The sequence below is a fragment of the Salvia miltiorrhiza genome, chromosome 8 (assembly GCF_028751815.1).
Source record: "Salvia miltiorrhiza cultivar Shanhuang (shh) chromosome 8, IMPLAD_Smil_shh, whole genome shotgun sequence".
Lineage (NCBI taxonomy): Eukaryota > Viridiplantae > Streptophyta > Magnoliopsida > Lamiales > Lamiaceae > Salvia > Salvia miltiorrhiza.
The window spans coordinates 23556884-23615326 of record NC_080394.1 but is presented as its reverse complement, the minus strand read 5'-3'; the positions used below and the strand labels follow the sequence as shown (position 1 = coordinate 23615326).

General features: G+C 34.9%; 4 protein-coding genes across 4 annotated transcripts; 2 read left to right on the top strand and 2 right to left on the bottom strand.

The window, feature by feature from the left end:
• Window positions 1-3087: 3087 nt before the first annotated feature.
• Window positions 3088-6247, bottom strand: LOC131001986 (receptor-like protein 6). Its single transcript, XM_057928657.1, has one exon. It carries the CDS (start codon window positions 6153-6155, stop codon window positions 4539-4541), a length of 1617 nt encoding a protein of 538 aa, XP_057784640.1. The 5' UTR covers window positions 6156-6247; the 3' UTR covers window positions 3088-4538.
• Window positions 3228-4271, bottom strand: LOC130998215 (receptor-like protein 33). Its single transcript, XM_057923645.1, has one exon. It carries the CDS (start codon window positions 4269-4271, stop codon window positions 3228-3230), a length of 1044 nt encoding a protein of 347 aa, XP_057779628.1.
• Window positions 6248-15980: 9733 nt separating the features above from the next.
• Window positions 15981-20437, top strand: LOC131001984 (dolichyl-diphosphooligosaccharide--protein glycosyltransferase subunit 1B). Its single transcript, XM_057928656.1, has 9 exons — window positions 15981-16185; window positions 16370-16414; window positions 17015-17646; window positions 17943-18090; window positions 18443-18622; window positions 18741-18809; window positions 19265-19354; window positions 19936-20088; window positions 20197-20437. The coding sequence occupies exons 1-8, from the start codon at window positions 16081-16083 to the stop codon at window positions 20056-20058; spliced, it is 1392 nt and encodes a 463-aa protein (XP_057784639.1). The 5' UTR covers window positions 15981-16080; the 3' UTR covers window positions 20059-20088; window positions 20197-20437.
• A 4453-nt stretch (window positions 20438-24890) lies between these two features.
• Window positions 24891-30228, top strand: LOC131001983 (protein ENHANCED DISEASE RESISTANCE 2-like). Its single transcript, XM_057928655.1, has 19 exons — window positions 24891-25424; window positions 25845-25919; window positions 26031-26084; window positions 26166-26284; window positions 26529-26656; window positions 26731-26777; window positions 26856-26956; window positions 27230-27325; window positions 27402-27466; window positions 27534-27605; window positions 27675-28090; window positions 28212-28275; window positions 28373-28548; window positions 28746-28847; window positions 29048-29098; window positions 29193-29336; window positions 29420-29515; window positions 29595-29696; window positions 29804-30228. The coding sequence occupies exons 1-19, from the start codon at window positions 25278-25280 to the stop codon at window positions 29900-29902; spliced, it is 2154 nt and encodes a 717-aa protein (XP_057784638.1). The 5' UTR covers window positions 24891-25277; the 3' UTR covers window positions 29903-30228.
• Window positions 30229-58443: the final 28215 nt, after the last annotated feature.

Sequence of the window (58443 nt, the reverse complement as noted above, 5' to 3'; positions counted from 1 at the left end):
CCCTAAACGTTGTAAACTAAACCCTAAAACCTGAACACTAAACCCTACTAGGAATATTTACTTTTAATAAGTATAAGATATACATTTGGTCCCACAAATATATACTTATATTAATATAAATATTTACCTCCATTCAATATAAAGGATTTATACACATCAATAATTACTTTTTCTTACGATAATAATTATTTGATCAAATAATAATATAATTATTTATGTTTATTAAAAGTAATAATTATTATAATAAAAAGTAATACTCCCTCCATCCCAATAATCTTGTCTCACTTTCCTTTTTGGTTTGTCCCAATAATCTTGTCTCATTTTCTTTTTTGGTAATAATTAGAAAATGTTTAGCATTCTCTCTCTCTCCTAATTAACACACTCACATCCCTTTCATCTCTGAGCTCTCTCTCTCTAAACCCCTCTCTCCTACCCACCCTCTGGACTCTCTCTCTACTGTAAACAGGACGACACAACGCCTCTCCTTCATCCTCACGTACGGCCGCCGCCTCAACACCACGGTCGACGTCTTCTGTTCTATCTTCTCTATCTCTCTCTGACACAAACGGACATGGCCCACGCCGTGCCATCGCGTCGTCGTCACCCCTCTTGCTTCATCGTCTCCGTCGCGCCACCGTGCCCCCCAAATCTAAGCCAAGGGAGGGGAGATCTATAAAACCGTTGTGGTGAAAAGCCCATGAGAGGTCGACGGAGCCCTAATCGGCACCGTAGAGAAGCGTTAATGCACCCGCCGCCCTCCCACCTGAATCTGAGCGCCACATCCAGTGCCCTTCCACCTCCACCCTTCGAGCTCCTTCGCCTCCTCCCATGCGCCGCCTTCGCCCTTCTCCCACCTCCACGGCCAGCACCCCATGTTCTCCATTTCCCGCGCTGCCGTGTCGCCGCCCCTCCTGCTTCATCTTCTTCGGTCGAACGGGCGCCGGAGCCGCCGTCGCGCCACCTGTAGAAATGAGGGTTAGCAATTTTGGGGGTTGGGGATTACAGAAATGGTGTGTTTCTTTAATTTCTTGAATTTCTATAAACACTTCTTCAATTTGGGGGAAATGATGTGTGTTAAATTTCTCTGTTGGTTGTTGGAATGATGGTGTGTAAGGGAAGGAGGCGCCGGCTTGCCGGAGTTGAGAGCGACGTCGGCATCATAATTTTGAAGAATTGGTTATTGCTTTGTTAACAATACTTAAATCAATTAATAATATAATTAAATATGTGGGTCATACAATTTAACCTCTAATACAACACTCCTTAATTAATACCTGTGTAAAAAAGAAACGAGACAAGATTAATGGGATGGAGGGAGTAATTGATATGGAGAAAGGTAATATTTCAAAAATATTATATTTATTGTAATTATTGTTATAATAAAAAGTACTAATTATTATTATAAAGAAAGGTAATATTTTTTAAATATACATTTCTTCACAATATTGAAGTTAACTACTTATATTAACATAAGAATACATTTGTGCGAACAAATGTATATCTTACGCTTATTAAAAGTAATAATTATTATAAACAAATGTAATAATTTAGGGCGCGGGTCAAAGGAGTGCAGGTCAGAGGCACGGATCAAGGAGCGGGTTTGGGCGTGGGGCGACCCGGCCGCATGCTTGCGGCCGCACCCAATAATTGGCATAGAAGAAAATGAAGTGGGGAAGCCAATAAATTTCTCTTTACCTAAGTAGCGGTATTACCCGTTAAAATATGACGGGGGAAATACTTTATATTGTGATTTATAATTACTTTATGTTATTTTTATAATAATAGTATATTGAACATTTTTCATATAAATTATTTATATAATTAACATAAATTATTTTAATTTATGTTAATCTCAATTACTTTTTTGAATTAAATATTAATTTTTTGTTGAGATAATAAAAATACCCTTTATATAAATTTTCATATGATATAGTTTTATAAAAAGTTCATGTGTAGGGAAAAAAAAAATTATATACACTTGACATGATATGATGGAGGATTGATTTGTCGCATTTGGTGTTACAAGATTTATTAATTTTGTACATTTAAAAAAAAAAATTGTACACTTTTTTTTTTTAATTTAACTTCTGAGCATCATCTTATCTGGAGTTTCAAATATCATAATTGAATTGTACGTTTCATATCATCTCGAGTTTGTAAGATCATAACTAACTTATTAGAATTATCATGTCCAAAGTTTACAAAACCATAACTGAGTTATCGAACATCATATCGTCTGGAGTTTTGAAAGACCATTCGACTTTTGGACATCATCTCGTTTCAAGCTTGATAGACCAACTTTAATTTCCGAGCATCATCTCGTCTAAAATTAGAAAGACAATGGAGTTTGAGAGAGCATCATCAAATGTGAAATTATATTCATCATAGCAAACCGAACTCTAACAGTTTAGATAGTTCATTAATTTATCACAAAAATTTGGGTACAGCCGGGTTGATCCGAATCCAAAATAGTGTTATTTATAAGGTTTGGGTCAGGATACGAGTTCACATTAGGGTGCGGATCAGACTATAAGTGAGGGTGTAACCCGGTTGTACCCAAGAGCACCTCTTCATTTATAGAGTGAATAATTTTGCTCGTGCATGATAGATAAAAAAATTCAAGTAGCCTATTTTCCTCATTTCCACTTCAATTTGTGATAATATTATGATGAGGTATTGATGAAATAATATTTTTCTTCGGAAATTGATGTTATAAACAATGTTATCCATCTTAGAGAATATAGGATCAAAAAAAGTGAAAAATGATAAACTTTTTTCTTATTTTTTTTTAATTTATCCCTATTTTTTCATGATAAATTTGCAACGAATGAGAATATACGCATCCTAATACGCCAATGAAAAAAATAATTCCATGTTAGCTAGTTTGTATAGAGAAGAAAAAGAAGTGGGGAAGCAAAGAACGTGCACAATGATGCCCCTCCCAACCGTACCCATTTTTCCATAGTTTGACTATCTAGATAGTATGTATACATTCTTTCTTCGAAAAATAGGACTAAATATAAAAATACACAATAAAATTGTGAAATAGCTTATTGAAACAAAATACATTGCATAAACAAACTCCAATTAAACCCAAATACTTTTTTTTAAAAAAAGAAGCACAAAATCATATGCATAAACTCCATTGGTTTTTATACTATAAAATACAGACAGAAACTGCTTGTCAACTATCACACCTTCAAGAAACTAAATAGCAATTCCAAACACTATTGTGTCCTGGCTCGATTCCTCGCTCTTCTCCTGTCTCTGGCAACCAATATGTCTTCAACAACCTCTTCTATTTTTCCAAAGTATTTCACTCTGAAGCTTCGACAGAATAGAAGTAGCCACACAATGATTCCTAAGCCCACAACATATCCAAGTGCAGCAAATACGAATGTCCACTCAATCTCCCTCTTCTCTTCCCCATTTTCGACTTCTCCTGGGGATGAATTATTGTGATCCCTACGACTGCAGCTTATTGAATCATTAAAACCACACAACCCTGGATTTCCTTTGAAGGAATCAGCCGTAAACGTTCGTAACTGAGGGCCATTTGGGATCTGTCCTACCAACTTATTGTACGACAGATTTAAGAAGGAAAGAAATGTGAGCCCTCCAAGCTCCGGTGAAATCACCCCCGACACTTGGTTTCTAGAGAGGTCGAGTGATTCGAGCTTGCTCAATTGCCCAAACGACGTTGGGATGGTTCCATTGAAGGCATTGTGGGAGAAGTTGAGATGTCGCAGTGTGATAAGATCACCAATTGCATTTGGTATCCTTCCTCTGAAGTTGTTGCTAGAGAAATCAATGGTACCAAAGTCTGACCAAATGTCACCAAGCTCCCTCCTTAGCCCTTTCACTGTCAATATCACGCCACTCGTATAGAAGCTCGAAGACTCATGCCTTAGTTGTGTCATTGCCGTCCAACTCGAGAAGTTGATCGATTCCAGACTTCCACTGAAATTATTTGAAGATATGTCGACGATTTGAAGATCTGGCCAGTTGGTGCGACACCTCACTTCTCCATGGAATTTGTTGGACTGCAAAACAAGAACACGCAAGGTGGATGGAAGCATGCATGGGAAAGTGTCGTAGATGATGTTGTCCCCGACATTCATGAACTCCAATAACTCGCAACTTTGGAGGGACTTGGGGATTCTCCCCTGTAAACTGTTTCTGTTAAGATCAAGATAACTGAGGACGCAAGTGGGAGGAAAATTATCTGGGATGGCACCCGTGATGTTGTTCCGTCCAAGATCCAGCTCCATAATGTTTTCGAGTAGGCAGGCCGGTATAGTGCCACTCAATTCATTGGCAGACAAGTCAAGAACCGCGAGGCTTGAGGCAGTGCAGAAGGAGGTTGGAATTGATCCACTGAAACTGTTATTACCAAGTAACAAATTCTGAAGATTAGATGTGATGTCAGCTGGTATGAGCAGATCCAGCTCCCCCCGGAGCTGGTTAGAATGCAATTCTAGTTGTTCGAGAGAAGAAGGGATTTGGTAAGGCTTTTCAAAATCTGTGAGAAGATTGAATCAGAGTTTCAGTTCCTTAAGCTGTGTTCCCCATATCCAACTAGGTATCTCCCCAGCAATCCGATTGTTTGAGAGGTCCAATTCTGTTAGAGGGGAATGCTTTATGAAATCTGGAAAAGCATGCAAGTTACATGAAGCTAGTCCCACCTCCTGTAGCTGGGAGCTCCAACTGTGGTTGCCACCATACACTGACAAGTTGTTGCGAGATAGACCGAGGTGTGTGAGATTGGCGAGCCTTGTGAGCTTGTCTAGTACAAAACTGCCATTCAACGAGTTGTTACTAAGAGTCAAGTACTCGAGGCTGTGAAATTGGAAGAGAGAGTCGGGAATAGGCCCTTCCAGTTGGTTACCACTCAAATCTAACAAAACCATCTTCGACACATTCACAATGGGGATTACTCCACTAAATTTGTTGTTGTTAAGATGAAGTCTCGACATGGAAGGGAGGCCAAGTAGGGAGTGGGGAATGTCACCGGAGAATGAATTGGAATCCATATTCAGATAAGCAAGATTGGAAAGTCCTTCAAACAGGGTAGAAGAGAGCGGCCCTGTTAACAAGTTAAATGACAAGTCGACATGAATAAGCTGCGTTAGGCGAGCCAAGGTGGGTGGAATGGATCCTGTGAGTTGGCAATGAGACAAGTCTATCTTAGACAAGTTTCTGAGATTGCTAATTGAAGTTGGTATCGACCCAGACAAGTTGTTCCACTTGAGCACCATGGACTCGAGAGATCCGGTCTGAGCCAACGGCGATATGCTTCCACTAAGTGTATTGTAAGACAAATCAAGAATTCGCAAAGTAGGTATCTGGAAGATCTTATTAGGAAAGGAACCGTTCAAACTGCAGCCAACAAGACTCAAGGTGTTCAAACGTCGAAAATTGGCGAACAAGTCCGGAACTAGTGTTGAAAGATCGTTAGAATCTAGTTGAAGAATAGAAAGGGAATGGAGCTGCCAAAAGGAGTTAGCCAAAGGGCCGGATAAGGAACAAAAACGCAAGCTCAAAAGGGTGATGTTGGGTAAGTATGATGATATAATGTGGCTCCATTTTCGGCTTTCGTTACTTGAAATGGAGGCACCATCAAGACTCAGCTCTGTAAGGCGTGTTAGATTTCGGACGAGCATCTCCAAATTTGGGTGCTCAAGACTTAGACTCGAATATTCGCTGGAGATATCGAGACTCGCCAATTTCTTCATGGACAAGATTTCAGCAGGAAGCTGCCCACCGAAACCAGCATTTGACAAATTCAAGTGTGTCAAATAAGTGAGATTGTGAATACCTTTTGGGATGGGATCGGAGCTTAAGTCATTGTAAGCTAGATTTATCTTCTGCAGATGCATGAGTCTGAAGAGGCTGGACGAATCCTCGATTCCACCAGAAATGGCCTCATGGTCGAGCTGCAAACCAACGACGTACCCAGCAGCATCACATTCCACACCGTTCCACTTGCAGCACTCGTCTCTTTGATTCCATTGCACCAGTTTTGTTGAAGTAGAAGAATTGAATATCAAATCATTCTTGAGTTGAAGCAGCAACCTTTTCTCATGATCAAGACATTGGCTATACGAATGAGTCAAAATAATACTAACAATGATGAAGAACAACTTTGGAAGCATTGTGAAGAGGATATTGATGATTGAATTGTGTATAAAGTTGCAGCAATGAGATGTGTGGCTTTAAATTGCTACTGGGTCTGGATGGACTATCGCAGTTTGAATTTTCTTTTAGTTTTGAAAATTCAACACATATATATATATGTCTCTATCAAATAATTGCTTTTGGTTGGAATCGCTTCAAAAATAATTGTTCTTGGAATAAAAAATAAATATTAACTAATCCTTGCAAAAATTTGATCAGTTAACCAATTATTCAAAGGTTAACCATAATAGAAGAAAGTTATTATTTTTTATAGTATTTCAACACCGAAAATTTTCATCTCAAAAAAATTATAGATTCAAAACATAAAATTTAGAAGAGTACAACTCATAAAATAGTTAATTTATCTATTACCAATCTATTATATTTATATATAATAAAAGAAAGTTGTCTGCATAAATTTTCCCTCAAAATTGTCATTTGTCCTGCCAAAACTCAGTTATTTTTAGGGCTGCTTATTTGGATATTGGGTATTGATTATATCCAAACCGAAGTGAAATCCGTCGGTTATCGGGTAATCGATACTCGATATTTGGCTAAATGGTACGGTTATGGGTATGAGTATTGAAATTTTTTGGTTACCGGGTATTACCCGATAACAGATCGGGTATACCCGTTTAACTAATTTAATTAATTTTAAAATTATAAAATATAATTTTATTAATATAAATATATTTGATTTGATATTTATAATATAACTACAACTTTACGCGAAAGGAAATGTATCAATTTAAAAATTAATAATTAAATAAACTTATAAATAGTCAAAGTATAATAGAACAATCAATAATAAACTATTAAACTCTATTAAAATATTAACTCAACTCAATGAAATCATCAACTTGTTCATGGTATCATCGCACAAGGAATCGTGAAGGTGAATTAATTAAATAAGTTCTACTCCCTCCGTCCACGAAATAAACTCCCAGTTGGGGTTCGGCACGGAGACTTAGAAAGTTGAAAAAGGTGGTGTAAGAGACTAAAAGGGTAGTGTTTATGTATTGTTATTACTTTTACTAATCTTTAACTAGCAATTTGATAATAATAATAATAATAATAATAATAATAATAATAATAACAACAACAACAACAACAACAATAACAACAAAAATCATAAGGATAATAATAATAATAATAATAATAATAATAATAATAATAATAAGAATAACAACAACAATAATAATAATAATAATAATAATAATAATAATAATAATAATAATAATAATAATAATAATAATAATAATAATAATAATAACAACAACAACAATAATAACAATAATAATAATAATGATAAGGATAATAACAATAAGGATAATAATAATAATAATAATAATAATAATAATAATAATAATAAGAATAACAATAATAATAATAACAATAATAATAATAACAATAGTAATAAAAATAATAATAATAATAATAATAATAATAACAATAATAATAATAAGGATAATAATAATAATAATAATAATAATAATAATAATAATAATAATAATAATAATAATAATAATAATAATAAGGATAATAATAATAATAATAAGGATAATAATAATAATAATAATAATAATAATAATAATAATAATAATAATAATAATAATAATAATAATAATAATAATAATAATAATAATAATAATAAGAAGAGTGGATTTTTAAAATTGCCACTTTCATATTGTAAAGATAAAAAATGTCCACTAAAATAAAAAACATAAAAAATATCAACTGTTACCAAAATACCCTTCACATTAAAAATTTAAAAAATGTCCACTTTACATCACCCTTTTAAAAAATTCCGCAATTCACAACCAGTGTGAATTCATAACCAAAAAATTTTGGTTGTGAATTCACACTGGTTGTGAATTGAAAATTCACAACCAGTCGAATTCACAACCAGAATTTTTTGTTTGTGAATTCACAACTAGTCGAATTCACAGCCAAAATTTAATTCACAACCAGTCGAATTCACAACTAAAATTTAATTCACAACTAGAATTTTTTGGTTGTGAATTCACAACAAACGAATTCACAACCAAAATTTAATTCACAATCAGATTTATGTTGGTTGTGAATTCACAATCAGTCGAATTCACAACCTGAATTTAATTCACAACTAGAATTTATTTTGGTTGTGAATTCAAGTAGTTGTGAGTTTGAGTTTTTAAAGTTTGAATAAAGTTTGAATTCAAAATTAAAACTGTAATTTATTTTGATTGTGAATTTATAGATTTGGTTGTAAATTCAAGAATATTAAGTTGTGAATTCATCGAGCTAGTTGTGAATTCAAGAACATTAAGTTGTGAATTCATCGACCTGGTTGTGAATTCTTAAATCTAGTTGTGAATTCTTAAATCTAGTTGTGAATTCATAAATGTGGTCGTGAATTCAAGAACATTAAATTGTGAATTCATAAATTTGGTTGTGAATTTAAGAACATTAAAAAAATAATTATACAGCTCAATCAAATTGGTGTACAACACCAAAATACAACAACTCAATCTACCATCAATTGAGTGAAATAAATTTCCTCTGTTTTTTCACATCTATTTCTCATTCATCAAGCTAAACTAATTCTCACATCATCTTCTTCCACAAATTCCCCAATTTCCTGCTCTTTTCCCCAACAACAACAACAAACTCTCTTTCCCGTTGTACCCCTGCAGATTCTCCAAAATGTCCTCCCCCTTCACGAGCCCCCGCCGCCTGCCGCCGCCGTTCGCCACGCCGCAGATGCTCTCCGATTGGCTGCGGCCGCGCCTCGCTGCCGACCTCTTCGGATCGTGGGGCATCAAGCCGGGCACAAAAAATGTCCACAATCTGTGGCTGGAGATCGCCGAGGGCGAGACCTCTCTCGCCGATTCTGTCCCTCCTGTTCACACGGTCGAGGCACCGCAGCCGCCCGCTGTCGGAGAAGATGAAGCCCGGTGAATCGATCGAGGCGGCGGTTTACTGCGCCGTGAAAGAGGAATTAGGGTTAGGATCATCGGTCAAAATTGGAACTCTAGGGATCGATAATTGATCAGCCCTAACGGAGACGACGATCGACAGTAATACCACTCCAGATCTCCGGCGATCGACGACGATCGATGGTGGCTGTGCGGCGCTGCCGCTGCGATTGCTGGAGATCTACCACTGCAACTACGGCTGCGCTCTCCACAAGTTGAATCCGACAACTCCAAGTCAGAATAGAGAGATAGAGAGATAGAAAGAGGCGTCGCGGTGGTGGTGGTTGTGCGGCGTTGCCGGAGATTAAGTGGCGACGGCAAGGCGGACGGGCGGCGCGCAGGGAAGGCAGACGAGAGAGAGAAAAAGAGAGAGAAAGAGAGTGGAGAGAGAAAGATGCATACTGGAGAGAAAGATATAGTACATATATTTAAAGGAGGGTATTTCTGTCTTTTCAATCAAAAAGTGGACAGTTTTTAAGTTTTTTATCTTAGTGGACAATTTTTATCTTTACAATATGAAAGTGGATAGTTTTATATATTAACTCTAATAATAATAATAATAATAATAATAATAATAATAATAATAATAATAATAATAACAACAACAACAACAACAACAATAATAATAATAATAATAATAATAATAATAATAATAATAATAATAATAATAATAATAATAATAATAAGAATAATAACAACAACAACAACAACAAGAATAATAATAAGAATAATAAAGATAATAATAATAATAATAATAATAATAATAATAATAATAATAATAATAATAATAATAATAATAATAAGAATAATAATAATAATAATAATAATAATAATAATAATAATAATAATAATAATAATAATAATAATAATAATAATAATAATAACAACAACAACAATAATAACAATAATAACAACAATAATAAAAATAATAATTAACAACAACAACAATAATAATAAGAATAATACTCCATCCGTCTCACAAAAACATGAACAAAGAGAAATGCACGAGTTTTAAGAAATGTTAGTTGAGAGTTAAAGTAAGTGAAAAATGGGTCCCACTTTAAAAGGTGTTGTGAGAGAGAGTAATGAATTAATTAAGGAAAAGTAGTGGTGGGCCATGATGTACTAAAATGGAAAGTTTCATGTTTTTGTGAGACACCCCAAAATAGAAAAACGTTCATGTTTTTGTGAGACGGAGGGAGTAATAATAATAACAACAATAACAATAATACGGTTAATAATTATAATAACAACAACAATAACAATAACAATAATAAAATATAATAATAATAATAATAACAATAATAATAATAATAATAATAATAATAATAATAATAATAATAATAATAATAATAATAATAATAATAATAATAACAACAACAACAACAACAACAACAACAACAACAATAATAATAATAATAATAATAATAATAATAATAATAATAATAATAATAATAATAATAACAATAATAACAATAACAATAATAATAAGAATAATAACAATAACAATAACAATAACAATATCAATAATAAGGATAACAATAATAATAATAATAATAATAATAATAATAATAATAATAATAATAATAATAATAATAATAATAATAATAATAATAATAATATTTAGTTAAGGGGAGACTAATTACATAAGTAATGGTGGAATAAAGTGGGCCCAATAAATAAAAGTGTAATAAATTTAAAAGCAAGGGAGGGTATAATTGTCCAAAAAACATAGTAGGAGTTTATTTCGTGGACAAATATTTAAGGGCAAGTAGGAGTTTATTTCGTGGACGGATGGAGTACTAAATAGCTACCGTCTAATATAGCTAACTTTTTTTAATGGTAACCGACTCATATAACCGTCCCGTTTAATCGGTAACCGAATACCGTTTGGGTTCGGGTACGTGTAACATAAATGCTAAATTTTGGGTACGGGTACCCAAATTTTGGGTACGGTTATACCATACCCGACCCGTTAATCACCGCTAGTTATTTCCATGCAAAAATTGTTTTTATATGCTTAAAAGTTATATATACTAATAGAAAAGAGCCTAAGGCACAACTTGTAGATTGCCTATTTTACCCATGTTATATATTTATTATTATATTTATAAAATATAAATCTATTTTGATATACATTTATTTGTCATCCAAACCTATAAAGAATACTTTATATCTATAGCTATTGATAAGGCTTATAAATAAATATATTCATCCAATAATTTTTTTAATAAAATAATGAATTAATAAAAAAATTAAATAATAGATTATCAATTAAAATAACATTAATTACACGTACAACGTACTTTCTTTTTGCTAGCCATTCCTAAAAAAAACTAATTTCAAGGACTTTGAGATATGTTAAAATTTCAATATATTTAAGTAAACAAAACTATTTTTATTTATCAAGACTGATTCTTAAAAGTAATTGTCACTAAAGATCATGTTTATGTGCTAAGATTAAAAAGGCATGTATATTAAAAAGTGATATGCAATTAACCCTTAATAAAGTTTTATTAGTATATATATCCAACAGGGTAGTGCTATTCAATAGACTTCCCTTAGTCTATAATATAAGACTAAATTATAACCGTAGATCATACATGATCTACGGCTGGATTTCCATTTGAATGGGGTGTATAATGCATTTAATAAAAGAAATTGTGCATACGCATGACGTAAGGGTATAATTGCCCATATGAAATTGACCTTCCAAATATTCTTTTTGGTCGTTCCGATTCTCAAGCAACAATTAAATAGGTAATTTAAGATTTGTAATCATTACATCTCGGTATATTCAAGGGATTGATGAAATTATTGTAGTAAATGCATGGATCTTTTTTTGTATGAATAATATGGTTGAATACATGAATTTTTTAAGAGTAGTTAATGCATGTTTTGTTGTGTGTATTCGGCCGATTAATTTATTTAGTTGTGGACTTTATTCTTCTTCATTCATGTATATGCACGAATCTGTATGAATTTTTTACGCGAACACTAAATATCTTGAGCAATAAAATATTGATCTAAAAAAATATGAATTCAGGAATGTACTGTAAAAATATTATTATTAAGTGAGTACTCAGCACATGAATAATTAGATCTATTGTATGATTTTTTTGTGATGATATTTTGGTTGTGTAAATGTGTTAGTACTAATTTTTCTGTAATTTATTATTGATGTCGGCTCTCATGAATATTGTAGTTCAGCTGAATGAATTCTAAAAATCATATGAATTAATCAATATGTAGTCACTCTATGAATAAATAGATTTAGTAGTATGAATTTTTTTTTTTTATCTGAACAATAAAATTAGACTGAATTTTTTTTCATTTTGTTATCTTATGGGTTAGTGAAGAAAACTCACGATTTTTTCAATCTGTTATCAGAACTGCGAAATATGGGTTAATAAAGATATGGAAAAAAATTATGGATGACTGAAGATATGCAAACGTGATACCCTAAATTGTGAGAATATATTAATTAAGAAAATGTAATTACATTATTAACCCCCTAATGCATTTCAGATAATTCATTCAAAACAAAATCTGGCCGTTGATATAATTGAGATCAAGCGTTGAGATTGAGTCTTATTTTATAGCATAAGAGTGAGTCTTATTTTAGTGCAACCTTATATCCAACCCATTAAATTTAAAAACACGGGGGATTAGAGCGGCGAGGGATTGATCCCTAGAAACAAATTTGAACCGCCGTAGTATATATATATATATATATCGTATCCATGAATACTTTATTGCAAATCTTGGTATATTAATTATCTCCTCAAAGTCATCCATTGGATATATATATATATATCGTATCCATGAATACTTTATTGCAAATCTTGGTATATTAATTATCTCCTCAAAGTCATCCATTGGCTTTTTGTATTAGAATTTCAATAAAGTCTTTGTTTAATCATTCTACGCCTTAATCAATTGTGGATTGAATTTATAGATGCTTCGAAGTCAAAGGCATGTTTTGTTCATATATTCCACAGGTAGGCCACGGTGACAAGTATAGACGATAACATGAAGTGGGGAAGCCAAGAAATTGCCATTGCAAAGAGTCAAAAAGTTGACTTGATCCTACCTAGTTGAGGCAGTGGTGGAAGATTATTCACTTGTGCCCATGTTTGGTACCCTAAATAGCAAATATATCTCGATTTAACTCAAATGCGTTCAAGAAAAAGATTTGGGCCGTTTCTTTTCAACTTGTCCGAGCTTCACCTTCAAATATTGTTTCTCATCTTCAATAGTGCCATAGATTAATTAAGATTAGGGGATGAGGGACAAAATTACCCTCTACTATCCATCCTTTCGTACCTACCATTTCATCCTCGTGTTATAAATCCGTTCCTAATTTCATCACAAAAAGAAGTCTATTTTTTTCAGTGGATATGGCCCGTGGGGGGAATTTGGTACTTAACCATTTCTAACGATGTTAACCGCTGTTAAAACGCAGGGGGGGTATTGGGGCGATTTTGCCACGTTGAGGTAGTAAACAACTCTTACTGGTCCTATACGCGATAGACGTCATCGATAGGGGAGAATTTGGTACTTAACCCTTTAAACTAAGATATCAAATATAAATTTCATGTTATCTAGGTTTCGTATTTAGGGTATCAAACACCATGAAAATGATACTAATCACTCTTTACTAATAGTATATATATTCTATCTTGAGTTAAGTTATTTTGTCATAACCTAACATGCAACGCCTCAAATTAACTCATGACATTGTTTTAAAACGTTCTTGCCCACACCATCCTGACTATTTAGAGGGTGTTTGGCTAAGTTTATAATCTCTTTAAAACAACTTATAAGTTGTTTAAGAGTTTATAATCTCTTTCAAAGTGTTTGACAAAATAAACTTCTAAATAGTTATAAGTTGTAAAAATAAGCTCCTCAAAAAATAAGTTCCTCTACCCCAACTTATTTTCTCATTATCTTATAAGTATCACTCATTTTACAAAATAATTCAACTATGATTTTTTATTTTCATATATATATATCATATATCATTCTAATTTCATTTCTCTTCACTCTCACTAACTAAAAATTTTCACTCACTAACTAAAAATTCTATCTCTAGCTTATTAGTTTAATTATCCAAACACTTTAACAACTTAATTATAACCTCTTAAACAATTACTATATTTTATAAGCTCTTGAAACATCTTATAAACTTCAAGAGCTTATAAACTCTTTAAAATAAACTTAGCCAAACACCCCTTATTCCTAGCTTCCAATAAGAAGAGACAAGCTTATATATCCATGGCGTGAATGAGAAAGCTTAGGAATATCTTCTTTAATGTGCATACAAATTCATTGGGTAATTGAACTTAATTATAAGCTAGACAAGCTTATCCATAGCGTGAATGAGAAAGCTTAGGAGTATCTTTTTCATAGGTCTGAGGATGCATCAATAAGCAGCAGCCAATTATGTTCCCACAAGAGAACCCACGAGCCATAGGTCAGACGAAGACTAATTATTTATTTCTACAGAAATCTATAACCTTCTTTATATGTAATTTAAAAAAAATAAAAATTATAACCATCTAGATTGCTAACTTATTCTATACAACTCTACTTAATTACTTTCATTCTTAATTGATAGCGTTACATTTAATTAAAGTATTTGAAGTTGCATCTCAATTTCTCTACACATTTCAACGAAGTTGGTGGTCATGTAATTAAGTAGTACTCATTTAAGAATAAATCGGAATGTTAAAGAATAGATATTTAGAAGGTTGTTATGGAAAAATAAGCATCTAAATTACTACAAGACCAAAGTTGTAGTATTTGAGAGCATTGTTGTACGAAGCCATGCAGCAATGTCTGAGGCTGCATGAGGGAGTTGTACCATGTAGGCATTAAGGAGCCCTCCCATCCGAACTCATCTTTTTTATGTAATCACAAACTTTGTCTGATTGGTGGAGTAGGCGACCTTCTTGGCCGGCGAAGTCATTGTGGCCAATGTAGATCACATAGAGGGCTTTTCCAAATATATCTGGTTGAGGGAGATTGGTTTGGCCTAACAAAAAGTATCAAAGATGTCACCATCGAAAATCATTTATTTACTTTATAATTTTTATTTGAAAATTATTTTCAGGCTATGAAATTAACGAACAAATCTCTAATATTGTAATTGAGATCTAGGGCACTATAGTTGATATTTCACTTTTTTTTTTCCTTACATATTTGTTATTTTCAATTTCAGTTTTGTATACTTTAGTTTAATATTATGATTATTAATTAGGATCTATTCTATCTAATTAGGATATATACTTATTTTTTTATCATTTAATTTCCTTTTTATTAATTAATAATATGTTGATAAATTTGAATTTATGGTATATAATATTTCAATAATTACTTATTTTTAAATAAAAATTAAGTACTACTATAATATTATACTCCCTCCGTCCCATTACAAATGTTCCATTACTTTTGGGCACGAAGATTAAGGAATGTGTAGAAAGTAGATAAAATGAGTTGGTGAAAATTGTTTAAATATTAGATTTAGAGAGAATATATTGTTAAAAAAGAAATGAAATATTTTATAATAAAATATTTCATTATGAAAGGTGTGACATTTATAATGCGAAGAGTGGAATAATAAATATAACAGTGGAACATAATTACACACGAAAAATTGTTAACGGATTATAGATCTCGTCCGGAAAGTATAATTGATTGATATGGTCCAAGAATATCAACGTAAAGTAATCAAATAATCTCCAACTCTTTTTTTTTAGGGAAATAATCTCCAACTCTTGACAAAAACCCGACCCGCAAACTACATCCATAAATTGACCCATTTCCGAAAATCCGAACCCGGGTTCAGACAAACCAGTTGACGGGGCACGGCCTGCATAGAAGACTACTGAAACGCTCTCTACTCATCACTGTAGAGAGAGAAACTCACTAAATCTTCACCCCAATGGCAGCTGCAATTTTCTCTCTCTTCATATTCCTCGTCTTGCTGCTCGTCAAAACGTCTTCAGCCTCCTCCTCTGGCCTCCAGATCCTCCAGGCCGAGCGTCAGGTGAATTCCCTTTTCCGATCCTTTACTCCGTTTTGTTAATTTGAAGAGGTAGTATCTGATTTAAATCTGCAAATGTAGTTTATTGATTGAATGATTATTTTCATTTTTATGTGATGATTTCATTTTTATTCACGCTTTTTATTCACGATTTTTATTCACGCTTGTGCATTTGAATTTGGTGCAGATTGAATTGACTTCGCACATTGTTAGGGTTTACCTGACATTGAAGGTAAATTTTCAACTATTATCCGCTTTAATTCAATGAAAATAAACAAATCTATCGATTCTGCAAGAGGATGTTATGTGTAGTATTTATTAGTTGGCTCAAATTTTCTTTTCTTATATTGTTTCTATTTCGAAGGAAATAGTTATGGGTTCTAATAATTAAATTGGGTTGCATTGCAATTCTATGAGGTGATGAGTTTTTAGTCAACCCAATTATCTCCATGTTTTTATCGACTTTAAGCCAAAATAATCTTCAAAAAATGTAATTTTTGTGTAGTAGTTTCAGGACTTGGTGAAAAAACTACAAGGAATGCACGCTAGAGATATAATTTAATTGGCGATGGCTCAAAATTAACCCAAAATTGAACAGTAACTGAATGGATGATGAGCAACTTCCAACTTAACTGGAGATGTGTGTGTGTGTGTGTGTGTGTGTGTGTGTGTGTGTGAGTGTAATCGGTTACGGTGCCTGAGCTACAAATATATACCTTGCTTATAATAGTTCTTGCATGTTTTACAAGCTTCTTATTAGTTATCCGTAATGTCACACTCAAAATGCAGAAATAATCTGAAAGTGTTGACTGGATCAATTTTCTTTCTGTAGATAGAGAACACTGAGGATGCTCCAGCAACAGAAGTTCTCTTATCATTCCCACCTGCGCAGTTTGAGCATCTAGCATTGGTTAAAGCAGCTGTGACTGTCGGAAAAAAGAGGAAGAAGTCTTATGCCCCTCTTGAAGCCAACCCAACCGAACAACCTGAAGCACCCAATGGAACAAAATACTATTCTGTATCATTACTCAAACCGTTGGCGAAGGGTGAAACTACCACTCTAGAAATACTTTATGTCTTGACCCAATCTCTTGAACCCTTCCCAGTAGAGATAACGCAGTCTGATCCTCAATTAGTTTATTACCATGATAGTGCAATTATACTGTCACCATATCATATTGCGCACCAGGCAACAGTGGTTAAAACCCCAAGCAACAATGTGGAATCTTTCACCCAAGTCGAACCGGCTCACCGTAGTGGCAGTGAACTGAGATATGGGCCATATGAGGGTCGTGATTCTTACTCATACTCTCCTATTATCATCCATTTTGAAAACAACCATCCTTTTGCTGTTGTGGAGGAGCTTGAGCGTGAAATTGAAATCTCTCATTGGGGGAGTGTACAGGTCACAGAGCGTTACAAGTTAGCTCATGCTGGTGCTAAACACAAAGGTGCTTTCTCGAGGTTAGGTTACAAGAAAATGGACAACTTCTATGTCAAATACTTTCGTCTTTCAATGTTTAAGTTTTTTTTCTATCGTGCTTTTCTTAAGTTAAATGCAGTTTCAATCAAGCATGTCTTTGAAATTGTACTGATAGATATTGAAGTTATAAAGTTTACTTGATCTTAGGCCTTGCAATGCATTATATGCTAGCTGTAGTTAGTTAAATTTTATGGTAACTAGTAAAAGCAAAATATTAACTTAAATTAGCTACTTCTCTTACTTTGGTCCTTCACCTTATTAATATTTATTTTTACAGGGTTGAGTATCAATCGAGACCCAGCGGTAGTGGCGTCTCCTCTTTCAAGCATCTTCTTGCAGAACTACCCCCACGAGTTCATTCTGTCTACTACAGGGATGAGATCGGGAATATATCATCATCCCGTTTACGTACAAACTCCAAGAAGGTAGTTCTCACTCGTTAGTCATTACACTCTGTTAATATATGGAGTCACTAACGTACAAAAACTAGTAAAGTGGACCCTGGTTTAGGCCGCTGGTGTTTTAAGCCTTCTCTCTTTTGTTAAACTAACTCAATTTCTTCTTCCTGAACAATTATGGTCAAATATATCTCAATTCTTCTATGTTGTTGGTCTCTAATTGAGTACTTAAGAGCTGCATCCTATTTCAAATGCTTAAGAATAGATCCGACAAGCTACATACTTGTCAAACTTTCTGAAAAGAGAATAATGATATCTTGTCTTAGCACCGCTGTTGTGCTGGCTTATCTGACTTGTGTCCGTGTTTTTCCTCTCCCAGTCTGAGTTGTTAATAGAGCCGCGTTATCCTTTATTTGGAGGCTGGAAAGCAACCTTTGTCATTGGATACGGGGTGCCACTGAAGGACTTCCTTTACGAATCAGCTCCTGGTGCTCGTTACCTGAATTACACTTTTGGCTGCCCTATTGCGGATACTGTAGTAGTCAAGCTGACAATCAAAGTATGTACTATATTATCAGTTAACATGCTGCTATATCAAATTATGTCTCTATTAGTTAAGGGTTTGATAAATTTTCTATAAGTAAGCGCTATAACATGAGAATTTTTAATTGTTTTAGGTTGTCCTCCCAGAGGGTTCAAAGGATCCATCTGTTGAAGTTCCATTTGCAGTCAAACAAAGTTTAGAGGTATGCTTTTTTAAATTAAACCTCTGGTCTCAAATGTATCTACTGAAACAATAAACGTTTTAACAGGGTTGTTCTTTATATTCAATTTTAGCTCTTATGTGCCATATCTGTATCTTTGTAATTGAATATCTTATCATAACGGTGGTGGGCGACATGTTATTTCCCAATTCTTAATCCGTTCTTTTAGTAATTTTCTCTCCGGATGCTGGTGAAACTCCATTGAGAATGGATCTGCTGGTCAAAAGTTTTTCATGATAATGAACCTTTTTCTGAGAATTATGGCGCTTTTTATGACTTTATGCAACAAAAACCTCTGAATCTTTTCAATTTAAGTAGTATATGCTGATGCAGCCTGGTTGCAATATCATAGTTAGTCTATACTGTAGTCTTTGGTTCATCTGATTGGGATGGACATCCACTGATGTTGGCTTGAAATGCTCTTACAACATTTGCAGAAGAAGTACTCATACCTTGATGTGATTGGACGGACTGTAGTGGTTCTGGAAAAGGAAAATGTAGTCCCTGAGCATAATGTTCCTTTCCAGGTAATCTCTTAATGCATTGATTTTATTGACCTCCATGTATGGACATCTTCTATACAGAATAATTTTTTCCGATCACACTTCCTTACAATTTGAGCTATATATCGCCTTCAAAAACCAAGTATCAGTAATATATCATCATGAGCTTATTCACCTGTTCCTCCTTATCTTGGGAAACCCTCCCCAGCCCCCCCCCCCCCCCCCCCCCACACACCTAAAAAAACCAATACGTTTACTGTGCACACACTTGCACAAAACAAAGCGGAAGTAAAAGTTACTCTTCTTTCGTTGAAACATAATATGTAGCTGCTTGTGTTTGGCCTTGACCTGATGTTCTCCAATCTGCCTAAAAGATTTATTAGATCTTTATCTTTGTTGTTGAAATGGTGCAATATTGGTTTTCTTGAAAGAGCTAGTTTATTATATGCAGTTTTTGAGATCTTTTTCTCTTTTATAGATTTCATGAGATTGTAGTTCTTACTTATTTCATTTCTATATATCTATTTTTACTACAAGGTTCAATAGATTGTATACGGTTAAATTTACACATTGTCAAACTCCCTCATTTTATTTCGTACGTGCAGGTCCATTACAAGTTCAACCCAATATTTATGCTTGCCGAACCCTTGATGCTAGCTTCTACATTTTTCCTTCTCTTTGCCACTTCTATTGCATACCTTCACATTGACCTTTCAATACGGAAATGAAATGTCAATCGATATAACAACACTTGGAAGGTACCATTTCTGATCGCATTGCTATAATTTTAGTTCTCTAAACTATTAGTCGCGTTCAAATTTGAGCTGTTGCATCTGTAAAGCCTGAATATCGTGTATGTTGGTTAGGTTGATGGCTGGAAGCTGCAGTGAGTGTAGATGACATTTTGAAGTTCACGGATATAGGACAGACTTCCTTTGCCAAAATGTAGGGCAACTAAAAACTTTACATCATAGTGAGACATTGCATCTTTTTCTTCAAATTGAATTGTATCTCTAGATGAGAAAATCGGGCGAAACTTTTGCCCGTGTTCGACTAGCGAAAACATTTTGGCCTTAAATTCAAAATGAGATAGTTTGTTTTGGGCTATATTTGAGGTCGACTTTTGTAGTTATATAATGGGTTAATAGCCGGAAAATACACGAACTATTTTCAAATTTGCATATTGCACATCACCATTAAAATTAGCTCCAAAATACATCACCTTTTAATTTTATTGCAAATTGCACACGCGTTGACCATCACCTTGATCGGTGTTGACGTGGCACCGGAATTTTCAAACGTGGACTCACCGGCATTCAAAACGACGTCGTTTTGAGTGAGTATCAATTATAAAAAAAAGGAAAAATCAGTGGTCAGGAGAGGAAGTCGCGGTGGCGGCCACCTCCCTCACTCCAGCGCTGCCTCCTCGTCGCCGCCTCCCTCACTCCAGCGCCTCCCTCAGTTCACCGGAAGAAGGGTCGAAGCAGAGGTCGCCGGAAGAAGGGCCGAAGCAGATCCAAGCCCTAAAGCCCCAATTCCAGCCACCACCTCCCCTCCTCGTTTTCCCGCCGCCAATCCAAGCCCTAAAGCCCCAATTCCAGTCACCACCTCCCCTCCTCGTTTTCCCGCCGTCAATCCAAGCCCTAAAGCCCTAGATGATCGGAGTTGCAGGTATCGAGAGAGGTTAAGGGAGAGGGAGCGGGATAAAGAGGGAGATAGAAGACCAACATCGATTGTGAGGGAGACGAGAGCAGCAGCGTCGACTTGGAGGAGGAAGACGAAGTAGGTGAGGCGGCGGGAGTTAGCGGCGTCGATGAGGAAGTCGCGGTGGCGGGGCATCAGAGCGGGGTTGCTTCGGTGGCCTCGGATGCTCAGTGGTCAGGAGAGGAAGTCGCGGCGGCGGCCACCACAACATCATCGCCGCAACACCACCACAGATCCCCAAATCCTCAGCCACCAAAAATCCCCAAATCCTCAAATCCTCAGCCACCAAAAATCCTCAAATCCTGAGCCACCAAAAAAAAAATCATAGATCTATAAATCTGAAACCCTTGAAACATGCTGCCGCCGCCCTAAATCGGGCAAGAGATTGAAGAAGAAGAAGAAGAACAAGGTCCAAGATCACATTTTTCTTTATTTTTTTATTTTTTCTCCCTATCAAAACGACGTCGTTTTGAACGCGTGGCTTGCCACCGTGTAATAAATGCCACGTGTAATGCCATGTAGTTTAAAATAGTTCCACGTCATCGTCGGTCAAACATAAGAGTGATCGGAACTTTTGCCGGATGCAAATTGCGATTAAATTGAAAGGTCATGTATTCTGGGGCTAATTTTGAAGGTCATGTGCAATATGCAAATCTCAAAATAGTTCGTGTATTTTCCGGCTATTAACCCTTATATAATTAGTGCTTATAATATGTTTGTAGGCTTATGATATTTGTGTTTACATAGTAATTTGAAATATAATGACAGGTGAAGATGCACGCCTCAGATGTGTAGGATAAAACATTACTCGTGATGTAGTTGGTGGGAAATAACTCCCATTTGGTCGGTTCGATTAAAGTCAGAAAACTAGACAACCGAATTGCAAAATATTAACGAGTTTAATCGAATTGAATTTGTTAATTTGATCAAAAGTAGAAATGTCCAATGAAAATTTTGAAGCAAGTTGAATGATGAGTTTCTTCGATCGAGCTTAACTGAATGGTTTGATTTTGAGTAAAATTTCATAACCGTCCCCAAATAACTTCTTATCCATTTTGGGACATTACCCTACCACTATTAGTAATTTATTTATTGAAACAATATAATCAAATGGCCATAATGAAGATTGAAAATCAATTTTTGGCCCATAATCTTAAAATATCAAAATATGGCCATTAATTAAGTGGTATGCCTAATTTGCCCTTTTTACTCGGCCGCTAGGGTGATGCTCGGTCGCTGGGGTGATTGCTCGGCCGCTGGGATAATTGCGCGGGCAGCGCGGCCGCTGTAAGCTTATGGGTGAGTTGCGCGCTCGCGGGGAAAAGCCAGTGCCCGCTGCGCGTATGACACTTATGCCATACGCATCATTTTATTACTTGGTTTTATTTTGGATTTTCGTTGGTACTTATGGCACTAATAGTGCCATAAGTGTTAAAATGATCATTTTAAACACTTCCCCATAGGGTTTAGATGTTCAATTTAGGGTTTAGATGTTCGATTTAGGGTTTAGATTATCCATTTAGAGTTTAGATGATCCATTTATGATTTCTTGATTCTATTACTGTTGTTTCTGTTGCACGTATGGCACTTATGGCACTAATAGTGCCATAAGTGCCAAAATGATCATTTTACTTGGTTTATTTTGGATTTTCGTTGGTACATATACCAAAGTAAAATCTTGTTATAATTAGTATTGAAAATAGTGAAAGAGTGAAAAGTAAAAATAAATAAGAGTAAAATTTTGAAGTCGCCAAAATGAAGTATAAAACACAATTTATGGCCACACATTGAAAAAACATAAAATTTGGCCATTTTTATTGATTTGGACGTTTTTACCCTTAATGAGGCGGATCGGGTAGGATCAGGCACGCGGGTCGCGTGCCGGGTCGGGTTAGACACTTATGGCACTATTTTCAATACTAATTATAATATTTTTCACTATTTTCAATATTAATTATAACACATTTTCTCCACTACTAATATCCTTAACAATTTTTTTCTTAAAACTCGTGTCGTTGCCTACTAGAAAGTTATTTGGGGATGGATGGAGTATATTTTTCTGTATTATTTCAAATATCCATACATAGTGTGTTTATATAAGGACAATTAATCTTGAAATCTGTTATAAAAATTTAACTAAGAAATTGAACCAAGGGTGAAATTTGCCCTGTCCAATTTCTTGATTGAGACACACTAGTATGTTCACCCGTGCTATGTACAATAAACATCAAAATTAAATAATATATTTAAATAAATTAATATAAATATTAAATAGAATTAAAATATAAATAAAATTAAAATATATTTTAAAAATAAAATAAAATAATTCACATCAATTCTCAATAAAATTCTCAATATAAAAGCGTAAAATTTCAATTTTGTATAAAGTATAATGACAATTATATTTATTAATTAATTTTAAATTATTTAATAATGCAAAAATAGAATTACACATTATTATTATAGAGTATTACACATCATAATAAATAAATAAATAAATAAATATTTTATACACAAACATGAATAAAAGAGTCAATATATAAAAAAACTTAAAATTTTGTCAGTTTTATATGAAAAAGTCTGAAATACCCTAACTTTCAACAAATGCAGCCATTTTCTTCTTTCCTCCCGTCTCTCTCACATCTCTCACACCTGGACGATCTCCTCCCCTGCCTTCGCCGTCGATTAACCATTTCTCCTCTCCTACGATGGACGGAAAATTTCATTCTCCTCAATTACAATTAAAACTACTAGTATAATTTAAAAATATTTAAATTTAAAATAATTATGATTGAACATTCATATAAGCTTTTTTGAAAGGAAAAAGATGACAACTACTTATTTTTTCACCAACAAACGAAAAAAAAACGTATAATGTTCAATATTAGAGATAAAATAAGAGAGAACAAAATTAATTTTAACACTTTAAACGATCATCATTTATTCGTTTCAAATTTATTTTTTTTATAATTTTTACATAGAATAGAAGATCTTTTCGTAATTTCTAATTTAATATTGTTGTGACATAATAGGATTATAGAGCACAATCTAATCAGCGAGACTCTCGTACCTCGAAGCGGGAGATTCAAGACATAACAACAAATATATATATTGAAAATTTTTAATAGATCGAAGTTAATAATTTTAAAAGCAAAATAGAAAAGAGAGAGAGAGAGAGAGAGAGAGAGAGAGAGAGAGAGAGAGAGAGAAAATTTGATGAAGAAAATTGAAAGGAGAGACAAAATTTGACCGTAAAAAGTTCCTTTTTTTTTTTTTTATGTACTCCATATAGATGTAGATTAGATTACGTGCCTTATCCAATAATAACTCAGATAATGTTGCATTTGAAGGGATGGTGAAAAATCGTCGAATGCTTCATGTAATAGTCTTGCATCTCTTATTATCTCAAAAAAAAAAAAGTGTTGCATTTCTTATTTTAGTTGTTGGATTGTTAATGTATTACTTACATTAAAATTGGCCAACATCTTATATTGAACAAATTATTCAACTGTTAGTTCTTACAAAAAAGACTGATTTTTTTTTCAAAAGTCGATATAAATAACTGGTGGTAAAGTAATTCCCGTAAATCTCCAAAATTAGTTCCTAAAAAACTTGAAATGCAACAGACAATGTCGCGCGACCATTGATCTCATAATTTATGTTTTATTTTTTCATGGCGAAAAGACGTGGTAAATAAAATGTGGCATACGTATTTCTCATGACACAAAAAGACTAAAAAGGAAAGGAAATTCTGCGGTGGATAAAATGTAACACGACCCAACGCCAAGGGCATAATCGTAAAACTGCAAAACACGGTCAACTTCCTATAAATATAACTGAAAAATCTTCCTCGAATTCCAAAAACGACAGAAGAGAATAAAATAAAACGAAGACAAAAAAATAATAAAATAATAAAAAAGAAAAAAGAACAAAAAAAAAAAAAGTTGAGAAATTTAGCAGTTCTGAAAAAATTTGAAGAAGTTGTCGGAGTTTTAAAACTACGATTCTCTGAATCCCATTTGTGGGATCAGAGGATCATCCCTCCAAAAATAGTCTCTTCTTTCGTCGGGAAAAAATCTGCATGTTTACACAGTTGGTTTTATTTTGAGTGAAGTATATGCAGAAGAGCAATTTTGAAGCGTTGTTGAAATAAATGCGATTTTGATCGATAAATTCAGAACGATAGAAAAAACACTGAATTTTTTGTATTTTTGTTTTGGGGAAAAAAATTGGGTAGTGAAAAATGGCAGGAAGCGAAGGGAAAATGCAGGGATGGCTGTATTTGATTCGTTACAATAGATTTGGGCTTCAGTATTCGCGTAAGAGATATTTCATTCTTGAAGACAACTGCCTCAAGAGGTTCAAATCGGTTCCCACTTCCGATGCGGAGGTGCATTCTCTCTCTCTCTCTCATGCATGTCTCTATATGCTGTTTCTGTGTGCATTAGAATGTAATGCCTTACTTTTGTTACATAGGTGAATTCATCTCTCTCTCTCTCTCTCTCTCTCTCGTATGCATGTATGTATAATGTATATATATGTGTGTGTTTCTCTTTACCTTTACCAATTGCAGTATTTTTCTCTTATGCAAAGATTTTCACATACATTTTTCCCTCTGCATGCTGAATTCCGAAGTTTGAATCCAATTTTGTTGGCCTAGTATCAAAACTATGTGCTTGACAATTTGCAGATTTTGATAAATAGCAATATAATCCTGAATAACCATACAATTCATGCATCAATATTGCTAGTTTTGCTATTGGACTAATTGTGATTCTAACATAAATTTTTTCTGAGTATTGTATCTCAGGAGCCTATGCGAAGTGCAATAATAGACTCATGCATTCGTGTTGTCGACAATGGAAGAGAGAGCCATCGTAGAAAAGTATAATTCATATACATATATATATATATAGTTTTCTCTGTTTAGACCCAAAAAGAACCGTGTTTATGCTACTATTAACTTGTTCGTTTTTTTTTCCTTTGTGAATTGCAGTTATTTTTCATTTTTACCCTTTACAATACCTCTAACCATAGAGATAGGCTGAAGGTAAAAAATCTTCCATTCTTGTAAATTTGATAAGAAAAAATTTACTTCATATTTATGATAGTGTTTGCTTTCATCTTGCAGCTGGGAGTGACCAGCTCGGAAGAAGCTGCTCGTTGGATCCGAGCCTTACAGGATGCTGCACTTAACCCGGGAAAAGATTTGGAATCGTGCTCTGATGAAAGAAAATGGCAGCCTTTCACGTAAGCATGTTTTTCGTTTTTTGCTTGCACAGATGATTTTAGATGTTTTAAAAATGTATGCGTCTAAAAATTGATCAAATTTATTTATGGAAACGGCTGTGTCTGTTCTTGGCATTTCTGTTTAAGGCCCATCTTTTTTACTGTTTTTATAGATCAAAATATAAGTTTGTGAAATCCCATTTTTGCTTTTAGGCCTAATTCTGGTTTTTTAACTTGGTTTTCATTCATATTTGGCGTTGAACAGCATGAGCGTTTCAAAGAGAATGGAAAATAAAAGCTCCATCGACTGGACTGCAACTTCTATGCAAGTGAATACAAAGACATCTGATGTTGTAGCGCCCGCGTCTTGGAAAATATTTGGCTGCCAAAATGGTAATAAAATATATAGATTCTTTCAATCATATTTCTTTTTCAAGCTCACAGTTTATGCCTCGTTGCCTCTTTAGGATTGCGTCTCTTCAAAGAAGCCAAAGAGAGAGATCCAACTGGGAAGGTACATTTTCTTTCCACTCACTTTTTAGCTTATAGTAGTATTTTTTAAGAGATTTGAAAAAAGAAATGTTGTTTTCAGGAATGGGATGAGCATCCAGCTATTATGTCTGTTGCTGTCATTGATGGAACTCCAGAAGCTGTTTTTCGTACAATCATGTCTATCGGTACCTCCAGAAACGAGTAAGCCTGCTTGACTCGTAGAAATCTAACATTGATCATGCTGTGAATGCTCTTCATTTTTTTAGAGGATTTGTTGCTGATTAGGTAGTTTTTTGGAGGTGGGATTTCTGTTTTTGATATTTATGTTACATTTCATGCTGGTGCTAAAATGCAAATTTGTGCACAATATGCATGTAGTCATTCCTCAACATAGTTTAGTATCTTATAAATAATATTTCATTTTTGTATGTGTGTTTTTGGAGATTCTGTTGCTGATATAGTGATGTGCTGCAGGTGGGATTTCACCTTCTGCCGGGGCACCGTAGTCGAGCACCTAGACGGGCACACGGACATTGTTCACCTTCAACTCAACAATCACTGGTTACCATGGTTAGAACTGTGACCATAACTCAATGGAAATCAATCTTCTGCACCATGTTAGTGTTTCTGATCGCCTTTATTGCAGGGCGATGAAACGAAGAGACTTGTTGCTTCGTCGTTATTGGAGAAGAGAAGATGATGGCACATATGGTACATTTTCAAGTTTTCAACTCAACAAAACTAAAATCACATTGTGATCTTGCTCCTTCCATTGCAGTCATCCTCTACCACTCTGTTTTCCATAGAAAGTGCCCGCCTCAAGATGGCTACGTCCGAGCCTGCCTCAAAAGTAAAACCACATTTTCCCCCCAAAACAAAGTTAGTTAGTGAGAAACTGATGGTGTTTGTTGGTGAGCAGGCGGTGGGTACGTGATCTCTCCTAGCCCTCAGGGCAAAGAATGCATCATCAAGCACATGCTGGCCATCGACTGGAAGTGCTGGAAGTCGTACATCCAGAAGGGGGCAGCCAGGACTATCACCACCCGTATGCTTGAGAAAGTTGCAGCCCTTAGGGAGCTCTTCAGAGCAAAGGGAGGCAACGGTAGCCACGAGTACATATCAGGAGAGCTCAGCGATAAGGATGAGACCAAGACAGAAGCTAGCTTTGATCGCTCACATAGTGTAACAGATGACGAGTCCTCAAGACAGCCCGCCTCCTCCTCCACTCTCATGGCCCTCAGTGATGCTGTTGATGAGTTCTTCGACGTTCCTGAGCATTCAGATGACGAGGGGCTAGAGAGTGGCTGGGCCGAGAGCCCGGATATGTGCTTTGTGGTATGTTTTAATCTGTTTGAAAATCAAAAAACCAACACAATTTTTGTCTCACAAATGTAGTTTTCTACCCAAAATACCGACTTTTTCTTATGATTTTCGTGTTCAAAATATGACTGAGCAGGAGCAGCCTCAGACCAAAGTTTCATCTGCCACCACCTTCATGAAGAAACTGCAGAATCTTGCAGGTTAGTTTGCAGAAACATCTCAAAATGCAGCAATCCATGATACTAAACAGTTCAAATTTTATTTCAAATTATATGGGATTTTTTGTTTTGGTTGTAGTCCAAAAGAAGGGGTACATGGAGCTGCCTGAGTTATCTCTGGAGGAAAGTGCGTCGCACTACTATGGCTCGACACTTCCAAAGGATGCTAGCTTCACCATGCCTTGTAGCTGGGCAGCCGCAGACCCCTCCTCCTTCTTGATCCGTGGAGACAACTATTTAACAGACAACAAAAAGGTTTGCACTTTCACTTGTTATAATGGGAAATTTTCTTGAACAAAATCTACCTAATTCTGTTTTCTTAATCAATGCTTGCAATGGCTAAGGCACTGCTCCCATTTTAACAAGAAATGGAGCTTCCGGGCTATCATAAAAATGCGTTCTTGAAGCTGCCAGCATCAATTTTTTCTGATATATATATCTCTCTCTCTCAGCTCAAGGCAAAAAACACCTTGATGCAATTGGTAGCTGCAGATTGGCTAAGATCGGAAAAGCGTGAAGATGATCTATCCGGTAGACCTGGAAGCATTGTTCAGGTCAGATTCATCAACCAAAAAAAAAAAAAAAAGCATAACTAACATTCTTGATATACAAGCTGTGATACTAAAAGTGATTATCCTAGCTTTTTTTTAGGATTCTATAGATTTATGCAGTACATTTCATCAAAAGAAAACTATGCACAATTTTCTCAACAGACGATCTGATACAAAGTCGAATGCAAATTTTTGTTATGCAGAAATACGGGGCATGTGGAGGATCGGAGTTCTTCTTTGTCATCAACATACAGGTTCCTAGACTTGTTGATTTCCTTGGATCAATCATCATGCACATTTCATCTTATATTATGTGTATTCATCATTTGCTTTGGTCACAAAAAACAGATCCCGGGCCCAACAATGTACAGTTTATCTCTCTACTACATGCTCAAAACTCCCTTGGAAGAAACACCTCTCTTGGAGAAATTTGTGAATGGAGATGACACTTTTAGGAACTCAAGATTCAAGCTCATCCCCTACATCTCTCAGGTTTCGCATCCATTCCTCCATTTTTCCCTGATTTTTTTTTCTCTTTCCAGCAAAATATCACACACTAGATGTGATCACCACAGGGCTCTTGGATAGTGAAGCAGAGTGTTGGCAAGAAATCTTGCTTATTAGGTTCAGCACTCGAGGTTAACTACTTCCGCGGAAACAACTACTTGGAGGTACACAAAATCTTAACTAAATTAACTAACTTTTCAGATTACTAGAGCATCTTAACTAACTTATCTAACTGTTTTTCAGCTTGACATTGATGTTGGCTCATCTACTGTGGCAAGGGGTGTAGTCAACCTCGTCCTCGGCTACCTAAACAATCTTGTAATAGAAATGGCATTCTTGATACAGGTAAGTGAAACGTACTTGATGAACTACACCACTTTCATTTCAAAGGCATTTTCAAGAAACTTTTCAAATACATGGTCATATGACCTTTTTTTCTATCTTTTTTGTAGGGAAACACTGCTGAAGAGCTGCCGGAGTTCCTGCTGGGGACGTGCCGCCTTAATCACTTAGACGCGGCCAAGTCCATCGCCACTGACACCATCAGATAGAGAAAGATAGAACTAGAGTAAATGGCTGGTTTGACATTGCTCAAGTTGTAGTCTTTCTTGGTGTTTTTTTCCATCCCATCAAAATTTTGCAAGAGGTGTTGAGTGCTAATTCTCTCACACACACACATAGTTGTGGTTGTTCTTGGAGATGGAGAATAGAAGAGGTTTTTTTTCTAAATTTTGAAATCAGTGTTTGTTTCATGTAATCTCCCTTTGTAACATTATTTTTGTTTTTGTTTTTTTGTCCATGTGAAACAGTATGCGACTTGTATATACTGTGAGTTTATGTGACAACCAGTTTTAATAAAAGATTTTGCTTAATTTTAGAGTTGTTCAAAGTTTATTTAATTCTTGTTTCGATAATGATTGATTATCAACAGTGTACGTTACATATTATAAAATGTGCTTGAGCTAGATTAGGAATTTAGTACCCCTTTTAAATATTGACCTTCTTAAAATAAGGTCTGTTTGATTGTATTGGTAGTATCTGACTTGAGAAAGTAATTTGTTTTCTTGTTTTATGATTTCCACGTTTTTTTAAATTTAATGTAACAAAGTAAAAAGAATTCTTAATATCATTAGAGCATCTCCAGCGCTGACAGCGCTTGTAGCCTGCTGGACCAAGCCGGCACGCATTGGAGTGCTGCGCGCTAGAGGACCCAGGCGACTCATGTTGGGCGCCATTTTGGTGCCAGGCACGGAGTGTTGAAATGTTCGGTATCCGCGCAAATTTAAAAATATAAAAAATAAATAAAAATCTTACCGTTTTCGACTTTTTTTCGATTTTTTTTGTTAATTATCGTTGGCAACCAACGGCTCTCCCCCCATTTTTTTTATTTATTTTTTTGCCTTTTTATTATTTATAAATACCTCAATCTTTCTACTTCAGTTCACACATTTAATTTTTCTTCCCTACTTTCTTCTTCTCTCTATCAAAATGTCATCATCATCTTCCCCTTGTTTCCTCGACTCAAGCGGCGACGAGTGACGTGATCACCAATTCGCCCAACTTGTATCGCAATTTTATGAAAGTGTTAACGTCGTTGGTTCGTCAAAAAGCCCTCCTAGGCCGAAGAAGAAAGCTTAAATTCATTGGGATCATGAAGTCGGAGCACAACGTCTATACGTCGACATAGTAATTCAGACCATGCAACCTCTAGCAACAAAAGACACAAGGCATCCAAAGACCACAATTCATCCAAAAGGGAAGATACATGTCATAAATATGGCATGACGGGGCACTGGTCATGTACCTTTCATACGCGAAACACCTTGTTGATCAATATCAAAAGTCAATCAAGGAAAATGCAAAAAGCGAGACCAATGTCTTGACTATGATGGCCCAATTAATACAACTCACTTAGATATATCAGATTTCTTCGCTGATCCAAATTGAAGCTTTAATAGTATGATTGGAGGTGGTATGATAGAAGACAATAATATGGATTTAGCATAGTTTGTTTATCACATTTTTTTTCGTTATGAAGTTTATCCATTTTGCCAAACATTGCTTAGTTTAGTTATTGCTTGAAACAGTGGTTTATTTTTTAATTGATTATCTATTAATCTATTTTATTTCTCTTGAAAATTTTCTCAAAAATCCAAATGGACTATTGTGATAAATGTTTAGCTTCAAATGATGATACTGACAACAAGATGTTAAAGATTGACAAAAGAGAGACAATTGGCCAATGTGTAAAGAAGAAATACAAGCATAGTTAAATTCCTTAGAAAATCAGCAAACGTTTGGACCTATTATTTGAACTCCGAAACTCCGAAAAATGCTATTCTTGTAGGATACAAATGGGTCTTTAATAGAAAGAAAAAAAAGAAAAATGAAATTACGAGATACAAAGTAAGACTCATAGCGCAAGGTTTATTTCAAAGATCATGAATTGATTATTAAGAAACATACTCCCTCTGTTCCATAAAAACATGCATAGTTTTCCTTTTTCACATGTCCCATAAAAACATAGCATACCCCATTTATAGTAATAATTCTCTCATTAAACAGCACAATCAATGTGGGACCTTTTCTACACTCACATTACATTTTACAGGATTTTTTAAAACATGCGACGTCTCATACTATGCATGTTTTATGGGACGAATGGAGTACTTTCCAATAATGGATGTCATTACTTTTGAATTTTTAATTAGTCTGGTTGTGTCACAAATGCTTGATATGCCCCTTATGGATATAATAATTGCCTAACTATATGGTTCACTAGATAGAGAAACATATACATAAAGATCCCTGAAGCATTTATATTGCCAGAAGCATGTAAATCAATACTCAGAAGTATATTTCCAATTAAACTACAAAGGTCGTTGTGTGGGTTGAAACAATTTGGACATATGTTGTATAATAGATTCCGCAAGTATTTGTTGAAGAAACATACTTTTCAATAGTGGACATACTTTTAAATTTTTAATTAGTCTGGTTGTGTCACAAAGGATTGACATGCCCCTTATGTATATAGTAACTGCCTATCTATATGGTTCACTAGATAGAGACATATACATGAAGATCCATGAAGGATTTAAATTGCTTAAGCATGTAAATCAAAATTCGGAAGTATATTTTCAACTAAACTACAAAGGTCGTTGTATGAGTTGAAACAGTTTGGACATATGTTGTATACTCCCTCCGTCCCAATTCAATAGGCCGTGTTTTCTTATTTGGACGTCTAATTCAATAGGTCGCTTCCTAAATTGGAAAGTCAATACATAATAAATATCCTCATATATAATTCATTATTTACACCAAATGTCATTATGTCTCACACATAATTATGTATCCTTTATTTCCCTCTCCTACTTTTGGGACAAATATATCATCACAAAAAGTTATTTTCTCTCTCCTATTTTATTATAAACTATTTGTTTCTTAATATTTGTGCTCAAGTCTTGCGGGCCTATTGAATTGGGACGGATGGAGTAATAGATTCAGCAAGTATCTGTTAAAAGAGGGATATAAAATTGATGATGTAAGCCCTTGTGTTTTCATAAAGAAAAACTGACAATAGATTTGCAATTATAGCAACTTATGTTGATTATTTGAATTTGATTGTGATTTTGGAAAAGCTCAATAAAATTGTTGAATACTTGAAAAAACATCTGAGATGAAAGTTCTTTTTTTTTTTTTTTTTTTGAGGAAGAGATGGAAGATTTAGGAAGGACAAAGTTATGTTTAGGATTGCAAATTGAGCATGTCCCTGCAGGTCTATTTGTTCATCAATCTTCATATATATAAAAAGTATTAAAGCGTTTTAACATGGATAAAGCACATCCATTAACATCAACAATGAACACTTGATGTGAATAAAGACCCATTTCGATCAACCAATTGAAGATGGAGAAATGAGTCAAATGGCACTTGGTTCTGGAGTACCATATCTTGGTGCAATTGAAGCATTGACTTATCTAGCTAATTGCACTAGACCAGAATATATCTCCTCGCGAGATATAGCTATCACCAACTTGAAGACATTGAAATTGTACACACTCTATGTTATCTAAAGGAAAATGCTGACCTTGGATTAAATTATTCAAAAAAAATTGATTACTCTTTAGTAGTGTATGCAGATGTAGGTTATTTATCAGATTTACATAGCCAAGTCGCAAACTGACTATGTATTCATATGTGGAAGAACTGCTATATTTTGGAAGTTTATGAAGAAATTCTTGACTACAACATCCTCAAATCACTCTGAAATCATCACAATCCCTAAAGAAGTCGAGCATGTGCGTGGCTGAAAAATATGACAAGTAATATCTAAGAGTCGTGCGAACTGGCTTCACCAAAAGATAACCCAACTGTGCTATATGAAGACAATGGCGCTTATATCACGCAACTTAAATGAGGATGCATCAAAAGTGATAGGACGAAGCATATATCTCTCAAGTTTTCTACACACATGACCTCCAAAAGAGTGACAACATCAACATCCAATAAATTCGCTCAAGCGATAATTTGACGGACTTGTTTACAAAGGCGTTACCAACATTAACTTTTAGAAAGCTGGTACACAAGATTGGCATGCGCCAACTCAAGGATATTCAATGATTATTTTCAGGGGGAGTAGTTGTACTTTTTTTCCTTTGACCGGATTTGTCCATTGAATTTTTCTGACAAAGTTTTAACAAGGCACCATCTTTTTAGGATTGGCCACTTAAGGGGGAGTATTATAAATATAGATGAAAAAATGGACGGTCGGGCCAGCTCAGCCTAGCCGATCGAGCTTTTGGAAGTTACCGAGTCGGGCTAAAAAACGACCGAGCTGCAATTTCTCAAGCCCGGTTCCATTCGGGCCATTGAGCAGTCGGGCCAAACCCATCCATTAAATTTTTTTTCTCCCCAAATCTTATTTTTAGACAATAATGAAAAATAAATTAAATTAAATCGAAAAACATTCATTCACAAGGATAATTACAAAAAAATAATATTGCGACATAAATTATTTCATTTAATTATTACAGACATCAATTATTTGAGTTGTATCCATTGTTGTAAAATTAAGCAAACTCAAAATTAATAGAATTATATTCAAATCAAGAAAGTGCTGATTTTTTAACTACAAAGTTAGTAAAATAAACATTCACATTTCATACTACACTAATTAAAGTTTAATCAAAATAGGAGCAGACTCACGGTCAGACAAAGGCAAATAGGAGTGGTAATACTCATTATATTATGAAGGAGTTCACAAAAATAAATAATTTATGCAATATATATATCTATATATATATATATATATATATATATAATTATCTTATACTACTTCGTATTTAATTCAATATATAATACTATTTTTTATATTTAATTCAAAAGTTAAGATTCCTCAATTAAGAAACAATGTAGTTAAATGGCCATAATGAAGATTGAAAATCAATTTTTGGCCTCTAATCTTAAAACATCAAAATATGGCCATTAATTAGGTGGTATGCTTAATTTGCCCTTTTTACTCGGCCGCTGGGGTGATTGCGCGACCGCTGGATGATTGCACGGCCGCTGAATGATTGCACGGCCGCTGGAAGCTTATGGGTGAGTTGCGCGTTCGCGGGGAAAAGCCAGTGCTCGCTGCGCGTATGGCACTTATGGCACTAATAGTGCCATAAGTGCCATACGCATCATTTTATTACTTGGTTTTATTTTGGATTTCCGTTGGTACTTATGGCATTATTAGTGTCATAAGTGCCAAAAGAACCATTTTAAATACTTTCCCGTAGGGTTTAGATGTTCCATGTAGGGTTTACATTATCCATTTAGGGTTTAGATGTTCGATTTAGGGTTTAGATTATCCATTTATGGTTTAGATTATCCATTTATGATTTCTTGATTCTATTACTGTTGTTTCTGTTGCACGTATGACACTTATGGCACTATTAGTGCCAAAAGGACCATTTTACTTATGGCACTAATAATGCCATAAGTGTCTAACCCAACCCGGCACGCGACCCGCGCGCCTGATCCTACCCGGTCCGCCTTATTAAGGGTAAAACGTCCAAATCAATAAAAATGGCCAAATTTTATGTTTTTTCAATGTATGACCATAAATTGTGTTTTATGCTTCATTTTGGCTACTTCAAAATTTTACTCCTCAATTAATTAGCCAACATAAGAGTGAAATATGAACGTGAATATATTTTTAATTCTTTATTCTTTGTAGTTTTCAAAATATATACTTATATAACTAAACAATAAATAATAATTAAAAAAAATGGGTGAACCAAAAATTCAGGCCAACTTTTCCAGCTCTAGTTATAAATATATTCTTGGGTTAATAGCCGAAAAATACACGAACTTTCACCGAATTTGCATATTGCACATAACCTTCAAAAATAGCCCTAGAATACATCACCTTTTAATTTAGTTGTAAATTGCACACGGCGAAAAATCCGGCAGCTCTTAACTTTGACTGGCGATGACATGGCATTACTCGTGACTTTTTTTACACGCTGGCAAGCCACGTGGGCAAAACGACGTCGTTTTGCCCAGAAATTAAATTAAAAGGTGATTTTAATTAAACAAAGCCTGATTAATTAATTAAACAAAATAATATGGTTCATCTTCTCCAAGTAATCATGGCAGCGCCACATCTCCAGGCAGCGCCACCTCTCCAGGAACCCCTCCGGCAGCAGCGCCTCCATATTCGGCTCCTCCGCACCTTTTCCTGGCGGATTCCGCACAGCCCAAAGAAGATTTCCCTCAATTGCTCCATCGTCTCCCCTAGGCAGCGCGATTCGCAGCCTGAATGATATTCGTAGCCATCATCCTCTCCCCGCCCTCCCTCCTCATCCCCAGCCCACGTCGAATCTCGTGGGAAATTGAACGAAAATCAAGGAAATGTGCCAAGAAAAATTGGAGGAATCTCGTTGAAAAACTTCCCTCACCGCAAACTGGAACCTAGCGAGCAGCTTTAGTATAAAAAGTGAGATGTTGATTTTATTGCTTGCCCACTACACTAAAGAGTGTTAAACCGAGGTAGTGGGGAGGGAGAGAAATTGAGAGAGAGAGAAAAAAAACAATGGCGTCTGCAGTCGAAAAATCCGATCTTGTAACGCCGTTGGTTGTAAAGGAATACGATGCGGAATCGAAAGCAAAATTCACAAATGATGAAATCATAGCAGAAGCTAAGTTACAATTGTTCCTGGCAGGTCCGATGATGTTCGTGAAATCAAGGCGGAGGGTGGTGGTGAATGGCGGTGGAGCAGTAGTGGCCGTGGAGTTGCTCGGCGTCGGAAATCAAGGCCGCACCTTTCGCGGCTGGCTGGGGAAGAAGGTGGCGCTGGAGTGATGAGAGGGGTGGGCGGAGAGGCGGTGCGCGGTGGTCGACGGACCACGCGCTGGCTGGAGACGGTGGAGAACAGAGGTTGGCTGAGGCGGACGACGCGGCTGGATTAAGGCCGCTCTGGAAAAACTGGAACAAAATGATTTTTCCATTTTTTGATTTTTTTTAATTTAAAAGAGCTTGACAAAACGACGTCGTTTTACTTTATCGGAAAATCGTCCACGTCAACAAAATCCGACAGCCACGTCACCACCGATCAAGGTGTTAGTCAACGCGGGTGCAATTTGTGATTAAATTAAAGGTGATGTATTTTGGGCTATTTTTGAAGGTCATGTGCAATATGCAAATCCGGTGGAAGTTCATGTATTTTTCGGCTATTAACCATATATTCAGTCTATTTTGGAACGATGATCAAACCCTAAATCATAATTTTGTATCATTATAAATAAAAACTTTTAATCGTTATAATAATACGCTCATATATATTTATTCTATGTACAATATTCTCTTTTCTCTCTAATTTATAACAAAAATCATAATGTTCTTGAAACTGATATATATACGTTACGACTTAGAGAATTTAATTAATGGACCCAAATTATTTGAACAATGGTTCATATACTTTATTTATTAAACAATTTGGCCCAATAGTTGAAAACATAGCCCAAATAGTTCTTTATTCTTTTAGTTGATTGCCGAAATAGTTTCATTTAAATTATGTATTGGAATTTGTCTCATAACAACATTCACTACAACAAAATATTTTAGTGACATAATTTATGAAGAGCTGTTACTCTAAAAATGTTTTTTTTTAATTAATAAAATTATAATATCTTATAATTAATGAATAATTATTATGCATGTGACGAAAATAAAAGTATATTATAAAATATAATAACATTTGAGAGTGTATTAATTTGTGTAGTTGACAAAATTTATTTATATGTAGCAAAAGTATATATATATATATATATATATATATATATATAATATATGTGTGGATGTCATTAAATTTTATTATACAAATAATGTAACAAATTAATGATACATTTCTTGATGTTATTAAAACTAGAACGTCCATTCGTACGATGCACGACGAACATCGAAATTAAATGACATGTCTAAATAATAAAAGATATTAAATAAAATTAAAATATAAACAAATGAAAAATATATTTTAATAATAAAATAATCCACATCAATTACTCAATAAAATCTTAAATTTGAAACGTAAATTTTCAACTTTGTATAAAGTATAATGATAAATATGGTTATTAAATAAATATTTTAAAAGTTTTGATAATGAAAATTGACATTACATATTGCACCAACTATTTTCGGATCTGCATATTGCACATGACCTTCAAAAATAGCTCCATAATACATGACCTTTTGATTTAGTTGTAATTTGCACCCGGCGGAAGTTCCGACCACTCTCATGTTTGACCGGCGATGACGTGGACACTATTTTAAACTACATGGCATTACGCGTGGCATTTATTACACGGTGGCAAGCCACACATTCAAAACGACGTCGTTTTGATAGGGAGAAAAAATAAAAAAATAAAGAAAAATATCTTCTTCTTCAATCTCTTGCCCGAAGCAGCCCCGCCGCTGCGACTTCCTCTCCCGACCACCGAGCATCCGAGGCCACCGAAGCAGCCCCGCTCTGACGCCCCGCCACCGCGACCTCCTCTTCCCCCACAATCCGCCGCCCTCCACCAAATTTAAGGATCTAGGGTTTTGGGGGAAAAATGGGACTAAACACTAGAGTTTTGATACGCACCACCTCAGGCCACCGCCTCCATCTCAGATCTAGACATCGACGTTGCCCCACGCGGCGCCTCCTCCTTTCTTCCGGTGATAACGTCTGGATTGGGAATCTAAGGGCGGACACATGGCCGGTGGCAAAGGGAAGAGGGAGATAGGAGCTAGGGCACGATAGTGGTGACGTGAAGCCACAGACCGCGGTCGCCGGAATCAAAGGGGTGGCGTCTGGATTGGGGATCTAGGGGCGGAGACATGGCCGGTGGCTGTGTCGTCACCGGATTTCAGAGGGAGACGGTGGCCTGAGGTGGTGCGTTGTGTGTGTGAGTTCTCAAGTGTCAGTGTGTGTGCTTGGTCTGTGTGTGAGAGACGAGAGAGAGGGAAGTCGGGGGAGGTGAGGCCGACTGGCTGCTCGCTGGAGCAGAGGAGAGAGGGGGGCGCGGCGGGCGCCTTCGGCGAGTCTGGCCGAGAGAGAGAAAGAGAGAGATGAGCCAGGGGGGGAAGGATGGGCCAGAGAGAGAGAGGTCAACGACGACATTTACAGATTTCATGTTTTTTTTTTATATTTTTTTTATTCAAAAAAACTTGACAAAAACGACGTCGTTTTACTTGATTGTCGGTGCGTCCACGTCTGCAAATTCCGGGAGACACGTCATCTAGAATTCAAGGGATGGTCAACGCATGTGCAAATTGCAACTAAATTAAAAGGTGATGTATTATGTGGCTATTTTTGAAGGTTATGTACAATATGCAAATCTGAAAATAGTTGGTGTATTTTCCGGCTATTAACCCTTATTATTATCATTATATTTATTATTATTATAGAGTAATAAGCGTCATAATAAATAAATTAATATTTTCTTACACAAATATAAATAAAAAATTATAAAATGTTAATGAAGATAGAAAAAATAAAATATTTTTAATTTAATTTTTTCATAATTTTTTCATTTTAAATTCATTATTGATTATTTTTGTATACCATATTAAAGATCTTTTCATGAACTTAAATTTAAGATGATAGTATATTAAGTATTTTTTCTGAATTAAATTTGATGGTGTTTAAAAAAAATTAAAGAAAAAAAATAGTGAAAGAAGAGAGAGAAAATTGGTGGGAAAAGTTGGAGGGAAAAAACTCATCTTTTATATACTACCTCCGTCCCACTAGAATTGACACTTTTGAGTTGGGCACGGGGATTAAGAATAAAGGGTTAAGAGTGTAAAGTAAGTAGGGTCCACTTATTTTATGTGAGTAGAGAAAGTAGGAACCACATACTATTTTAGGAAATTACCATTTCTAGTGGGACAAACAAAAAAAGCAAGTGTGTCAATTCTAGTGGGACGGAGGGAGTATTATATAGATATATATAGGTTATACTCCATCCGTCCCAACAAAAGTGGTGCGTACGTATTTCTTTTTGAGATGTCCCAACGAAAGTGGTGCATTTTCATTTTTAGAAATAATAAGGGATAATTAGCATACTAAGACCATGTTTATCGGCCAAAAAAAGAGGGACCTGGTCGACCTCTTGGGAAAAAAAAAAAAAAAAAACAATTCAAAGTAAAAATGGAGAGGTGGTCGACCATGGAAAAAATCGGACCTCCCTTGGTCTCTCTCTCTCTTCAAATTTAATGCATTGATTCATGACACTTGTCATTATATTATTGGTTGAGTGGATTTTATTTAGATAATTGATAAAAATCATTATATCTTTTATATAAAATATTTAAAAAATAAAAAAATTATACCAAAATTTATATTTTTTCATTCTCTATAAATAGAGACCACTCTTGGTATATTTCAATACACCTTCAAATTCTCTCATTTATCCTCTCTACATATAACTTCTATTATTTGCTTCTCTATTTTTCAAGACAGTGTTGACGAAAGTCGTAGCAGCTCAAAAAAATCGAGGACAGATGAAGATGTTGATCCTCCAACCGACTCCACTCCAGAAACTCCAGGTAGTGATGCTTCAAAATTTCATCGTCCTATTGGTAGAGATAAAGCTAAAGCTAAGGCTAAAAGAAAAGGAAAACAAACAGAATCACAATCTTCGATAGTTTCAGATGCTTTCACTGCTGAACTACGTGAAATGAGAATCACACGCGAAAAAGAAATGAAAACATCTACGTTGAATACGTTAATGAAAAAAAACCAGTTATCTCCAGATGAGGAAGCTCTCAAACGTCGGCTAATGGCAGAACTTTATGGAATGTAATCGAACTTATGATGCTTGCTTTTAATTATTGTGTTATTTAAATTATTGTTGTATGGTTTATTTATGTAATTTCAGTTTATGCAATTTCAATGTAATTTCATTTTGTGTAATTTCAATGCAATTTCAATGTAATTTCATTTTGTGTAATTTCAATGTAATTTCAGTTTGTGCAATTTCAATGTAATTTCGCTTTGTGTAATTTCAATGTAATTTCATTTTGTCGTAATTTAATTTTTTATTATTTTGTTATTTTTTTTAATTTTTTTATAATATATTAATTTATATTTAATATTATTAAAATTATTACGATTAAAAATAATAATAAAATAATTATAAAATTATGTTGTGGTTGAGTGGTTGGATGGTTGGGGTGGTCATTGATAAATGAACAAAAATAGAGGTGGTTGGGTTGGATGAATATTAGTGATGTGGAAGAGAGAGAAAGTAATTAAATATTAAAGATGGTTGGATGGTTGGGTGGTTGGATGGTTGCTGATAAACATGGTCTAATTACATTAACTAAACAAAGCCTGATTTTGTTTAATTTTCGGTATTAGCCCATTAAAAAATAATTTTGGCCCCAGTGAGACCGGGAGGCCCTCATTTGTTTCAGTTCTAGAATTTTCTAACCCTAAATCTCAAGTACTCCTCTACGCCCTAACCCGCCATCACTGCCTCTTCTCTGTTGTCTCTGACGCGTACCCTCTCACGGTGGTTTTTCGTTGCCTTTATCTACTCCCACACGACCCCTCCTCCTCCCCCAGCCCCGCTGCGATGATGCCTCTAAGTCATGGGGGAGGCGGTGAGTCCAAAAACCCTAAGCCACAATCGTTGCCCCCTTCTTCGTCGTCTCCGACGCTTACCTTTTCACGATGGGTAGATTTGCACCTATGTCTACTCCTACACTACCCCCCGCTGCGATGATGGCCTTGAGCGGCGGGGAAGGCGGCGCGTCCAAAAAACTACGCAGCCGTGTGGATCTGCTCCATCTCCTACCACCGAGTACCTTTGGCCGTCAAATACCTCCATCGCCACCCTCTTGTTCCTATAACGAGTATGGATCCGTGGTGGACTCCAACCCTTGTCGGCGGAAGACATCTCCGATGACAAGGCAGACCTTTCTTACCTTGACATCGAGTATTGTCTTACTCTCTGCTCGATGTCTGGCATGGGGAGTCCCAAAGCTGAGGAAGAGGAGTCCATGTCATGTCTGGAGTCTGAGCTCCCATCTCTACCACCTCTATCGTGGGAGCCATCGAAAGAAGGGTGGGCGGCGGCCGTGGCTGAGGCTAAGGAAAATTGAAAACGTCTCAACGAGATATGGGTTTTGCACCTCCTTTAGCAAGCCTCTCGGTGATTTTCCGTTGACACATCCACGAAGAATAAACTGGACAAGAGCATTTTGTTGCTGTGTAGAGAGATTTTTCACCATGGCAAATCTAATGTTGTGTTTGCAGTAGTGATATGAATTCTGAAATAGCTTGTGTGTCCTTTATAGGCAAGTCTTCAAAATTTATGAGGGAGTTTTAAATTTGCTGTATTTGAAAATTTTGAAAATTTAATTTGGCGCCCTATTTTGGCTTGGCTGCCATGTATTCTTGAATTGCAATTTAATGAATGTGATTGAATTTTGCCCCTTACATCTATTTTCTTCAATACATTTCAGTTTATTTAATTTATTGAATTCTAAAACAGGAAAGAAAATGAGTAAAGGTAAAATTAAATAAAATAGGGAAAAAAAAGTCTGAAAATAGAAAAAGTATTTAATAAATTAAATAGAAAAAATAAAAGTGTAATAAATTAAATTTTTGGCTTTAAATTTAAAAAATATAAGTAAAATCATTAATTATTACATTACATGATTAATGATAAAATTAAAATTACATTTAAACTCGTAAATACTAACTCTTTAAATTATGTGTCGAAAAAAAGTGCACTTAAATTGGGACGGAGGGAGTATTAGTGTATTACTGCTAGATAATTTTATTGCAAAGATTTAATTATTGAAAAAACAGAAGAAGAAACCATGAAATGAGGCACGTGGCATGTGGGGGCCTAAAACAGATTCACCAACGTGAAGACAATGTTGTCAATTAAAAAAGTTTAAAGGTTGTTGCGGAAAAGACATATTTGGGCATCTGGATTCAACGGGTCTAGCCTTTCTAGGCCTAAAATAGGATATGAGTCGACCAGATACAGTAGGGGCATAATCGAAAATCAATTGGTTTCCCATCATCCCATGCATTCATCAATGAACCATAATTGGCCTACAAGACATGTTCATGTATCAGTTTCCATGGTTCAAATTTTTACCTGCCCAAGTATTATAGATTTAATTATTTTGGGCACAAAAATTTAAAAAATTATTTTTTAAAAGAAATTAATATGATCTAAATTAATTGAGTATTTAAAATTTATTATTAATCTCTTAAAATAAAAAAAACGAGCTTATTATAGTGGAACATCTCAAAAAAAAAAAAACACAAACATATTCTAATGGAACGGAGGAAGTAATATTCTTTTAGAATAAACTTTTTGTAATGTTAAAATACACTTTATGGTTGGAATTTTTGGGTATTTTAAAATAGTGCATCATCTTCGTCCACGAAAATTATAATGTGATTTGAGAGTACAAGTTTTAATAAATGATTAAAAAATATAGAGAAATTGCTTCATTAAAATTAAGTGAAGTGAGAGACTCATCAGAATTGATGTGTTAAATAATTGAATTTTTTTTTATAAATATTATGTGTGAATGTGGTTTAAAATATAAAGGGTAGTTTTTAAATAAAGGAAAGATTACAATTTCGGTGGATGGACAAAAATAGTAATTAGACTACAATTTTTGTGGATAAATGGAGTATTAATTTTCATTTATTTATTTTTTGAAAACTAAGTTTTAATATTGATCTTCCATCAAGATTACATCATAAAAAATTGAATCAATTCATCACACACTTACATTCGATATATTATATATGAGGTCGAATGAGGGGAATCCGGTGTGAGGCGGTAAAAAGATATATCTCCTGTATTGTATATTCACCAAGTAATCCGACGAGTTCTCTTATGTTAATGGTGGGATCAAATTAAAATTTTATGAAAAAAAAAAAAAACAATTTTAAACATATATAGACAAATAATATCTCATGAGTGGTTGATGGTTCAACCTTCGTAAACCATTGAACTTTTTATCGCCACACCTATTTTAAGTACGATCATATAAATTAATGATTTTCGAGCTTGATTAAAAATACACAAAAATAGGAGTACAATTGCTTGTATCGTACAATCGAGCCGACCCACATCTAAACCCTGACTTGTATTTTAATCTAAATTCGCATCTTGACTTAAATCGTGTAAATAACACTATTCGGTTATACAAATGATACTGCCTATAATTTATACTATTCGGTTATATAAATGACACTGTAATATTTAAAATGTTATAATTTCATTTTCAATCTTATAATGTCATTTAAAATATTATAATATCATTTACAATTTTCTAGTGTCAATTATAGGAAGTGTCATTTATATTTCTGAACAGTATCAATTATACACCGTGTCATTTATACGCAGTGTCATTTGTATAATAAAATAATAGAATAGTGTCAAATACATGAATTGTCATTCGTATAATCGAAAAGTGACATTTACATGATTTGAGTCAGAATACGGATTTGGAGCAGAATGCGGGATAAAAGTTGGGTACTGATCAATCCAATTGTACGATACACCCAATTGTATCCAATATCACCTCTTAAAAAAATAGGGTTAAGGTGCAGATAGGCCCCTCAAGTAAAAGCCCCTATAGCGTATCACTCCTCTTACTCATTGTGTTTGCAAATTAGCCCCTAAACTTCAAAAAATCGCATATTTAAGCCCCTCTGACCTAACTCCGTCAGTCAACGTTAGTCAATTTTTTTTTTCAATTCGAAAACTGGGGCCCACCTCTAATATTTAAAATAACCAGCGATCTTTCCCCCATTTTCTACCTGTACATTTCCATCCACAATCCAGCAAAAGAAGATTAGAATCCCATCAAATGCACTAACAGTGGAAGTATTCTTTCTCTCATTGACTCTCAGTTTGTCAATGATATCTCTTGTGCTGGTCTGAACTCCCCAGTCGGCGGTGATTCAACTGCAGCTCTCTCAGTCGATGGAGCTTGGATTAAGTTTATTCCCCAAAATTTGTCTTCGATGAGGTTGATGTCCCATACATGTGTGTGTATTACTGTCAAAAAATCAAAGAAGGAAAATTACAATCCCCAAAAATGCATTCATATCAAGAATCTGAGAATAGGATAGGATAGGGGTAGTTGCGCCGTGAAATTGCCCGCAAACTTTCTTCAGATTTTTTCATTTGAGTTGTGCTCAATAATAATTCTAGAGCTGTTGGGATCTGCCATCACCACCGCCAATCGATGGTGAAGTTTGACTGGGTGTGGTGGCCAACGGCCGGTGTTGAGGAGCTTGACTGGGCATCGACACATCGACCCAGAGAGTTGGTGGTGCGGAGAGAAAGCTTTGAGATTCATCTCTTCACAGCAGCTCCGACGAAAATCGACTCTCTATCGAGCCCTAACACCTTGAATTCGAGCGAGAATCATCTCCCACCCATGATTACAGCTGAATCAACCATTTCTAGAACTGGATTCCTTCAATGTAAACGCGGGAATCTCCGAGAATCCAAGGAGAACTGATTTTGCGGCAAATCTGCTTTAGATTTCTACGAGGGAGAAGGACGATCTGTGTTGGGGGTTTCCATTTTTTTGGGATGGGAGGGGAGGGGAGGGGAGGGGGGAGGGGGATACAGCTGGGGAACTATCAGAAACTATTATGGACTGAGAGAGTGGTGGCAGATGGCTGGGTTTAGGTCTGGGGACGATTTCAGGATTAAATTCATACCCCCAACTCAAATGGGGGATTAATCTGGACTGGATTTCGATTCTCTGATCGGCCTTGAGTTGAAAATTTTCTTTGTTGAAGATTGCTATGGCCGGATATGGCGATCGTCGGACATGACAAGCCGTTGGCGTTAAAAAAAATTGACTAATGTTGACTGACGGTGTTAGGTCAGATGAGTTTAAATGTTCAATTTTTTAAAATTTAGGGGCTAATTTGCACACACAGTGAGTAAGAAGAGTGATACGCTATAGGGGCCTATCTGCACCTTAACCCAAAAAATATTATTTTTAAGCCATATAAGTTTTTCCTTTCAAAAGAAGAATCCAATTCATCGTGCCATGTTTTTTAAAAGGAAAAAAAAAGTGCGTGCTGCAATTTCTTTAATTAAAAAAATCTGCAATTGGATACGTCTTTTTCTTTATAAATGAATGTTTCCAAATATGCTCAAATATATTAATTTTTATTTTTATTTTGCATGGCATTTGATTTCTCGATGTTTAATGCTTTTTTTTTTATCTCGGATTTTTCTAAACCAAATACAGTATTTTAGGAAGAATTAATAGCGAATAGAGTACACATTAGTGACTTACAAATTGTATATGATCTTTTAATTTCAATCAAATTGTTAATTAATTGGGTAAAAAAGCAAGTGTTGAATTAAGTATATCAATAAAGCATAATCAAATATATCTCTATATAGGGGTATATATATATATATATGGGGGAGGGCTAGAATAAAAACACTCTTAAGTGTATAAAATATAAATGATTTTCAGCCCTTAGATCATCAAGATCTACGGTTGATTCGTAACCCTGTTGGATGAATTCGTGGTCTTGAGTTCGAATCCCAAAGGTAGCAAAAAATTATTTTTCACAATTCGTAACCATGTTTGATGAATTCGTAACCCTGTTGAATAAAATTCGTACATTAAAAAGCGTTTTTATTTATATTTTAAGAAGTGTTTTTACCGTAGCCCTCCCCCGATTGGATATTATATATATATATATATATATATATATATATATCCAAAGGTAGTAAAAAATTATTTTTCACAATTCGTAACCATGTTTGATGAATTCGTAACCATATATATATATATATATATATATATATATATATATATATACAGGGGAGGGCTACGGTAAAAACACTTCTTAAAATATAAATATAAACGTTTTTTAATGTACGAATTTTATCCAACATGGTTACGAATTCATCAAACATGGTTACGAATTGTGAAAAATAATTTTTTGCTATCTTTGAGATTCGAACTTAAGACCACGAATTCATCCAACAGGGTTATGAATCAACCGTAGATCTTGATGATCTAAGGGCTGAAAATCATTTATATTTTATACACTTAAGAGTGTTTTTATTCTAACTCTCCCCTATCCAATCGATCTTATTTATTAATGATTTACTTATACCAATTAGATTCCATATTTTATCTGACAAAAAAACTTACACGTCATTTGTTTCTTTATCACGTTAGAAACTTGACTAAAATTACATACAGCTAGTAGCCTAATCACAAAAATAATTCAAAACCTTGAAAACTTAAAAGAATTGACAAACATAGAAAATTAATCACAATATTGACTTTTTACTAAAACCTAAAAAATTGTTCATCGGTTGCACGTTCACTTTTTGTAAGCTTTGGACCGACACATTCAGTCTAAGATTACTCTGATAATTTAATTTAAGAATTTTATCCTTTCAAGAAAATTATATCTCTATGTATCCAGTTTTATTTATTAAAAATTAATATATAGAATTGATTAGATGAACTATTTACAGAATGGAAATTTATGGCTATTATTTAATTTTGTTAATGTCTCCTAAAAGTAAGAGAAAATTATTTATATTAAAAAGATGAAAAAATCAGCCGAAAACGGATCGTTTTCAATCTGGCTAGAGCTAGGTGGTTGCCACTTTATGAAATTTAATTTATTATTTTCCACGTCACCATCACCTTTTTATATATTTATTTACTCGACCATGTTATAAAAAATCGATACTAGAATAAATTTATTTGGTACCGCACGACATAATCACATGTTCTCATTAATTTTCCTTCTTTTTTCCTGTTTACTTCTACGTTTAGAGCTTTTGCAATCATTAACTCTTTTTTCCCCTTAATTCCTTTATTTGAGTTGTTGTAACTTTAACTTTATTATTTCCTCAAAAAAAAAAAAAACTTTAACTTTATTAAAGAATTATTGGTGAAAACTTCAAATTAGGGATGTCAATGCAACCCGAAACCCGTGGGCCGACCCGAATAACCCGACAAAATTAGAGGGTTAGGGTTGAAAAATCGCAACCCGAAAAAATCTCCAGCCCGATTAGCCCGCACCCGACTAACCCGGAACCCAATAGGGCTAGCCCGAAAACCCGGTGGGCTGACGGAATTATGACTGATGCATCCAGTTACAATTTCTGCTATGTTTAGATCTATGGTATTTGCTTAAATATATATATGTAGCCTCATTAAAAAAAGTGAAAGTAATTAGTTATAATATATATGTGTGTGCGTGTACAATCTCATTAAAAAAAGTGAAATTAATTACGGATTTTTTGTAGAAATTGATTATTAGTATCTCATTAGTTAGAAATTAATTATTAGTATCTCATTTTAAAGTGATACCAAATTTTTTTTTTTTTTTCTGTCAATGAGACGTGCATAGCAAATCCACCAATTATTCAGTAATAATCCAGATTGATTCTAGTGCATTGATACATGTTAAATTTTACTATCTCATTTTAATATAATTTTGTTTATGTAATCTTGAATATCTTATATTTTTGCATTTCATGCTTTGCTATATAATTTATATCTTTAATATCTATGTATATTTTATACATTATACATTAGATCATTAGGAATAATAAAATACAAATGATAATTTTATTTTTACGCCTTTAACCTGATTAGCCCGATGGGCTAGACCGAAACCCGAAAGTTTAGGGTTAGGGTTGAACATTTACAACCCGAAAAAATCTCCAACCCGATTAGCCCGCACCCGACTAACCCCGAACCCGATAGGGCTAGCCCGAAAACCCGATGGGCTGGCCCGATTGACATCCCTACTTCAAATAATCAAATTCGTAATCTTTTAATCGCATAGTCATTTATTTCATTGTCTAAGACATTCAAGTAGGGATGTCAAAAAAGTCTGAAACCGAAGGATCGACCCGAATAGACCAATAAAAAGGTGGGTTAGGGCTGAAAATTTTTAGCCCGAAAAAAATTTAGCCCCGAATGGTCCGAACCGAAAATAGCTCGAGCCCGATAAGGTTGGCCCGAAAACAGAGTGGGTAGGCCCGATTAACCGAACACATTCTTAATAATTGATTTTTAAACTTTAATACTTTACTTTTTAATTAGATAATAACATTTTGATGCTTGTAGAATATGTTTTGATTTTTTCCAACGATTAATAACAAAAATCTATGATATAAAAGTCACGGAAAGATAGTCATTTATGTTAAATCTATATACAATTTTTATCATAAACGAAATTAAAGTTAGATATTATGTAAACTTATGTTAAAAAAATATTATTTTTGTATCTAAAATAAAGCGAAATGTTTTGATTTAAAAAATACGACATATTTTTATTACAAGAATATGATTATCTATAAAAAAATAAACATATAAAAAATCGTAAAATTTGCGGGCCCGAACGGGCTAGCCCGAAACTGAGTGGGTTAGGGTTAGGGTCGAAAAAATTTAGCCCGAAAAATAAAAAAACCGACTAGCCCGAACCAAAAATAATCCAAAACCGAATGGGCTGGCCGAAATCGAGTGGACTGGCCCGATTGACATCCCTACATTCAAGTTATGTTTCTTTTATATATTTATCACCATTACCAATTTCTCTAATTACTTTTTTGCATGTCATCACTCTTATTCATGAACCAAACCTCATAAATAATTACATATATATGCACATATAAATATATTGAAGGAGCATACATATAATATTGACAAGCATCATTATTACGTAAGAACTTGAATCGGGTGAAATGTCAAGTAATTAATCCACGAACTTGGGATTAATTTGCAGCATATTTCAATTTTATACAAGTACAAAAAATTTACGTTGCAACAAGTTTAATAATAGTCACATTATTACAATGTCAAAGGTCGTATCACAATTTAAATTTGAATCAAAATTTGTGCATTATTGGAGAAAGTAAAAATTAGTGAAGATTGAACCCGAACCCAACTTCTCATCAATCCATAGAAACTTAATATTAAGGTTTAGCCTTTCGAATTTGGTATAAAAAATAAAATAAAATGAAAAAGAAGAGGATGTGATTTTCAAATTATTAATTGACTTAAAAAATAATTGTAGATATATGACTAATGTAATATTTCCATCTATTTATATATAATAACTATTAATTTAAAACAATATGAATATTGATTTAAAACAATATGTTATATGGATATTGTTCGTTATCGAAAATTTATAAACAAGAGCTAGCACTTCGTGTTCCAAACATCTTATTTACTACTCTTCACTAGAGATGGCAGTGGATCCTGGACCCGGTCCAGATCCGTGGATCCAGATCCGATTTGACGGATCTGGATCTCAATTTTCTGGATCCGCGGATCTGGATCCGGATCCGGATCTGGATCTCATTTTCTAAAACGGATCTGGATCTGGATCTTGACATTTGAGATCCGGATCCGACCCAGATCCGACCCGTGGATCCGATTTAATTAAAAATATATTATTTATTTTTTATATTTATTTTATTAATAATATTAGATATATTAAAAAATAAAAAAAAAATAGAATTAAGTTTTGAAAACCTAATTCATCTCCTGATTCAGTGATTCTCCTCTCCCTCTCGCTTTCTCACTCCCCCGCCGCACCACCTCCATCTCCCATCTCGCCGCACTCACTCCCATCGCCGCACCACCTCCATCTCCCATCTCCTCTCCCTCTCCCTCTCGCCGCACTCACTCCCATCTCCCATCTCACCTCCATCGCCGAAAACAACGAGGGCACTGCAGCGAGGATCCTGCTGGAGTCGGCGTGCCTCACCTCCATCGCCGGTCGTCTTCTCGGACCACTCCAGCTCGCCGGCCACCTTCTCGGAGCACTCCAGTTCGGCCGCCATCTGCGACTCTGTGTGCAACTCTGCTTGTTGCGGGCTGCACATCTCCATCTTCGGTCGCCGCCTGCGACTCTGCGTGCTACTACCCTCCCTATACCACCGTCCGGTCGCCGCCAGACTCCACCGCCGCCGTCGTTAAGCCATATCAATGTCTACCACGGGATGATCTGAATCAAGGGTTAGAAATTAAAAAAATGTTCATTTTGATTTGATTCTGAAATTGAAATTGTCTTAGGTTAGATTCTGACTTTGTCAATGTTTATGACTGAAATTTTAATTCTGATTTGGATTGATTTAGTTTCGAAATTTATGCTCTGATTTGGGCTGATTTAGTTCGAAAATTATTGATAGATTATGAGCTTGTGAGAAGGTGGAGATTAATGATTTGGTCAGCCATTTAGGAATGAAATTTGATTATTGTTAGATTATGAGCTTGTTGATTTGTGAAGAAAAAAAATTGAATTTAATTTGAAAACAGTAGATCCATGGATCTGGACCCGCGGATCCGCGGATCTGACGGATCTGGATCTGGATCCAAAATTTTCAGATCCGCGGATCTGGATCCGGATCTGGATCTGGTATATGCAAACGGATCTGGATCTGGTATTGGCCAGACCCGGTCCAGATCCGGCCCGTTGCCATCCCTACTCTTCACTATTTTCTAATACTACATGTTGCGGATGTCAATCGGGTCAATTCATCAGGTTTCGGGTTAAAAATTTTCAACCCTAATCCTAAACGGACAGGTTTCGAGCTAACCCATCGGGCTAGTCGAGCTCGAAAACTTATTTAAAAAAATTAACGAATATATTTATCTTGACAATATTATATTTGTAATAAACAAATGCACACATAAATAAGCAACATTTGAAGATCAACTTAAATAATTAACTAATATGCAACTCTTAGAGATATACAAATGCAACATTTTTATTAAATAGTAGTTATTATTTTTTAACTTTTACATTTAAATATTTTATATTTAAGTATTGGATTAAAAAACAGAGAAGTAAAATGATGAGTATAACTTTCTAATATTAAATTAAAATACATTTCACACAAACTTTTGAAAAAATATCTTATTATACTAATTTTCATAAGCAAAGTAATGAAGTTGAAAATCAAATAACGAGAAAATTTTCATATAATCAAGCGAACAAATTATTTTAGGGTCAGCCCTATAGGGTTTCGGGTTATTTTCGAACAAACCATATCGAGTTTTGGGCTATTTAATTACGGGCTACTTAGGCTGTAATTTTTATCGAGTTGAAAATTTTAAGCCCCAACCCTCTCGAATTGGCGGACTAATTGGATCAGCCCTCATATTTCGGGCTGAATTGACATCTCTACTAAATGCACTTGTATAAATCAAGCTAGCCAATCATCAATTACTATTTTATCATTCCAAAATTGGTCTATGGGTAACTAACTAGGGAAAGTAACTTTCAAGAAAAGAAATAATTGGTTTTTTTGTACAATGCATACTCATGAGTTATGACAACTGTTGGGGAAATTCTTGGTTTCAAATATGTTAAAATGCAATGATAATAAAACTCCAAGCATAGCTAAATTAACTAATGGATCAGGAAGTTCCCAACTGAAATATAGCATGGTTATATATGGGTTCATAAGAAAAGACTTAGATAAATACTATAAAAAAATTAAAAGCTGCTAGAAGACCCAACTAAAGAGATCATCTCAACAGGATGAGAAGTTTATGTTGAAAATAGAGTGGCGGCTGAAGAAGGAACTCCAGCTAAAGTGAAGATCCAGAGAAACCAGCTGACGAGGAGATCTAGCTTAGAAGACTCAGCAGAATCAGAAAACTTGGTGAATGTGCAGATTCAACTAAGTAATCGGGATGCAGCTGACCAGGTGATAACACTCACTTTTCCATAGATTTTAATGTTCTTAAGATATCAATTTTATAGGAAATTGAGTGTTTTATAGTTGTTTTATGCTTATATTGTTTTATCTTGTGAAATATGATATTTACTCGTACTTTGATGAAATCGACAGAAATATTGAAGTTGAATTTGGAAGAATGATCTGAATGAAAGTTGTAGATCATCATGATACGAGTTCGTAAGCGCGAACGGATCGCAAATTGGAGTTTGGACGAAAGATATATGGCCAAAACAAGAAAGTCGCCTGCAACAATGAAAAACGAAGACCGGAATTGGTGATCGCCGATTTCCTTAGCCCCATCGTTGATTCCTCTTCCTTATTGTGCGGAAAATATTTTTTTTTACTGTATTGTCGAGTTTTGTACTGTGTTTTTCCCATGTTCGTATATATAGGTCTTTTTCTTGACCTATTAGACACCTCGCTTCTCTCTCTTCGTATTTTTTATTTTTTAGGCTAAGAACTTTATAGTTTTCATATTTTAGATTTATTTTCTGCAAGACTTCAAAATTCAAGCTGTTCATTTAGGATTCATTCTGGGTTTTATTTATTTCAGTTTTTTTAATTGCGTCATTTTTAATTATGTCTTTGTTTTATTTAATATGTCTTGCTAGTTTCTTTTCTAATTCTAGGGTTTGTAAGTAGTTGATTGGATATGAATTTTTAATTTTTTTTATATTAATTTTCCCTCCAACTTGTGATTCATGATTCCCGGTGCTTGATTTCTTCTGAATTACTTGATCAATAATTTACACGTCTAATTGTTCAGTTTGAGACTTGAATATATGACAATTGTTAAATCGAAACAGGAATGCATAATATAGTTTTACCTTGAGACTTAAATGTGATAGGTTTGACTATAGGAAGCTATTCTTTGTGAACTATTTGGAATTAATTTATTCTCTTGAGACTTTAATGTGATAGGGAGTTTATTAATATACTTTCATAGTAGTTCGTTTGAGAAGATTATGAATATGATAGTGATCTTTCATCAAGGTTGGATTAAAATTGATAATTGAATCAAATGCATATGTTTAATTAAAGATAGTACATTCCAGCTAGTCAGTATCTTTATTATTTGATTCATTCTCTTGAGTTTATTTGTTCTGTTTTGAGTCTAATTATTTGTTCCACCATATTTGTATTGCCTGAATATTGCAGTGGTATTTATTAGGATTATTTGGAGTATTTTTTATTATTAGTTTCTATTGATACGATACTTGGTTACTATTTATACTACGATTACACCGTGTTAGTTGCAGTATTTTGTTGCTATAAAATTAGTGATCAATTTTTTGGCACGTTGCCGGGGACTATGTAGATTATACTTTGATATTTCTGATAATACTTAGGCATTATTTCAGGCATTTATTTATTTTTATTTTTTATTTACTTTTGTTTCCTGGCTCCTAATTTTTTTACTGTTATTTTAGGTGTGCATGATTACAAGATACATAGGAAATGAGCATTTAATGCCTCTGAATTTGGAGATTGAGAAGAAGCACAAGCGAGACAACCGAGAGAAAATCAATCAAACTATGGCAGAGAAAGATTTTGATCCCACAGAGCTTATGCGGGTGGTGGAAGATCAGCAAAGACAATTGGCAGAATCAGACAGACGTGCACAACCTCCTCCACCACCTTCACCAGTCAACCACATTACCAACCTCAAATTGGTCAATTTCATGGAGGTGGATGTGGGCCAGCTGTTCAGGCCAATACCGTCGAGCTGAAATTAGGACTGATCAACATGATGCAGGCTGAGCAGTTTAGCGGAGCTGCAACAGAAAATCTCTACGCACATCTGACCTAATTTTTGGATATCTGTGATACGATCAAGCAGAATGGAGTGTCTGTCGATGCCATCAGGATGCGAATGTTTTGTTTCTCACTTAGAGATCGTGCTAAGGATTGGTTTAAGGGGCTTGATTAGACCCTGATCACTACATGGGATGAGTATGCAGGCCGCTCCTAGCTAAATACTTCCCTCTAGCTAAAGCTCATAAAATTATCTTGGAGATTTTCCACTTTGTTCAAATGGGGAAAGTTATCAACGGACAAAAGATCGAAATTGAAGAAGAGTTTTCTCCAACAGCTCAATTTAGTTCTCGTCTATAAGTACAATGACTGGTGCATAGACTGTCATTATGAACTCACATTTGTCATGCGGATTTCAAGCTCTTTTTTAGGTGAACGTTGTTAGAATCTTTCAACCAAAAGCTCACCAATTGAAGAGGAAGCTCCGACAACATCTGGCAGAAGAGCTAATATGAAAGCTAAAAGCTTGATGGAAATGTTGCCATCCAAGAATCTTACTGAGACACTGACGGAAACATTGCATAAAGTATGCAGTTTCATGGTTAGGGGTGAGCAGTCGGTCCGGACCGGACCGAACCGGACCGGACCGACAAAACTGAGGACCGAATTTTCAAAATTTTTTGGACCGAACCGGACCAACCAAAACCTTAGGACCGAACCGAAACCGCCATCGGTCCTCGGTCCGGTTCGGTCCAAAATCGACCATTTTTAAAATATTAAAAATTAATAAAAAAAATTAATAATATTAATAAAAATATTAATAAAAACATTAGAAATTAATAAAAATATTAATATATTAATAAAAATATTAGAAATTAATATAAATATTAATAAAAATATTAATTATATATTTAAAATATATATATTCGGTTCGGTCCGGTTTTCGTCGGTTTTGGCCTCCCCGGGACCGGGACCGAACCGAAATATTTTTGGTCCAAGAAAATAGGACCGGACCGGACCAATACATGGACCAAAACCGACCCGGACCGAAAAAACCGATCGGTTCGGTCCGGTCCGTCGGTTTTGGTCCGGTTTTGCTCACCCCTATTCATGGTCATCAATTTGAAAAGATGAAATCAAAACTCAGAGAACACAAAAGATTCAATCATGAAAATCGCAGTCAACCTTTAAGGCAAGTTATCTAAGATATCATTAAGCTCATATGATGAAGGCAAAAATGATCTACTCAGCAATAAAGACAGTAGCTTCGTTGATTCGGATTACATGTTAAATGAGCCAGAGATAACATCTAAGCTTTAGTTTATATCCTTATCTAAAATTATTGTTGTCTCTGAATATGAAGCAAACTCAGGGGGAATCTCCCCCGAAAAGAAAGAGATTCAGCAAGTCGTGATAGCACATGAGAATATGCTCAATCTGCAAAACTGAAGAAAAAGCTTCAACTAAGTGAAGCCAATCATGTAGAGGAAATCAAGTAGTTCACGGAATAAAACTCTGAATTGAAGTACAAGATCAAATTATACTACAAAGAGAACTGAAGTGGAACGAATGAAGTGTATATTTATCTTTATTGTCCGTTTAATAATGTAAGTCAAATTTTTTGATCAATTTAAGCTAATGTGTCTTGAAGAAACACACATCAATAGTAATATGCCTACAAAGAACTTGAAATATTTATTGAAATATTGCAAAGTCAATGAAAACTTTCTCAAAATTTTCAATAATTATGACTCGACCTATTAAGAGGGTGTTTGACTGCTTATAAGCTCTTTAAAACAACTTATAAGCTGGGAGCTTATAAGCTCCTTCAAAGTGTTTGACAAAATAAGCGCCTAAAGAGCTATAAGCTGTAAAAATAAGCTCTAAGAGTTTATAAGCTCCCAAAAAATAAGTTTCTCTACCCCCAACTTATTTTCTCATTATCTTATAAGCAACTCTCATTTCAACTATAATTTTTTATTTTCATCATATATTATTCTAATTTTATTTTTCTCTCTCTAACAAAGATTTTCTCTCACTAACTAAAAATTCTCTTTTTAACTTATAAGCTCAATTACTCAAACATTTTGACAACTTATAAACTTTTATCTTATAAGCTCTTGAAATAATTTATAAGCTTCAAGAACTTTATAAGCTGCTTAAAATAAGCTTAGTCAAACGCCCTCTAAGTAAATACATAAAAATAAATACAAATTAAATTAATATTTTTAAATTGAGATTAAAAAGTTACCGAAAATTTGAGCTATAATATGAGAATGACCCAAATAAATAAACTAATAAATGCGTTATTGAAATTTGAAAGTACAACCCTATAAATAAACTGGAGTTGTACTTTGTGCATTAAGGAATGAGAAACCGTTGGCGGTACGTCGTCACAGGTAAAATATTCAAACATTTAAACCCACCGACGACGTAAGTGGGACCCTTCATTTGAATCTGCCACCGTGAGTTTACCTGCTATTGCCCGTTCGATGTGACGCGTCAGGCCTCTGCCACCCGCTGTACCCGGTGACACTGTCGGCACTCCAATTTGTCGGCACCGACACGCCTGATCTTTTTCCGGGTAAGGCAATTGTTTTTGGCCACTCAAAATAATTCTAAATAGTTTCAAATATTGTTTTGTTAGGAACCGAATTACATTCATTTTCAAAATTATTTGTACCTCTATAAGAAATCTTTTTATTCTAATTTTATAACTAAAAGAATACTATGTGATTGTGACGCGTTCGATAAGGTTTTTACGGTGCAAGTTTAATTGAAATGAAAAGTTAAAGTCAACTGTATATCTCAATAAAAAAGACAAATCTACTTGTGTTATGCGGATTACAATTTTAGGGGACATTGAAAAGTGTTGATCGAACCATTGCAATGTTGAAGCATATTATTATTATTATTATTATTATTATTATTATTATTATTATTATTATTATTATTATTATTATTATTATTATTATTAATTCAACTTCACAAAATAATTATAATATCATTCACTTAATAAATTCTGATAGAAAATTCCTCTTCTGGTTACCAAGTAAATATTTACCGACGAAATTATCGGACTAAGATAAAAATATCTCAAATTTGATAGTTTGCGTTAAGGTTGTAAAACAGTTCCGGTAATCCGATTATAATTGTAATCGAACCGAAAAATTGGTTAATCGGTTAATCGATAACCGATTTGGGTTAAGTATCAAATAAGCCCTTATCACATTTAGATCCCTATAGTCGAAGTTGGGCCAAATAAACCCTCAAACTGCCTAATTTCAAACAATTGAGCCCTCGCCACTAACGGTGAGTTAACACCGTCATTTTTTTTTTTTTTTTTTTATATTTGAATAGGTGGGCCCCACCCTTCCACCCCTGCATCGCCTCCCTCCCCTCCCACCCTTCCACCCCTGCATCGCAAACAAGATCTCCAATTACATTCAATTGGTGCACCCGAAGATGGAGTTCTCGTTTTCCGGCAATCTGAATCAGAGGAAAATGATGAATTCCGACGAGTTCTCGGAAACGGAATTCTTCAAGGCGTTTGTGGAGATGGCAAAAGAGGTTGTGGCTGGAATTGGGGGTAGGGTTTACGGAGGTGGTGATTTGGGAATGTAGGGCTCCAATTGGCGGCGACCATTTTGCCGTTCGGAATTGGAGCCAGGTAGGGAAAGGCCTTGAAGATAAAGGCATCTTCAACTTGACTAAGTGGTTGACTGAATCAAGTCGAAGAAGGGGAATGGCATGAGGTACGGTTGTCGCTCGGTCGGAGAATGAAATAGAGAGAGGTATTGTTGGAGTGAGACGTGAGAGAGAACAGAGGGGTGGTTAGGGTCCAGAATGGCGGTGGCCATGGCCCTTGCCGTGGTCGTCGAAAAATGGGAAAAGAGGCGGTAGCTGGAATTGGGGGTAGGGTTTGCGGAGGTGGTGATGCGGGGTCAGGGTGGCTTTCACGGTGGTTCCGGGCTTTGGAGAGAGAGAGGGGGGGCTGAAGATGCCTTAAACCGCCGCAGAGCGTGTTTCCGGCGACTTTGGCGAGGAAGAA

Coding starts and splice junctions, on each gene's coding strand:
- LOC130998215 (XM_057923645.1), bottom strand. CDS start 4,271: ATGGAGCTGGATCTTGGACGGAACAACATCACGGGTGCCATCCCAGAT.
- LOC131001986 (XM_057928657.1), bottom strand. CDS start 6,155: ATGCTTCCAAAGTTGTTCTTCATCATTGTTAGTATTATTTTGACTCAT.
- LOC131001984 (XM_057928656.1), top strand. CDS start 16,081: ATGGCAGCTGCAATTTTCTCTCTCTTCATATTCCTCGTCTTGCTGCTC. Junction 16,186..16,369: donor TCCTCCAGGCCGAGCGTCAG/GTGAATTCCCTT, acceptor AATTTGGTGCAG/ATTGAATTGACTTCGCACAT. Junction 17,647..17,942: donor CACAAAGGTGCTTTCTCGAG/GTTAGGTTACAA, acceptor TTATTTTTACAG/GGTTGAGTATCAATCGAGAC.
- LOC131001983 (XM_057928655.1), top strand. CDS start 25,278: ATGGCAGGAAGCGAAGGGAAAATGCAGGGATGGCTGTATTTGATTCGT. Junction 25,920..26,030: donor GAGAGAGCCATCGTAGAAAA/GTATAATTCATA, acceptor TGTGAATTGCAG/TTATTTTTCATTTTTACCCT. Junction 28,549..28,745: donor ATTTAACAGACAACAAAAAG/GTTTGCACTTTC, acceptor TCTCTCTCTCAG/CTCAAGGCAAAAAACACCTT.